Source organism: Labrus bergylta, chromosome 17 (genome assembly GCF_963930695.1).
Source record: "Labrus bergylta chromosome 17, fLabBer1.1, whole genome shotgun sequence".
NCBI lineage: Eukaryota > Metazoa > Chordata > Actinopteri > Labriformes > Labridae > Labrus > Labrus bergylta.
Window position 1 is genome coordinate 23,716,587 of NC_089211.1, and position 60,948 is coordinate 23,777,534.

The following is a 60,948-nucleotide window of genomic DNA, read 5'->3' on the forward strand; positions in this document are numbered from 1 at the left end:
AGAAGCTCATAATTGGTGTCGTCATATTAGAGATGCTATCCCTCCAAAACTGTCGGTGCTTTCACACATGCACAAAACTCCTGAAAACGTCCTGAAGTTTTTTGAGCGAGCTGCATGTCTGAAAGCAAACAATACCCGCATTTTCTTTCTGTCAGCCCCCTACAAAATTTTCTGCATTAAGTTGGGGTGAGCAAGTGTGAGAATGCAGAATATTCAGAGTTCAGGGTCTGGCAGGAGAAACTCCGGGTGAAGCCCGAGCGAAATATTTGGCTGTTTGCGTTCACATATACAGCTCCTCTTGGAGTTTTCTGTAAGTGTGGAAGCCCAAGTGAACTTCAAGTGTGAAATAATGTGGACTTGATCCTTTAAAAAAATAATAAAACGTGTTTAATGAAGCATAATGTACATTCTTGCAAACTATGGTCCCATTTATAGACAAATTCATGATGAGGCAGGATATGCTCAACCACGGTTACTTGTTAAAGAGGATACGGATGTAACATTGTGCATCTACCGAGCAGCAACCTCCAGTGTTGGAAAAGTTAAGCCGATGTAGAAGTGAAAAATCCTGTACATAGTCGAGTATCGAGTAACAAAATGTCTCGATCAGCACAAACCTTACGGGGGAAGACTTTGTTTATAACTCATCAGTTTTGATTTTATGAAGGATAAGAGTTATTCACAATAAGGGGAGAAGCTGACCTGATTGACAGGTGGGTTTGGTGCAATGGTTTGTCAAGGGGCTTAAAACCCGCCTCAGCTTCAGCTCTCAGCCTGTCGTTAGGTTGAGTGAAAGTTAGGTTGAGACAGCATTTCCTGCACGATGACTGCCATCGATGAGCTTCCAACACCCCCTGCAGTAACAGATGGGTGACGTCCCTCAGGCGTCATCTTTTAATATTTACAGTCTATGACATCCACCCTGCATATGGTCACTTTTGGTCGGAAAAACAAGATTGTATTATGTTGTGCTTTATGAAAGTAGATTCTCAAATTACTAACTTTGTTCACAGCTAGGTGAAGTGATGTCTGAGAAGGACCTGGCTAACGTAAAACTGCAGTGGAGTATTCAACCCAGAAAACAAGAGGAAGAGGAAGATGAAGACAAGAACGAATGCCCTGCAAATTGATGGCAGGTGATGAAGTTTTATTTCTTTTGCTTCGTTTTTTTTTGTTTGTAATTCTTGCTGACCGCAAGAATGTCAAACAAAATTTCCAGGGGTTGTTCCATGGTTGTACCATTGCCTGACTGCAAACGAGCGACAAAAATAAGTTGATAAGTCGAAATTGGGGTGCAGTGCTGGTCTGTTTGACTGGAATTATTTTGCTGCAATACTTTGATACCTTGATTCCTTTTGGTTAATTCCGGAAAGTTGCTATAACAGCAACCTGCCAACCACGATGGAGACATTCACGCTGTCATCTAAACATAGTTCAATTAGAGACTCAAGAGTTTATTCATATTTATTTAAAGGCAGATTGTGTGATTTTTTGATTCAGCAGATGTCGCCCTTGAGCACCAGCATTAAAACCAAAACAACTCGCTGTGCATTGTTGTGTTAGCATGCTAATGCTAGCGATCTTTATTATACTCGAATCTTCACACTGCATGTAAATTTACCTGAAATGAGCGTGATCTAGAAACACAGTTAAGCAGTGAGTACAGTATGTTATTCTTCTTTTCTCTTGTCCCTCAATTAAACAACTTTTATAAGTGAGGGGATGAGCCGGCCGGCCGTGCCAGCGATATAAACAAACTGAAGATAGGACTTGGAAAGCTAGGAAAACATCACAGACAGTGGGACTCAGGTGTTACACCCATTGTAGACAGTCATGACTCATAGAGTTATTTTCAGAGGATATACTTGATTTCTGCTACATTTAAGTGTGAAAAATCACATATAAAGCCTTTAACAGTTCAGGAAAAGATAAATATGAAATGTCTTTGGCGACTGGACTCTGTCATGATGACTTCATGCACTTGGAGGGGTAGCGAGGCCAACAGCAGGATAGGATACCCCCCTGAGGAGTCTAGACTTTGGTGGTGATAGAAGAATGCAGGATGTGATGCGGAGTGGGTTTCTGAGGCTGTATCTGAACTCTGCTGAGCTGGGATGGAGGTGACTGTTGGGAAGGAGGGTTGCAGCGATCGCACCGAAATGACAGACTGACTGTGGGAGAGAAAGAAATTGTTTTAAAATGTTCACAGCAGCAGGATGATTGGTTCAGAGAGGTTGCGGCAGAATCTGGTTGTTTTATTACTTAAAGAGTAAACACCCTCAATCAGCTGATCACCAGAGCAGGGAGATGGAGCAATGATGTTGAATGAAGGAAAAAGAATCAACGTGTGGGAGAATAAAAACAGTCTTCCTGCCTGAACTTACGCTGAGCTCCATTCCCATTTTATTAATTACTCTGAGCCCTCTGAAGGAAAAAAGGACTTTTTAATGTAAAAAAAAACACTTTAAGTTTTGATTGAGAATAATTATTTTTTAGGGAATTTGACTAACTCTCTCAGAAGTTGTGTTTAAAACTATTATCAGACAGGATTGTGTGTGAACTGTAGTGTTCTGTGTGCTTAAAATAAGATACTCATTTACTTATTGCTTGTGTTTATGTCAGAGCTTGGGGTTGATCTACAACTTTACTCAATCTACTATTTGTAGAGATATATACATATAAAAAGTTATTCTGCTCGGTCTCACAGATAAGATCTCTTCTATTTCTGTGATTATGTTGAAAACCTCAGAAACACCTTAATGTGTGTGCAACAATGGAAAAAATCCGACCTGCGAGTTGTATCACTCTGCTCGCTCATTAGAAAGCAGTCACAGACTATTATAGTAAACAGAAAACTAAAGCAGGCATTGACGAGTTCCATCTACATATCCCATAAAAAGTGGCAAACAAAGGTGTAAACGTTTTTATGAGCCGGTTGTTGTAACCACGTGCCTGATTTGAGGGGGTGCTGCAGCACCTTCAACACCCCTACGTCCAGAGTCCTAGGAAATCTGAATTTAAATAGGCAAAATGAAGTAATCCATCCAATATGTAAATAACATAACAATGGCTCACTGTTGAACAGGTGTCAGCAGAAATAAAGAAGAAATGTACAAATACAGTTTCTTCCCTCACTCCATGTTATCAGCTAAAACAACTAGGGCCCGACCGATGTTTGATATGATGAACTAATCTCGCCTTCCCCGTCTCCCTTGGCTTTTGAGGGAGCATAGAGGGGAGGGGGGTGGGTGCAGATGGAGCACTGAGAGAATGCTACTTTAAAAATCATGCTAGTTTTTGAAAATCACCAATCCTGCCTTTAAAACTAACCAATATTTTCAAATTTTATAAACTTCCATGTACAACGATAGCCACGTGATGCGCTAATCTTGGCGGATATTATTTGCTGACCGATCAATCGGTCGGGCTCTTAGAACTATACCCAATATTTTCATATTTTTGTACACTCTTCAAACTTCCTTGTCCTCACAGATCTGGATTTCTTAGTTTTTAAGATAGTTGTTCCAATATTGTCCAAGTTGAAACTATTTGATTGGAATCATGTCATGAATTATTAGCACAGCTGTGTGACTACATAACATGGAGACAGTCCGTACATATCAATGACCAGAGCAGAAATCTGTTGCCAATGAAGGTGACCCAAGGCAAATAGCTCATTTGCATATTCACATATGTGCAGAGGTGCAGCTAAGTACTTGATGATTCTCGGAGATGACTTTCAAACGATCATTGGAGGATGTGAGGGATTTCATCCTTGACAAATCTCGTGGGAGGCATTAAAAAAGGATTTCTAATTTAAACATCATTAAGTACTTATCTGAAGGTAATGGTTCCATGATGAGTCATTTTCTGTGTTTAAGGATCTACATATGTTATTGAATATATTCAGATGCTGTTTATTAGGTTCATTATTTACTGTCACAAGTTATTATAAGTTTTATTTTCCATTTGTAATCTTTTTCTTCTCCTGAATATTTGTACCTGTGCTTATATACATGCAACATCTTTTGTTACACATGCTGATTGACCTTTCACCTTTTTTAAGTTCATTTATTTTTTAAATCATTTTCTTCAGGAAAATAAAAGTACAATGAATGCGGCTGGAGGAAATCTTCAAATCTACTTTAATTCATTCAATCTCACATGGAATTCAAATGGGTTCCCCTGTAATTAGTATTATTGATTAATAAAAAACATGTTGTATATTAACATCATACACTGTAAATATTACTGGACGAAACCTGACCCGTCTGTGACACAGCAGTAAGACCGGCGGGATTTAACTCCGCCCATTCAGCTCGACGTTAGCAGTCCACTTGACAGCATAGCTAACAGCTAGGCTGCTATCATCAACTATTCCTGCTCATCCTGAGAAAACTCTACAAACAGTAAGTTAACATTTAACTTTTCTGCAACACAGTTAAAACGAATTATATTCAACACAAATATTTAATTAAAGTCTTAAAACTACACTTTTTTAAATATACAACTATGTTTATTAGTTATTTGTCAGAGCAGTTAGACTTTGTCAGTGTTAGCAGAGAAATACATTAACAAAGTTTTATCCATAAACTGTAAATAAATGAGACATCCAGAAGAAATCAATATTACAAAGCATACAGTTCATGTTACTGTTCTGACAAAAAGAGGAATGTCTGTGTTTTATATTTACTGATGTCAACAGCGATGAGGTGAACATGACAACTGAAAAATAATTATTTAGTATTTATTATAAGACATTTGTTTTCTATTGAACCCCGTGAAGTCATGGAGTCTGTGGACAGTGTCAGCTTCACACCAAAAACTAAGTATTAGAAAAAATAGTGTTGAAGACTGGCATCTATTATGATGAGTTGCAGCTACCTTGTTCAATATTATTCCTGCAGATGTGGCTCATAACAAAAAAACAGCCTGAGCTGTCACATGTAGTTAACTGTACATTTTGTCTTGTCTGAGGCATTAATTGAACACCTTTGTATTTCTCCTATAGACACAGTGTGGATTATTGGTGACTGGTCCATCGAGGTGCCCAGAGAGCTGCAGAGACAGAGGAAGAAACCTGAGCCTCAACAACACCTGTATTTGTTGGTTCTTCTGGGGTGGACTTCAGTTTCTTCTCTTCAACAGCTCGCTGTGAGGGAGGTCTCCCCCGGATGGCCTGAGTGATGTCACCCACAGGCTGAGAGCTGAGGCGGGTTTTAAACCTCCTGACAAACCGTTACACCACGCCCACCTGTCAATCAGGTCAGCTACACACCTTATTGTGAATAACTCTTATCCTTCATCAAATCAAAACTGATGAGTCATCAAAACATTCACCCCCCGTACAGTGTGTGTCCATCGAGACATGAGCTAATCACACCTATTGTTTTGTACCAACCTGTAAACATGTTCATCTCTGCTGTAAAAACAGACTTTTTTTAATGTTGTTTTTCAGATTAAATAAATATTTCTATATAAATGCACTCCTTTATGTCTACTTATGTGTATACATTTCAGATTTTAAAAGGACAAGACTAAAATGTGCATTAATGCTCAACTCAATAGCTTAGGGAAGGAAGTCTACTTTTACACAACTTTTTATTCTTTCAACATGTTTTTTTACCAAATAGTAATGTAGTTCATTTCTGAAAGTGGGATGGAACAGAGTCATGGCAAAATTATGCCCTTAAACACAGCCCCATTCTTAAATCAAGATACATGGAGAGTAAATAAAATCAATAACTTGTGAATAAAAACACAGTTAAAAATGATTTAGAAATGTAGTCTTCCCAGATCAATATCACATAATATCAACTTCTCCCATCTAAACTGGACAAAGGGTTTTAAAATGGGAAGAAAATGGTTTGATTGCAAGTTGTTTGGAGGAGATCTAGTTTTATTTGAACAGCATGAATACAGTCTTCCAAGGTGCAAACCCTCCTCCTCCTCCTGAAGCTTGTGGAGCTCGTTGATGTACTGCTGTCCTATCTGCTGGACATCTTCTCTCACCAGAACTTTGACTGTTGAAAAGTCATTCAGAAGAAGCTCGAGCATGTGACATGGATCCAGGAGAACATGGACTTTTAGTGAGGGGTCTTCAGCATGGCAAAGAAAGAGAGAAAAAATCAGTTATTCATTAAATCATTTTGTTTGTTCTCATCTATTTTTCTGTATTCATCTGTGTGTAAGAGCATATTTATAAATTCAACAGTGTACTACCCAGGCAACAAAGGTCCAGTATTCAGGTAATCAACATCTATTCAAAGTTAAGAAGATAAACATTATTGTAATCATGCTGTTTTCAGCTCTCTCACTCACGCAATGATATTCCACATCAAATGGTCTCAGATTTTGTGAGGAAAAATTAAGCAGTTTATTATGGATAGTACTTCATCTTAACATGAAACAAATATAACCTGAATTATTTAAACATAAATTATGTAAATAATGTAAATAATGAGCAACACAGTTAGCCAGCTGGTTAACAAGCTAACGCTAAACAAGCTAGGTCCGTAAATATAAATACCGACACATGAGTAAGCAGTAAATATAACACTACTTTATCACTTACCGAAGAAAACTGAAGCACCAACTTGTTGGATGGTCTGTTAACCGCACAGCAAGCCATGTATGTTGTCAGATATGTGTTAAACAAACTCTCCAAACGAAGTAAGAAAGAGGAGAAATAAGACGGATCAAGCTGTTAGCCTCCTGACCTGCTGACCGCGCAGAGCTGTCAATCAAATCTGACACAACCAAATATGGGCATAGTCGTTTTCCTTAATAGAATAAAATCCGATGAGTTATAAAAAAATTCACCCCCCCCCCCCCCACAGTGTGAGGAGAAGGGGCCGTCAACTTCTCAGATATATCTCGTTTTTTGAACCAGGCTGTAAACATGTTGATTCCTGTGGTAAAAACTGGCTTTTTTGGCTGTGGGCTTATGGCACTTCCGGCTCTTCTGCAGCCAGCCTCAAGCGGAACCTCGAGGAACTGCAGTTTTTTGTACTTCCGCATAGGCTTCATTTTTCGAGACTGGAGGTTGCCCCTTGATTAACATATATTGAATTTGATACATTTTCAGTCTTTCTGTCATCCATTGTGCAGAATGTCATCCCTGCCTTTCTTCCTCTGGCCTTTATATCCACATGAAAAAACCTAAATGTGGTCTGAAATGAACGTTTACTTGCAACACAATAAAAAAGCAAATTATTTTAGCAAAAAGCTGTGTTGTTTGTATTTTGAATGTCTGGGGTCGCCAGAGTTTTGTGAAGTCAAAGTCGGGTCACGAGTCCAAAAAAGCTTGGGAACTTCTGAACTACTCTCTCTCTCTCTCACACACACACACACACACACACACACACACACACACACACACAAACACACACACACACACACACACACACACACACACACACACACAAACACACACACTGATTTTGACCTGATTTTAGGATGATTTAAAGCATGTCCAAGTGGGGATCCTGTTGGTGAGTGTGTAACGACGACCAAATCCCCTGTTAGATAGGTACGCTAGTGTACACACACACACACACACACACACACACACACACACACACACACACACTGGGGAGGATGTTAATAAATACAAAAGAAGAATTCTTAACCACAAGTAAATTATCTGTATGTAAATTATCTGTATGTAAACAAAACAGAAGAAGTGAAAGAAAACAATCAATATAAAATACAAATGTTGCAAAAAAAGGACCCCAAGATTCTTCCCACCTGTGTTTACATTTTAAATTGGTAGTTCCCAATGTGGATAACCCCAGAAAATGATCCTGTAACCGGAGAAAACAAGCTTTGATATCTAGATATCAAGATAATGAAATAAAAAATAATCTGTTATGTTGGGGAAACCATAGAATGTAAATATTATTGGCTGAAGCCTGAGTGACGTCAGCCATCTGTTACAGCAGGGGACTCCGGAGGCTCATCGGCTGGAGCTGAGGTTTTAAGACTCTTGACAAAACGTTACATCGGGCCCATCTGTCAGCTAATGGCCAAACTATGAATAACACGTTTCGTTCATAAAATTACCCCCCCCCCCCCCCCCCATATAGTGTGTGACAGTGATGACAATAATTAATCAGACCTATTTGTTTTCTTGTACCAGGTTGTAAACATGTTAATTAATGCTGTAAAAACAGGCTTTTTTTTGGCTGTGTTGAGTATGTGACTTCCTGTGTTCCTGGAGCCAACCTAAAGCGGACACTCAACGAACTGCAGGATTTTGCACTTCCACATTGGCTTCATTTTTCAAGACCAGAAGTTTCTGCTTGGTTGGGAGTCATTAAAGTAGTTAGAAAGGGCCAGCTGATGGGGCTGCCGATTACCTAATGACAGCCAAAGAAAATGACAGTTTGAGAGAATGACAGCAGAAATGTGGGTGAGCATCTTTGAGAGGCATGAATGAGAGATAGATGTGACTTGGAACAAATGTGGGTATTGAGCTGTGCTTTGAACTAATGCAATTGGTTTGCACATGTGATGTGTTGAGGCAATTGGTTCCACAAAAGGGGGGCCTGCAACTGAAAAGGCATGGTCACCCCTGAGCCTGTTGGACAACCAGGACAGACTGCTGGAAAGACCTGAGTGACGGTGTTGGGGTATTATAGTTGGGATTAAAAGGTCTGATAAAAAAGGAGAGAGTTAAACCATGAAAATAAGTAATAACAATTTAAATTGAGTTCTGAATTCAACAGGGAGCCGTTGTAGAGGAATTTTTGATTTAAAGGAAAAGACACTGCAAAAAAAAAAAAAATCATATCACCAGCAGGTGGTGGACAAGGACCTCAGACACCAGTTTGCATCTTTGCCTCTAAAAAACAGTCTCTGCTCTGCGCACACACAGTCCCAGGGAGCACATTCAGTAATTCAAAAATTCAGTGATTTCAAAATTATAAAATCAATTATAAGGGTAACAGTTATTTGGATTCCAGTTTTTACTAACTTTTAAAAGTCTAACTTTAAAAGTAAAGTGAATGCAGCCTCATGAGAATCACATCACACCTCTTACCTCCTGCGTTTTTTTTCACCGATGAGATAATTTAGTTTTCGATTTTCCTCAGATTCAACACACAGCCAGATGCTGACGACTGACACCTCTGACTCTTTCTTCATCCCATCGTACGGCACTCCAACTTCAGCATCATCATTTGGCTCCAAAAACTATCTGACTACATTATTGATTCCTCCTGTGGTCATACATGATGTTTAACTTCAGCGATTCATGGCTCGTACAGACGTCCAATCACAACAAACAAAGCTCAGAACTGGACCTTTTCTTCTCTTTGTCATTTCTCCTCAAGTGCTCCAAACCTTTTTTTTTTTACACTCTCCAGATGGAGGAGTTTGAGTCCAGACCCGAGCTGTGACCCCAATCTCTTAAAAGATCTGGATTTTTGCCCCAACTCTGGTTCAAGTCCACATTTAGACCTTGATGTTCCCTCTTGCTTGCTTCCAGGGGCTTCAGGTGTTGAAGTGTGTGAGCCAGAGCCATGTTTGAGCTGACAAAACTCAAGTAGATTATTCTTACAGCTCAATCTTTCAACTCCCACTCCATTCTCCTTGCCAGTCGGACTGTAAACAACGACCATCCAGAGGTGTTAAAAGTATTCACATTCATTACTCAGGTAGAAGTATAGATACTAGGGTTTAAAAAGACTTCAGTAGAAGTTGAAGTATCAACTCGAGCTTTTGACTCAAGTAAAAGTGTAAAAGTACTGGTTTCAAAACTACTTAAAGTATAAAAGTAAAAGTTATGTAAGGGAAAAAAACACCATTAAGGACAGAAGCTTAGGCGGCACCACAGGGGCCGATAGTGCACTACCCCACCTCCCCAAAAAATATGTTTTTCTAAAGGACATAATGACTATAATGTTATATATAAATGTTAATGTTGAAAAATTTGGGATGCACCTGTTTCAGCTGCATTTATGCCCATTGAAAATGAACGCATTTTATTACAATGCAAATACATTAAATAACCATATATGCGTACTGCTGACCATTAACATGTGTTTCATGGAGTGGAAGATATGATGACTAGTTGCCTATAAGTATTTTAATGGTGCAAAAAGTCAAACTTCAGAGGCATGTTATCAATAGCCTTTATTGGAATATAAATGTACATCCAAGCTTAGCTGCAGGAATCTGTGAGGGCAATGGATGTAAAATAACAAAACTGGACAAGAAAATTGGTGTACCCAGGCTTAGTAACAATTACCCTTGTATGGTCAAATTCACTCTATCCAGATGGCACAATTTATCTGTATAGGTTTTTTTTTTTGTGTGTTTTTTTGAACGATGACAAGCCAGAATGAAAGTGAGCCGAAATGAAAAAGGAGTAACGAGGCTATTTTTAAAATGTAAGGAGTAGAAAGTACAGATAATTGCGTAAAAATGTAAGGACTAGAAGTAAAAAGTCGGCTGACAAATAATTACTCCGGTAAAGTATAAATACCCCAAATTTCTACGAGTAAGGTAACCAAGTATTTGTACTTCGTTACTTGACACCTCTGCGACCATCACACAGAAAATGAAGCCCAGCACCTTGTTGCTCCCAAGTAGATCTAAGTTATAACTTGAATCTTCAACTTAGCTCCTATAGGAAGATGAGGTTGTTAGGTATCAGCGGCAGAGGTGCTGCTTGTCAACAGGCAAGGTAGGCAACTAGATGGGGCCCCAGGCCAGAAGGGGGCCCCCCGAGGGCTGACAAACTTTCAACCACAGAAGTGGCTCAAAATGTGCAAATTTTGCAATGACCTTCCTAAGGGCTCCTAATCTGGCAGCACTCAGTCTGGTAGCCCTGCTTGGTGTCTCATGCATCATTCCTTGGAAACCGAAGTTCGTCAATGAAATTCGCTGAAGGAAAATGAAGAGAAATGTTCTGTCTGGAAGTTAAAAATGAAAGAGGAAGAGCGTTGGAATGCTAGCAGTCATAATGGTGGTTGGAGGGGCCCCCAATTAATTTTTGCAGAGGATCCCAACAGACCCTAGAATTGCCACTGGTCGGCGGTGTGTTCTCCGTGGTAGATAACATTCCTCAGAAATATATCATGACATTAATTTGTAATCCCATGGTCGTTCTCCATAAGTGAAGATAATTCCATCTGTCTAACAACAACAGAGCATAGGCTTCCGTTAAATTAGCTTACCTAATGTTTTAGTAAAAGATTTTACCACTCGATGTCAAAAAGTTATCTTCATGTTTCCTCCCATCACATCGCTGTAATCTTTGGGCCTTACAAAACACTGCACTACAGAAGCCGAAAGCCAACATGCATCCATATATTTAAAAAAAAAAAAATTCCCTGTGATAGCAAGTTTTTATATGCATATTATTTATTATTGACTGCACACCACGCATGACATGATTTGGTATTTTTAGGGCCCGAGCACGAACCGTGCGAGGACCCTCTTGAAACCCTAGCGATTATTATTCTTCTTTTTATTGTTTCTCCTCTTTGCGGCCACTTTTGAGGGCCTGAACGTGCCTGAAAACTCACCAAACTTTCCACGCTCATCAGGTCTCGCCAAAAATTTGATATTTTGGTAGTTTCATGAAAAAAAATCCGCAAAATGGCTCAGTGGCGCCCCCTTGAAATTTTCAAAATGGCCTCCCCATAAAGGTTTTTTTCACGTTCACTCACGAAAATTGGTATGCATATTAATTTTGTCGGGACGGACTGAAAATCCTCTTGCGGCGTTTCAAAAAACCTGACAGGAAGTCCATAAATTAAAGTTGAATTTCACGATAACGGCCCAAAATGGCTCAAAATTGCTGATTTCAGCCTCCCTATTTGAATGCACTTGTCTGAGGGCGCTCAGCCGATCGACGCAAACTCAGTGTCAGTGCGTTCTAGACAGGCTCAACATGTCTTGTTGTGCTTTGCATGTTATTTCGTCAAAGGGCGTGGCCACGGCGTGCGTTTTAAGTTTTTGGAGTGTTTTGGCAACTTGCCAAAAAAGTAAATGCTTATATCTCAACTATGCAGTGTTCAATCATATTAACATTTCTCATCCATGATACGGGACCCGCCCTGAACACGTCCATGATACGGGACCCGCCCTGAACACGTCCATGATACGCCCTGAACACGTCCATGATACTGGACCCGTCCTGAACACGTCCATGATACTGGACCCGCCCTGAACACGTCCATGATACTGGACCCGCCCTGAACACGTCCATGATACGCCCTGAACACGTCCATGATACGGGACCCGCCCTGAACACGTCCATGATACTGGACCCGTCCTGAACACGTCCATGATACTGGACCCGCCCTGAACACGTCCATGATACGGGACCCGCCCTGAACACGTCCATGATACTGGACCCGCCCTGAACACGTCCATGATACGCCCTGAACACGTCCATGATACTGGACCCGCCCTGAACACGTCCATGATACGCCCTGAACACGTCCATGATACTGGACCCGCCCTGAACACGTCCATGATACGCCCTGAACACGTCCATGATACGGGACCCGCCCTGAACACGTCCATGATACGCCCTGAACACGTCCATGATACTGGACCCGCCCTGAACACGACCATGATACTCCCTGAACACGTCCATGATACGCCCTGAACACATCCATGATACTGGACCCGCCCTGAACACGTCCATGATACTCCCTGAACACATCCATGATACTGGACCCGCCCTGAACACGTCCATGATACGCCCTGAACACGTCCATGATACGCCCTGAACACGTCCATGATACGCCCTGAACACGTCCATGATACTGGACCTGCCCTGAACACGTCCATGATACGCCCTGAACACGTCCATGATACGCCCTGAACACGTCCATGATACTGGACCCGCCCTGAACACGTCCATGATACGCCCTGAACACGTCCATGATACTGGACCTGCCCTGAACACGTCCATGATACGCCCTGAACACGTCCATGATACTGGACCTGCCCTGAACACGTCCATGATACGCCCTGAACACGTCCATGATACTGGACCCGCCCTGAACACGTCCATGATACGCCCTGAACACGTCCATGATACTGGACCTGCCCTGAACACGTCCATGATACGCCCTGAACACGTCCATGATACGCCCTGAACACGTCCATGATACGCCCTGAAAACATCCATGATACTGGACCCGCCCTGAACACGTCCATGATACGCCCTGAACACATCCATGATACGCCCTGAACACATCCATGATACTGGACCCGCCCTGAACACGTCCATGATACTGGACCCGCCCTGAACACGTCCATGATACGCCCTGAACACATCCATGATACTGGACCCGCCCTGAACACGTCCATGATACGCCCTGAACACATCCATGATACGGGACCCGCCCTGAACACGTCCATGATATGGGACCCGCCCTGAACACGTCCATGATACGGGACCCGCCCTGAACACGTCCATGATATGGGACCCGCCCTGAACACGTCCATGATACTCCCTGAACACGTCCATGATACTGGACCCGCCCTGAACACGTCCATGATACGGGACCTGCCCTGAACACGTCCATGATACTCCCTGAACACGTCCATGATATGGGACCCGCCCTGAACACGTCCATGATACGGGACCCGCCCTGAACACGTCCATGATACTGGACCCGCCCTGAACACGTCCATGATACTCCCTGAACACGTCCATGATACGGGACCCGCCCTGAACACGTCCATGATACTGGACCCGCCCTGAACACGTCCATGACCCGCCCTGAACACGTCCATGATACGGAACCCGCCCTGAACACGTCCATGATACTGGACCCGCCCTGAACATGTCCATGATACTGGACCCGCCCTGAACACGTCCATGATACTCCCTGAACACGTCCATGATACTGGACCCGCCCTGAACACGTCCATGATACTCCCTGAACACATCCATGATACTGGACCCGCCCTGAACACGTCCATGACCCGCCCTGAACACGTCCATGATACGGGACCCGCCCTGAACACGTCCATGATACTGGACCCGCCCTGAACACGTCCATGATACTCCCTGAACACGTCCATGATACGGGACCCGCCCTGAACACGTCCATGATACTCCCTGAACACGTCGATGATACTGGACCCGCCCTGAACACGTCCATGATACTCCCTGAACACGTCCATGATACTGGACCCGCCCTGAACACGTCCATGATACTGGACCCGCCCTGAACACGTCCATGATACGCCCTGAACACGTCCATGATACGGGACCCACCCTGAACACGTCCATGATACTGGACCCGCCCTGAACACGTCCGTGATACGGGACCCGCCCTGAACACGCCCATGATACTGGACCCGCCCTGAACACGTCCATGATACGGGACCCGCCCTGAACACGTCCATGATACTGGACCCGCCCTGAACACGTCCATGATACGCCCTGAACACGTCCATGATACGGGACCCGCCCTGAACACGTCCATGATACTCCCTGAACACGTCCATGATACTGGACCCGCCCTGAACACGTCCATGATACGGGACCCGCCCTGAAGACGTCCATGATACGGGACCCGCCCTGAACACGTCCATGATACGCCCTGAACACGTCCATGATACTGGACCCGCCCTGAACACGTCCATGATACGCCCTGAACACGTCCATGATACGGGACCCGCCCTGAACACGTCCATGATACTGGACCCGCCCTGAACACGTCCATGATACTGGACCCGCCCTGAACACGTCCATGATACGGGACCCGCCCTGAACACGTCCATGATACTGGACCCGCCCTGAACACGTCCATGATACGGGACCCGCCCTGAACACGTCCATGATACTGGACCCGCCCTGAACACGTCCATGATACGGGACCCGCCCTGAACACGTCCATGATACTCCCTGAACACGTCCATGATACTGGACCCGCCCTGAACACGTCCATGATACTGGACCCGCCCTGAACACGACCATGATACTCCCTGAACACGTCCATGATACGCCCTGAACACATCCATGATACTGGACCCGCCCTGAACACGTCCATGATACTCCCTGAACACATCCATGATACTGGACCCGCCCTGAACACGTCCATGATACGCCCTGAACACGTCCATGATACGCCCTGAACACGTCCATGATACTGGACCTGCCCTGAACACGTCCATGATACGCCCTGAACACGTCCATGATACGCCCTGAACACGTCCATGATACTGGACCCGCCCTGAACACGTCCATGATACGCCCTGAACACGTCCATGATACTGGACCTGCCCTGAACACGTCCATGATACGCCCTGAACACGTCCATGATACGCCCTGAACACGTCCATGATACTGGACCTGCCCTGAACACGTCCATGATACGCCCTGAACACGTCCATGATACGCCCTGAACACGTCCATGATACTGGACCCGCCCTGAACACGTCCATGATACGCCCTGAACACGTCCATGATACTGGACCTGCCCTGAACACGTCCATGATACGCCCTGAACACGTCCATGATACGCCCTGAACACGTCCATGATACGCCCTGAAAACATCCATGATACTGGACCCGCCCTGAACACGTCCATGATACGCCCTGAACACATCCATGATACGCCCTGAACACATCCATGATACTGGACCCGCCCTGAACACGTCCATGATACTGGACCCGCCCTGAACACGTCCATGATACGCCCTGAACACATCCATGATACTGGACCCGCCCTGAACACGTCCATGATACGCCCTGAACACATCCATGATACGGGACCCGCCCTGAACACGTCCATGATATGGGACCCGCCCTGAACACGTCCATGATACGGGACCCGCCCTGAACACGTCCATGATATGGGACCCGCCCTGAACACGTCCATGATACTCCCTGAACACGTCCATGATACTGGACCCGCCCTGAACACGTCCATGATACGGGACCTGCCCTGAACACGTCCATGATACTCCCTGAACACGTCCATGATATGGGACCCGCCCTGAACACGTCCATGATACGGGACCCGCCCTGAACACGTCCATGATACTGGACCCGCCCTGAACACGTCCATGATACTCCCTGAACACGTCCATGATACGGGACCCGCCCTGATCACGTCCATGATGCTCCCTGAACACGTCCATGATACGGGACCCGCCCTGAACACGTCCATGATACTGGACCCGCCCTGAACACGTCCATGACCCGCCCTGAACACGTCCATGATACGGGACCCGCCCTGAACACGTCCATGATACTGGACCCGCCCTGAACATGTCCATGATACTGGACCCGCCCTGAACACGTCCATGATACTCCCTGAACACGTCCATGATACTGGACCCGCCCTGAACACGTCCATGATACTCCCTGAACACATCCATGATACTGGACCCGCCCTGAACACGTCCATGACCCGCCCTGAACACGTCCATGATACGGGACCCGCCCTGAACACGTCCATGATACTGGACCCGCCCTGAACACGTCCGTGATACGGGACCCGCCCTGAACACGCCCATGATACTGGACCCGCCCTGAACACGTCCATGATACGGGACCCGCCCTGAACACGTCCATGATACTGGACCCGCCCTGAACACGTCCATGATACGCCCTGAACACGTCCATGATACGGGACCCGCCCTGAACACGTCCATGATACTCCCTGAACACGTCCATGATACTGGACCCGCCCTGAACACGTCCATGATACGGGACCCGCCCTGAAGACGTCCATGATACGGGACCCGCCCTGAACACGTCCATGATACGCCCTGAACACGTCCATGATACTGGACCCGCCCTGAACACGTCCATGATACGCCCTGAACACGTCCATGATACGGGACCCGCCCTGAACACGTCCATGATACTGGACCCGCCCTGAACACGTCCATGATACTGGACCCGCCCTGAACACGTCCATGATACGGGACCCGCCCTGAACACGTCCATGATACTGGACCCGCCCTGAACACGTCCATGATACGGGACCCGCCCTGAACACGTCCATGATACTGGACCCGCCCTGAACACGTCCATGATACGGGACCCGCCCTGAACACGTCCATGATACTGGACCCGCCCTGAACACGTCCATGATACGGGACCCGCCCTGAAGACGTCCATGATACTCCCTGAACACGTCCATGATACTGGACCCGCCCTGAACACGTCCATGATACTGGACCCGCCCTGAAGACGTCCATGATACTGGACCCGCCCTGAACACGTCCATGATACGGGACCCGCCCTGAAGACGTCCATGATACTGGACCCGCCCTGAACACGTCCATGATACGGGACCCGCCCTGAAGACGTCCATGATACTGGACCCGCCCTGAACACGTCCATGATACGGGACCCGCCCTGAACACGTCCATGATACTCCCTGAACACGTCCATGATACTGGACCCGCCCTGAACACGTCCATGATACGGGACCCGCCCTGAAGACGTCCATGATACTGGACCCGCCCTGAACACGTCCATGATACTGGACCCGCCCTGAACACGTCCATGACCCGCCCTGAACACGTCCATGATACGGGACCCGCCCTGAACACGTCCATGATACTGGACCCGCCCTGAACACGTCCATGATACTCCCTGAACACGTCCATGATACGGGACCCGCCCTGAACACGTCCATGATACTCCCTGAACACGTCCATGATACTGGACCCGCCCTGAACACGTCCATGATACGGGACCCGCCCTGAACACGTCCATGATACTGGACCCGCCCTGAACACGTCCATGATACGGGACCCGCCCTGAACACGTCCATGATACTGGACCCGCCCTGAACACGTCCATGATACGGGACCCGCCCTGAACACGTCCATGATACTGGACCCGCCCTGAACACGTCCATGATACGGGACCCGCCCTGAACACGTCCATGATACTCCCTGAACACGTCCATGATACTGGACCCGCCCTGAACACGTCCATGATACTGGACCCGCCCTGAAGACGTCCATGATACTGGACCCGCCCTGAACACGTCCATGATACGGGACCCGCCCTGAAGACGTCCATGATACTGGACCCGCCCTGAACACGTCCATGATACGGGACCCGCCCTGAAGACGTCCATGATACTGGACCCGCCCTGAACACGTCCATGATACGGGACCCGCCCTGAACACGTCCATGATACTCCCTGAACACGTCCATGATACTGGACCCGCCCTGAACACGTCCATGATACGGGACCCGCCCTGAAGACGTCCATGATACTGGACCCGCCCTGAACACGTCCATGATACTGGACCCGCCCTGAACACGTCCATGACCCGCCCTGAACACGTCCATGATACGGGACCCGCCCTGAACACGTCCATGATACTGGACCCGCCCTGAACACGTCCATGATACTCCCTGAACACGTCCATGATACGGGACCCGCCCTGAACACGTCCATGATACTCCCTGAACACGTCCATGATACTGGACCCGCCCTGAACACGTCCATGATACTCCCTGAACACGTCCATGATACTGGACCCGCCCTGAACACGTCCATGATACTGGACCCGCCCTGAACACGTCCATGATACGCCCTGAACACGTCCATGATACTGGACCTGCCCTGAACACGTCCATGATACTGGACCCGCCCTGAACACGTCCGTGATACGGGACCCGCCCTGAACACGCCCATGATACTGGACCCGCCCTGAACACGTCCATGATACGGGACCCGCCCTGAACACGTCCATGATACTGGACCCGCCCTGAACACGTCCATGATACGCCCTGAACACGTCCATGATACGGGACCCGCCCTGAACACGTCCATGATACTCCCTGAACACGTCCATGATACTGGACCCGCCCTGAACAAGTCCATGATACGGGACCCGCCCTGAAGACGTCCATGATACGGGACCCGCCCTGAACACGTCCATGATACGCCCTGAACACGTCCATGATACGGGACCCGCCCTGAACACGTCCATGATACTGGACCCGCCCTGAACACGTCCATGATACTGGACCCGCCCTGAACACGTCCATGATACGGGACCCGCCCTGAACACGTCCATGATACTCCCTGAACACGTCCATGATACTGGACCCGCCCTGAACACGTCCATGATACTGGACCCGCCCTGAAGACGTCCATGATACTGGACCCGCCCTGAACACGTCCATGATACGGGACCCGCCCTGAAGACGTCCATGATACTGGACCCGCCCTGAACACGTCCATGATACGGGACCCGCCCTGAAGACGTCCATGATACTGGACCCGCCCTGAACACGTCCATGATACGGGACCCGCCCTGAACACGTCCATGATACTCCCTGAACACGTCCATGATACTGGACCCGCCCTGAACACGTCCATGATACGGGACCCGCCCTGAAGACGTCCATGATACTGGACCCGCCCTGAACACGTCCATGATACGGGACCCGCCCTGAACACGTCCATGATACTCCCTGAACACGTCCATGATACTGGACCCGCCCTGAACACGTCCATGATACGGGACCCGCCCTGAAGACGTCCATGATACGGGACCCGCCCTGAACACGTCCATGATACGCCCTGAACACGTCCATGATACTGGACCCGCCCTGAACACGTCCATGATACTGGACCCGCCCTGAACACGTCCATGTTTGACATTTTTTAATTAGTCACAGCGCCACCTGTGTAACAGGAAGTTACTGCTTCTCAATTAGCATTAGCCATTGCTACACGGTAGCTAATTTTCCCCTCAAAATTGGTGTGGACCATGCTAACACCTTGGCAATACAACAGTTTAAAGCTCAAACGCCTACGTCCAACACTGTCGCCATACGGACGTGTCGCTTGCCATCAAACAGGAAGTACTTTTTTCATGGGCTTAACATAGTCGTACTGTCCCAAAACTTCATACATATAATCCTGGTAGTAAAGTCAAACATCTTATACCGTTTAAGTGAGTGGGCGTGCCTTAATGGCTCAGTGGCGCCCCCTACAATATTTCAAACATTCAGCCCCCGCAGCACGTTGAACCTACAATTCAGAATCTTACTATGAATTTCCAACATGACAAAACCTACAAAAAAGCCTCTTCAACCCACGGCCAAAACTCAACAGGAAGTCCACAAATCACATAGCCATCAAACAGGAAGTGGCTCTAACTCTTATATACTTTGTCTGATCTTCTTGAAATTACATAGGTATGATCAGGGTTGGCCTCTGAACACAGTGACACAAAACAATAATAAAGTTTAACCATAGCGCCCCCTACTGCAAGGACTAAGTACTACATCATACATACTATCTCCCTTCTGCTTAAAATTTCCCAGGTATGATCAGGGTTGGCCTCTGAACACATTGACATAGCAATCATTTCCTTTAACCATAGTGCCCCCTACTGCAAGAAGTAAGTACTACATCTTATATACTTTGTCTGATCTTTTTCACATTTCTCAGGTATGTTCAGGGTTGGCCTCTGGACACAATGATAAACAATAATAAACTTCAACCATAGTGCCCCCTACTGCAAAGATTAAGTACTACCTCCCATATACAATGTCAGATTTGCTCCAAATTTCACAGGTATAATTAGGGTTGGCCTCTGAACACAGTCACATAACTATAACAAATTTTAACCACAGTGCCCCCTAGTGCAAACAATAAGTACTACCTCCCATACACAATGTCAGATTTGCTCAAGATTTCACATGAACAATGTCAGTACTGGCCTGATCACATCTAACCTAATACAATTATTCCATTAACATAGCGCCTCCTACTGGAAAGAGGCGGTACTGTATCTCAGATACTGATCTGCATAAAATTTCACAAGTATGATCAGGGTTGGCCTCTGTACACTTTAACATAACAATAGTCAACTTCAACCATAGTGCCCCGTACTGCAAGGATTAAGTACTACATCCTATATACTTTGTCTGATCTGATTGAAATTTCACTTGTATGATCAGGGTTGGCCTCTGAACACATTGACATAACAATAGTCAACTTCAACCATAGTGCCCCCTACAGCAAAGAGTAAGTACTACATCCTGTATACAATGCTCAACTTCCTCCAAATGTTATAGCTATCATGACAGTGCCAGCCTGAACTGCTCTACGTCAAAATTTTATGTCATCTTCATTATGTTGTCTATTTCAACATGCCAGTACTACGACTTTTACACATATCGAACTGCACGGCCTGCTGCTTTGCCACGTTCCGCTGCTGCTGCACTCCATGCTGCTGGGCTTCCATATTCCACTTTTCTGTGTCTTAGCCCAAATATGAAAATTACAGATAAAACACACATCCATATCCTTTGCTTCTGTGCATTTCACAAAATGCAAATGAGGTATCTCTGAAGCCGAGTGTAGAGTCTGCTGATGATAAGGATCTCAGGATTACTTACTGATTGATCCTAATCTCCTAAATCATGTCAAGTAGAGCTCCTCAATGTGATGGAAACTTCAACGTTGAGGCTACTAGACAGCGTCAGATTATGGCCAGGGATTGGATTATCACTGCTAATCCAATTACACGTGTTGCTCCGTAATCGGCTGCTAAACTGGGCTCATTCTAAGGATGACCTCATAGTGAGAGTGAATCAATCATGTTTGTTTTTGGGTTTTTTTGTGTTACAAGTAAACATTCATTTTAGACAGACATTTTAGATAGTACATAGACTATACAATGTTCAATAACCGAATCATGCTGTAATGTAATATTGTCCTCTTCATGCACATGCACATCTTTAATGTAAATACTGTAAAAAAAATCTACCTCATGTAAATTAACAATCAGTTACATAATCACATATTTACCATCAATCTCATCTCAGCATTTTTGCACTAGTCACCATTGCACTATTGTCTTATTTAGCCTTGTATATATTATTCTTTGCTTGTCTTTATATTTAATGTTATACTTTTGTGCATTGAGAGCACAGTTCACCAAAGACAAATTCCTTTTATGTGTAAGCATACATGGCCAATAAAGTTGATTCTGATTCTTAATTCAGACCACATTTAGGCTTTTTCGTAAAATATTATAGTGGACAGAGGAAGAAAGGCTGGTATGACATTTCTGCACAATGGATGACAAACAGACAGACAGGGAGTCTGCAAGTTTAATTTATTTTAATGTATAATTTATTTTTTATTGATCAATAAATGCACATTTCAGGCGACCCTATTTGAATTGCACGCGACCCACACAAGGTCAGGACCCCCAGGTATGCAACCGAATGTAGGTGTTTGTATCAAAGTCAAAGTCAAAAGTCAAAGTCAACTTTATTGTCAATTTCAAAATATGCCAGACATACAGTGGAATTGAAATTGCGTTTGTCTCCGTCCCACGGTGCAATACAACCAAAATAAGGTAAAAAAGATAAAATAAAATAAGGTAAAATAGATCAAATAAAATAAGGTAAAATAAGATAAAATAAAATAAGGTAAAATAGATAAAATAAAATAAGGTAAAATAAGATAAATAATATTTCCAGTAATAAATTCTAAATAGTGCAAAAGGTACAAAACAAAGAAAAAGTAAACTTGAAATGTGCAATATGTGCAATGTATCTTTGGGTTATGGTTATGATTATTTTTTTTGTTTTTGTTTTGTTTATATGTTGCCATCAAAATATATCAATACTAATAATATTCAACTGAAATTAAAGTTTCAAATCAAAAATCAAAACATACAGTAAAATCTGGCTTTTCAAAGTAAAAGGCAAAACCCCCCCCAAAAAACGAGGAGATGATATGGTTCAAACAAGTATAGCACACTCACTCAAAAAACTTCAATACATTCAGAACTCTGCAGCCCGTCTCCTCACACACTCCCGCACCAGAGACCACATCACCCCCATCCTTCATGACCTCCACTGGCTCCCCATCCCCCAGCGTATCAACTTCAAGCTCCTCATCATCACCTTCAAAGCCCTTCACAACCTGGCTCCCCCCTACCTGTCTCACCTCCTCCACCGACACACTCCCACCCGCACTCTCAGGTCTGCAGATGCAAACCTCCTGTCCCCCCCCCCCCTGCAGGACAAACCTTCGGTCCTGGGGGGGACAGGGCCTTCTCTGTTGCTGCTCCCACCCTCTGGAACTCACTCCCAAAAAACATTAGAGACTCCCCCACACTCACCTCCTTCAAGAAATCCCTCAAAACTCACCTCTTCAACATTGCCTACAACAGGAATGGGCAACTTTGGTCACGGCAAGGGCCACATTCAATTAATTCTCCCTGCCAAAGGGCCAAATTGTAGTATACAATAACGATTAATTATGAATCAATTATTTAAAAAATAAATAATAATTATGTCTCAAATTTAACTCAACATATGCCAGTGATCAAATATTATTATGGATGTATTTCTGGTTTTCATGATTTCATGGCAGATTTTGTCACATTTTCTTCATGTTTCCAATTTATTTATATGTAAAAAATTGACCTGAGGGCCACATTGAGGGTTCATGGGGGCCGCATGTGGCCCCCGGGCCGCCAGTTGCCCACCCCTGGCCTACAACCACTGACTCCACCCCCCCCCCCACATTACTTCTTCATTGTACTGTCCTCGTCGTTTTTTGTTTTGTTTTTTATGGTTTTATATTTTGTCAAAGCGTCTTTGGGTTCCTAGAAAAGCGCGATAAAAAAAACAATATAATATTATTATTATTATTATTATTATTATATATTAGCCTGTAGCTTGTGACGTCAGACGAAGTGGTCCAGCATCCGGAAATAGAAAAAAAAAAAGTACAACCGATGACGACGTGACTCCACCTCATGATGCCGTTTAGCAACAGATGAGCAGCGTTTCGTGATCCTGTTGAGGGGGGCGGGCAGCACAGACCAGAGACCCAAAGACCAGAGACAGTAAGGGGAACACCTCTGACTAAGGACGGGGGGGGGAGTAATGTTTGCCAGGGTCGCGGTGCTTCCCGTCTCGTAGCAGGTTCACTCTGGACCCCCCGGAACCCCCCGGACCCCCCCTCGCGTGTGTTTCAGTTCGCTATGGAGGTCCTGTGGACGGTTCCGCTGCTGCTGCTGATCCCGCTCCTGATGTGGACCAGCAGCACGTTTGTTTTCTATTTCAAAAAGTGCTTTTACGTCGCCTACATGATGTGCTTGGCCCTGTTGGCGATCCCCCTGTGCGTCCTGAAAAGCGGAGGCAGAGACGTGGAGAACATGAGGTGAGTTCTGTTTGCATTACAAATGTCGTCTGACAGCTAGCCGACGTTAGCATGCTAGCTGGCGTTTTCACTAGATTTCACTCGCTCTGATTTCCTGTCTCTCTCTCTCTCCCTTTTTTTTTGTTGTAGCTTAAGGCTATGTAATCACAACAACACTGCAACACCAGGGAGCTTCTAACCCGCTAGTATGTCTCACACTTAAACAAAAATGAAGACATGAAATAAATGATTACATTATGCATTTGTAGAAAACAGATGCTAACAGAGAAAAAAGCGAGAGTGGTAGCATAAACGTTTAGCATCAGGTTTCTGGTTTTAGTTCTCAGAGAAGCAAGTCTGGTCGTGTTTTCTCTTTTTATATGCGAGGGGAAAACAAAAAGAACTAGCTGTAGGTAATGGAGTCTTCTAATTTCATCAGCAAAGTTACTTTATTTCAGAGTAGAAATGTGACACACAGTCAGAGGTGCTGCTTGTCAACAGGCAGGGCAGGCAACTGATTGGGGCCCCGGACCAGTAGGGCCCCCTCCCCCCCCCCCCCCCGAGACGCAATAATGAGAATATTCGTCTTTATATGCAGTTAATGTATGAATGCATGTCAGAGTAACTGCTTCAAGAAAGCTTGTGGTTTGAGTTTCAAAGACGGGCTTTATTGCTGGATTGCACGGTTTGTGTGCTTTAAACAGGCACACTGACAACTCGCTGGCATTTGGTTGCATTAAAAAACATGCAACCGTTTATATACACGGCCTCTACGATCTCCGTGCACGTCATTAAACGTCTGCGTTCTGTTTTCTGTTGGTCAGTATGTTGTTCTCCTCTCTTTTGTGGATGTTGTCATTCCATTGGATTGCACATAGCATTGATTTAAAGGCAAATATTCTCATTATAACGTCGTGTAGCGGACTCTGTTGCTTCGGCCGCTACTTCCGCGTTGTTTATTTACGCCACCTCTTACGTGGGGATCCGATTCCCCCGATCCCCCCCCCGACAGGGAAAGTCCCCTGCTGTGAGGAGCATATGTGAATGGCTAGGTCGGGAGAATCTCCGGAGAAGTCCTCCTGTAAATATCTAGATATTGTCCGGAGTGCAGATGTGAAAACGGATTTTGTTTTTGCTAGTTTTGAATTTAGAGGTGCCTTTTTGATGAAACTCTAGCAAGCTCAATTTGGTTTAACTTTGGTTTTTAATGCAACCAATGCCAGCGAGTTGTCAGTGTGCCTGTTTAAAGCACACAAACCGTGCAATCCAGCAAAACAGCCCTGCAATAAAGTCTGTCTTTGAAACTCAAACCACAAGCTTTCTAGAAGCAGTTACTCTGACATGCATTCATACATTAACTGCAGATCATTCCATTTATTATTATAACATCTTTTTATTTATTTATGCATATAGCACTTCATAAATACTCGGTTACAAAGCGCTTCACAAATAAAAGCAATCAAACAAAATTGACATAAATAAATCTCAATGTCAAACAGGGAAAAAAAAAAAAGGATCAGGCAAACAGAAACAAATGGAAAGGTTTTGGGAGTGACATGAAGGCTTGTCTGTACAGGTGAGTTTGAATTGTGGGAGCTGTTTCCAGAGGGGTGGGGGCTAAGACAGCAAAAGTAAGATCACCTTTAGTTTTCCAATTAGAGCGTGGGATAGAAAGAAGGTCGGGATTAGATGACCTGAGTGAACGAGGGGTGGAATTTGGAACGAGGAGGTCGGACATGTAGCTGCGGGTGAGGTCATGCAGTGCTTTGTATGTTACTAAGAGGATCTTGTAGTCGATTATGAATCTTTCTGGAAGCCAATGGAGGAAGGCAAGAACAGGGTTTGAGTTAATAATCTATCAGCTGCACTTTGAACTAAATGTAAAGGGTTATATGATGATTGACTGAGGCATGTAAAGCGAGATTTGCAATTATCTAGAAGGGGAGAGCATTGGTCTGGTTTAAGAGATATTCCTTAGCTGCAGGAAACAGGTCTGTACAAGTTTAGTGGTGTTATAGTCCAAGGTCTAACAGGAAATGTCTCTATTTAGTTTAGATAGCAATCGCAGTGGCTTCAGAAAGGGTAGTAATAAACACAAAGTTTGCAAACTAATGAATATGAAATTAGATGTTAGATAATTACTAAACCTACAGATGTGAGATTTCATTTAAAAAAGTATTTTGAAAATTTAAAAAAAAGAGAGAAATGATCGTGCAAACAAGCAGACCGCCTGGTGAAAAGTCATACAAATAATGAAAAGTAGAAATATACAACACTTGATCATTCTTAAACATAAACAAAAAGTTTATGTAAAGGCAACGGAAGGAGATCTAATCGTATAATATTTTTTATGCATACCAACACATCCTTAAGAGATAATATGTATCCCTTTATGTGAGGGAAGGTATAGTGAGATGGGAAGAGGGAGTGTCTTTCTTCCTCCTGGTCTAATTATCTCTCAAGCATAAGGAAACAAACTTTAGATTAAAATAAAACAGTCACAAACTGCTTTGGATTACTAGAGTAATTTAAAATTGTCTTAGCAGTGGTCTCTCATATCTTGTTGTAAATTTGTAACTAAATATGAGAAACACACAGTGAGTGAAAATAGTTGAAAATGGCAACAACAACAAACTTATAATGGTGTACATTAACTTTGTCCAAATGACCCATTGACAAGAGGAAGTATGTTATTCTACACTTGACACACACTGACCAGGTTAACCGGTACTGGTCAGGATTGAAATGTAGTACGCCGCCTTTGGTCTCAGTGTCCGCTTTGCAGCTAGGAGGTACTTTGTTGTTGTGGTTAAATCTGGACAGTGAGGACAGATTGCTTTACATAAGTGACTGCATTCCAGTAATTACCTGGAAGAGACCGATGCCAGATGGTAAGAAGTCCCCCCCCCCCTCCTGATTAGTTCTAAGGCCCATCCATGCTGCATACTCATGGCCTGGATGTGTGCTGTCACTTACAACAACTGACTGTGCTGCCTCGCTGCTCTAGGAATAACTGTTTCACAGTCATGTTAGCCGTGGTGGTGGTGTCGTGTTGCACCAGTGCACCGTTATGTCTGCTCAAAGGTTATCTGGACCTGTTGAATGTGACAATGCGACTGAGGCAGGGGTCAGACCTTCAGAACGAGGGGCTGAATGGGGGTTTTTACACACCAGCTAGGTCTGGCAGAAAGAGTCCTGTGATTCATCAAGGACAGAGCAGTCTGTCACAGCCATTTGCTGTCAGACTTGGTGCACAAAGGGCTCAATTCTGTGGATGACTGCTTGCTTCCCAGCTGACATGGAGGACTGGAATGTAACACAGTGAAACCATGTTGTTATTGAACAGGCCTCAACAGTCAAAAGCATCCATGGAACTCATCTGCATTACTATCTTTATCTTTACTGTTGTGCTTGCATTCTCTGAAACACTCATTAGTGATGAATCCGTCTGAGGAGATTGTATCCGGCTCTGCAACTGTCTCGAATTTACACCAATCTCTTTTTAAGCAAAGCAAACAAGACCATCAAGAGGAAGATAGACTATTTCTACAAAGTTATTCTTACTTCCACTCTGTCTTTGAGACAGAGTGTTCGGTATGCAGACTGAAGAGCCTTTTGTTTACATTTTTACAGGCACAGTTTGCAGTAAGTGGTGCATTAGACAGTCACAAGGAAGATGGAGGTGATTCTTTATCCAGACAAAAGTGTAAAAATATTAACAGGGCAGGATCAGAGAAGAGAGACAAAATCTGAGACTCTTTTACAGAGATTTTTTTTACAGTGAGAGAGCACTGGTGCAAACTCATGTAAACACTCCTGTGACAGGTTTATATTACGTCTGTTTTATTTACAAAAGACATCGTAAGAGGGTCTGTGTTCCATGGAGCTGATGGCTTCATGGACATTATAGTAAAATAACCAACTTAACAAGCTGTCGTTTTAGTTATTCTCTTACCGATGCCAGAAACAGTGTTGGCCGCCAATACTGACTTAAATGCGGTATGATGTAGCAGTGAGTATCCCAATACCACCATTAAAAATACCCAGGTATCAGGTTTTTGTTGCTAATTTTTGTTGCTAGATGGTCTATCTGTGTGTAGCATGCCCCATTTGTGAAGACTTTGGTGCTGGTTGCAGGACTGTTGGTTCATTTCCGACCTCAGCCCTTTGGTGACTACCCCCCCCCCCCCCCCCCCCTGGCATTTCCTGTCTGTGCTGAGCTGTTCTATCCAAAACAGGTAAAATGGCTGGAAAAAAAGCTTTAAAAAAAAGAAAGAAGAAGAAACAAACAAACAACAACAGTGCACTTTACATTGGCAAAAGGCTAAAACCATTTACCATTTCCTCCACTAATAACATTTTATTTTTAACCCTGCTGGTACAGTTGGGATACTTTCTGTCAGCTGATACTTGTGTATCATGTCTAGGAAGTCGGTACCTGGAAATAACCTATGGTAAATAAAGCACCCCTAGGTGAGACCACAGACATGGACATAGTCCCAGTGACGTTATCTGTTGGTTTCTTAAGAGGTGTTATGAATGGCCCTCACCATATTAGAAATACAATTTGAACCAAACTTGAAGCAAATTGAGACAAAGGCAGAGAGGTCGTGCTGAGGCAGGCAGATTCACCTTTTATTAGTGGCTGCTAGGACCTGAGGGGGATTCCCTGGCTTTTGGAGCCAGCCTCAAGTGGACACTGCCAAGAACTGTAGTGTTTTGCACTTCTGGATAACAAGTGACTTTTCAACAGCTGAGGTTGCAGTTCGGGTGTAACTCACAACTTTTCAATGTTTTCACATTGCATCTATTAAACTTGCAAAGCCAAAAACAGACACATTATCAACTCTTTAAATATCCTTACTAAAAGCTGTCTTTTAAAGGGAATTTATTAGAAAGAAATTGTGTGTTTCTCTCACTTGCTTCCTCAACAAACAAGATCCAACAACTTTGCTTTTCCAAAATCAGCACAAGTTTAGAAGTCCCCACAGCTGTTTTACTTTGTTTAGTGTTACATCACAAAGTTTCACCTGTCACTTAGGCAAATGTCTTCTTTTGGCTGAGGCTCCAACTTTAGTTATCAGCTAGGATCTCATTACAACCGATAAAGATCTGAAGCCTAATCTTCTCTCCAACAATGGTTTGATCTGAGATTCCTCAGAGTGTAATGTCCTTTAATATCAGCAGGAGATAATCTGTGTTGTTGTCTTTTTGACTGAGCAGTAATGTTGTCACTCAGACCAGACAAGGATGACTGATTATGAATGAATCCTCTCTGCTGTGTCATTCTGGCCTTGACCCTGCCACTGGGTGTTTGTTTGTTGGTTTATTACTTTGAAAGAAGAAGGTAAAGCTCACCTTTTGTATCCCTAAGCAGCCTGGTTGTATTGAATCTATGCAGGCACAAAAGGAAGTTATTTAGAGACAGATAATGAAATGAGGCAAAAGGGGAAGGCTGAGTGGATCGGCCATGAAAAGAATCCAACCAAGGCCATTCATTTCATTCCCCTTGAACAGTCTCTCAATTGCTGCAACACTGGCTTGAGTCATTGCATAACCAGTTGAATTTGCACAGGACTGAGTGTGCTATCATTGTACTGCTGTGGTGCAAGATAACCCAGAGACTGTTTTCAGGTTTAAAGGTTAAAGTCATAGTACTGCACTTTGGTATATTTGCAGGCGGAGCCGAAGTTGGCTTTAAGTGAGCCACAAAACATGATTTCATTAGAGAGAGCGAGAGAGAGAGAGAGAGAGAGAGAGTCACGGGACGATGAGTTGGGAAGCTTTCTCATGACTTTGGTAACAAGAGCAGTCAGTGTGAGCGTTATCTTTTCATTTTGTAATTAACATCACTTTGATTTGATTAGAAAAAAAGGAAGGTATGGGTACTTGCTCAGCTGTTTTATTATCTCCCAGCAGAGAGTAAGAAAAATATTGTTTGACAGGAGTTACTATGGTGATCATACGCCGTTAAAAAATAAAGAAAAGGCTATAAAAATGATTCCCACCATTACTATTTTCCCCAAAACTTATTTTAGATTTTGTTATTCTAAGCTCAACTTCTCATAGATTGAGTTGCAACCAGAGTCCCGTGGGTGGGGTGGGTCGGGGTGGGTGGGTAGACCCTCCAAATCAGTGGTAGACACTGATTCACAGAGAACTACAAATCCCTGTTCTCCTTACTTACAGCTAACAGCACTTGGGCTGCCTTTCTGAAAGAGTATTTATGTCAAGTCAATGCTCTCTTTGGTCTCTCTATCCTCAGTGGATGGGTGATAAAATAATCAGGCCTTTTATCAGCACGTAATAAAAGGATTTAAATGTACTAATCACCCTTTCAATCCTCTATAATGTGCATAACAAACGTGAGTTACCACAGCAAGACCGCTGATCATTCAGTTTATTTTCTTTTGGAACTCAATATTAGAAATGATGATCTAAAATGATTTGATCTGTGAGTGTTTTCACTGTCAATAAAGCACAAAGCCTATTATTCGGGTACATGGTATTTTTAAAACGAGGGCACATGAGGACAACAGGAGGAGGAGGAGGAGTGAGTCTTAGAGGGGATATGATTCACTGATGAGGAAGGGAAACGATGAGATGTGTGGTTTTTTGAAGTGATGATTTCTCTGGCTGACAGAGAATGAGGAGGGATTGTTGTTTTCTTTGACAGAAAAGGTTGTTTAAGTTTTGTGTTGTAATGGGGGCCAGTTTCGGTGTGTTGCATAGGAGGGGGAAAAAAAAGCTCATCTGTTATCCAAAATGTGTGGTTCAGCTTTTGCAAAAGACAAATCCTGGCCTAACCTGACACCAAAGGCAGATGCAGAGGGGACAGTGGGTTGCAAGACAATGCATCCTGCTTTCAGTCTTTATTATTAGACACCCTCAATCATCTGTTTCTTGTGAGTCTCACTTTAACTGTAAATAGTAAGTTACACAGAGGCTTCACTCTGGCTTACTTCAGCGGTATGAACTGGGGCTGTGCTCCAAAAATCGATATAGCAACATATCGACTTGTGCGCCTTTCAAATACTGTACATGTATCGATGCAGATGTTACAGAATCAATGCGGCTGCAAAGCTGTGATGATTGCTTTGAAAGACAATTGACCTATGGTGCAGTGCACAATAACGCCATAGCGCTGAGATTCAAATATTTTAATGTATTTCTAGGAACTCTAAGGACCTGTCTAAGTTGTTGGATCCATATGCATCTGCTGTCTGGGGTTCAAATCCAGCCTATGGCTCCCTTTCTGCATCTCAATCTCTACTCTTTCTCTCGCCCCAAATTCTGACTCTTACGACTGCCCCCTCCCTTACCACCCAAAAAAGAAAAACATATTATCCCTTACCCACGTTTTTTTTTTTATCTCTGTCTGCCGTTCTACATGTTTTACACAACTTAGGTTTGCAACATGTCCCCCCCCCCCCTCCCCCTTGACCGTTAGTGGAGAGAGAGAGGAAGCATGGTGGGGGAGAGGGCTATGACGGCAATTGCCCCCAACGATTTTGTTATTGTACAAATTACATGCTGTTGTTGCTTTACAGATGTTTTTAGCATAAAGTGGAAGATGTGATAAATCCTGTTGAATGACGACCAGATGTTGACCATGAGTTGAGGGATGAGATGTTGCTTATAGTGGGGGTCTTAGATCTGGAAGAGGCTGCCCTTCCAACCTTACACATCAATAACAGACCTTTTCAGATTAGCAACAACATAAGTGTGTCTGAGGTGAGAGCGTGATGGTTGCAGAAACTTTTACGGGGTCAAAGTGTGAATATCATTGAGATGAGTGCTTGAGTTTGACAAAACATTTCATTTGAATGGTGTAGCAGCCAAGATTAGATTATGACACCAGTGTCATCCTGTCGCTTGTTGTCAAAGACCCCATTTATTTACTTTCTGTGTGAGCAGAGGTCACTTTGGATATATCTTAGCAGAGTTCAATCCACACTCTTATCTCTGAATAATGTCTCTACAAAGGTTGAATCACAGAAGATGAACCCTGACCAGAGAGAGCAGAAAGCAGACACATCAGTGTTGAAATGTTTGTCTTCATCAGAGCTGGAAATTTTCAACTTAATGTTTTCTCATCCATGAAGGGCTTTAAACTTCACAAAGACATCATTAAAACACAAGTAATATTGATTTGAGATTCTCTGATTTTATTTATTTTTCAAATGAGTTGTCTGATTTGATGTCTTGAAGTTGTTAGTAGTCTTCCCTCCTTTTGAAAGTTCACTGGAACTTGTCTTACAAACTGCATAGATCTAATCTTTCTCAGAGACGATGTAAGACTCCCACACTGTCTACATTTTCTTTTGATGTTTGAGCATGAAAACTAATCAAGACTTGGTCCAAAAGGGGACTCCTTATCTCCAATAAATAAGAAAAAAAACCTCTTCTCTGAATCAGCAGTTAGTTACTGACTTGTCAGCATTAAATTGATGCAAGTAATTGATGTGTAACTGCTAATCAGTAACACATTGACTACAGCACTGATATCAGCTGATACTATACGATACATCGGTGCATCTCTAGAATCAATACCTGTTTCGTTATCCAAGTCCTTGGCACCCAATATTGCACAAGTTCTTGTTTTAAATCCCCCAAAAATCACAAGCAAAGTCCTGTACATTGTCAGGGCACAATCACACTAGGCAATCCGAACCATGCCTAAGCACGCTTCACCCCTAAAGTCCAGTTTGTATGACCAGTGTGAGTGCTCCAATCAGTGCTCAGGCCCGGTTAGTCCTGGAGCAGTGTGAGTGCAGGCCAGCGGGGGAATATAGAGGGGGGACAATCGTGCTCCAGCACGGTACGGAACAACTTTGCCAAGTGTGAGTGCGCCCTTAGTTGCACAAATATGTTGGCAAGGTTTCGCAGCTTTTGTGCAATTTAGACACAGTCTCACCTCTTCTGCTCTCTGTCTGTTTGCAAGAGACTTAAATGTAACTTTTGATTTTATACGAGGTTTCAAAAAGACTTTAGACGATGCTTTATTCTTAAAATGTTCCTAAAAGAATAATGTTTGCATTGAAGTGTTTTTGGACTGAGCAAGAAACTAAGTTTCTCCTTCCCACTCCACTGCTGTTCAGAGTTATTGCACATTTGAAAGATATTTCCACACTACTGAAAACATGTTCCTATGGTAGTAAGGGACATTTTCATTACTATGTTGTTCAGTTTTGTTTTTTTCAGAGGCAGACAGATGGAAGGACAATCTTTCTTTTAGTTTATTGGAGCGTTGTATTTATCCTCAGGCTGTTATTTAGCCAACCAAGAAACAAACATCTCTAATAGGGACGTTGTTCATAATCTACCAGATGTTTTTTTTCTTATCTTGAGCCATGATTTTACTGTTATTTAGGTCACGTCTTTCATATCTGACCTGACATTCTTCAAATGTATTTAACATGCTTTATTGTCCCATTGTTTCCACATAGGTCTCTTGTTAATAACATGCAGCTTTACGTGCTACACTCACATGACAGATACTGAAACCTTGACTCACACAGGACTGTTGTGATCCTTCCCCCCCCCCCCCTCAGGATTATCCGCTCCCTGGTCCGCCATGTGAAGTATTTCTTGGGTCTGCGGTTTGAAGTGAGCGGCTGGGAGCATCTGCAGACGGAGGGACCCTACGTCATCATCTCCAACCACCAGAGCTCCCTGGATGTTTTGGGTGAGTCGTCCTGTAACGTTGTTTCTGTATGAAAGAAAATGTGATGCATCTTGGGAAATAAGATGATTTTCCAGTGAAATCTGGTCTAAACATTGACGTTTGATCAAGTCTTCAAAAGCCTTTTTTTCACATATTCTTATGAACATTTATAGAGATGTTCACACGGTCAGGCCCTGATATGTCTGAGTTGCTTGTTCATCCTGACAGCAGGAAGTTTTCCATTTGGATGGGATTGCATTTATAGCAATGCTACGTGTTGGACAGTATAAAAAGCAAAGAAGAAGATACCGGCAAGAACATGATGAAGCATTAACGTGACGTGCATGAAGATCACACAGGTGGCATGCTTTTTGCAGGATATAAAGGTATTAATCCCGCCCACTTGTATGTACTGAAATTCCCTCAATATCACCAGCTGTGGTCACTCATTAGCTCACCCTGACTTCCTGTAGAAACACTACTGGGTGGCAGTAAGCGGGGTGAAACATTTGGTTGTATGTGCAACTCAGAAAAAGTTGCTACAATGTCGGTTCACTTTTGCATCACTGTTGTATTGGGTTTTAAAGCGTTCTCTTAACTCTCACTCATATAGGCAGAAATTTTCTTTTGGACGCAGATGCCAATATTACATTTTAAAGCCTATTATTGACGAATACTGACCAGTATTTTCCTACATCCTTTATTGATATCGCTCTCAAAACAACAGATGTAAAAATGTTATATTCTCTGCTTGCAGAAATCTTATATTGCGTGAAAACCATGCAAACATGGACTGTGTTATTTATGGATCTGAAATAAAGGTGCTCTTTCTTAGCTTCAATTTAAATGCATTTCAGTCTAAATTCCACTAACTTTGACCTTATTGCATTTGGAAGGATTGTGTTTTAAAGATCTTAGGATTTCAATACTGACTGTGGAAAGTGATGAAAAATAGTTCTTTAAATAGAAGCTTTTTCACGGCTCTTGATGTTATAAGTGTTTGTTCATCTCAGGTTGTCTGCTACTTCAAACCAAATCAGATTAACCAGAGAAGCAGTTCTACTTTGTTGAACTTTCAGCAGCTCACCCGGAGCAATCTGACACCAGATTTGTTGCACTCTGGGACATTTGTGGACACTTTAGTTAGAGGAGCAGCTCTCCTCTGCAGCAGCAGATGAAGGAAGTTGCGGTTAAGCTCTGACAGAGGGGATTTCTGACTCCGCTTTGGAGTGTACATGTGGTGAATCTGCACTCCCAGGTCAATAAAACACACAAACTGGTACTACTCAATGGAACTAACAGGGATTATCCAGTCTCTGCTGTCCTGTGAATCGTGAAAACCTGCTGAGGTGAAACTGAAAGTACTTCAGAGCAACCAGACATGGAGGGATGTTGTTACATTTCCAGAACTGGATGATTTAAGAATAAGTATGCTGACTTTTTCTGGTTAGTGTCGACGTCACACTTCAAGCTTTTGAGGATTTAAGAGAGGCTTTTCCTGGAGAAAGCTTTGAACTGCTGAAATACTGGGTCTGCTCCGAGGGCACTGACTTACAATGAGACACTGGAAGAGCTCACTGACACTGGAAACCATCCCCTCACTCTCACTATATTTATTAACGACCTGCAATGACCTGAATGTATCTCAGTGTAGGGAAGAAAGGACCGAGGCACATGTGATCTGTACGCTCATGAAGTTACCAGAAAAACACACTTTACATGTCTATGCTTTGTAAATTTACATCCATTCAGATTTCAGCCCATGGGAAACCTATGTGATATGCCTTGGGCTTTAGACAGGGCCTATGTTTAAATATATATTTGACAGTCATGATCAGAACAGGGATGTTCCTAAGTGACTAATTTCACTGTCGATTGAATGCCAACTTTAGTTCAGACTAGTCGACTATTCTTTTTTTAATTTTTTTTTATTAGTTTGCACAGATGATAAGAAAACATACAGTTGGCACAAAGAGTCAACATTGTACTGTGGTCATCTTTAGTAAACCCCATTCCTGCCTTCTCCCGACCAACCCAGTTAACCCCATACCCACCCACCGAGTCAGGAATCCTATTCCCACTCTGAAGGTAGCCTTTCTTCCACAGTAGCCTACCCAGGAGTCTCATTCACACTCATGCATACTAGGACAAGGAGCAAGAAGAGAGATGAAATAATAAATTAATAAAGTAAATGAAGAAAAAAACCATTAGAAAAAATTAAATTAAAAACAAATTTAATTAAATTTATTTTAAATTAACAAACAAAATAAACAAAACAGACACAAAACAAAACTTCAAGATAGCACCTAGTCGACTATTGTAACGTTCAGAATAAACTCAGAAAACATCCAAATTGAGGACAGTTCGTGTGAAGAACGTCCGATTGGTTTGCCGAGTGTAGCTCACATTAGCATGGCTAGCACCACCAGCCTTCAGTCCTCTTTGGAGGTTAACGTCCACATGCCTGAGCTGAATTTGTTTACGTGTCACTCAGGTCGATATACCAGTTATGCCAGTCTGGATTCGAATCTGATAAAGCCTTCGTACAACTTGATCTCTTATCTTGTAGATCAAAATTCAGCTGTAAACCGCTCCTATGAGAGGCTATCCGTCCACTGTCCTAGTTAACGTCTGGGCAGTAGAGCGACTAAAGCAGACCCCTTAATTAGAGCTACAGCCCCAACTAGTGGCAGGAGGCTGCTTTACAGCTTAGACACATTTAGCCGGCAGTTTTGTTCATACAAAATGTGTGATTCTTGCCCTGACTAGCCAGGTTTCTGTTGTCTACTCATTGCACACATCCCTAGTTGATGGAGGGTTCTGGTTCCTGTTTAATTCACCTGATCCTCTAAATTTGTTTCCAGCTGTCAGTCTATGAAACTGCATGTGTGGTGAGTGTCTTCAAGCATTGCCTCATCCTTGTTGGTCCTTAATCTGATTTGTTGAAAGGCACTCACTTAGCAGAGGTATGTTTCCTCTCCATCAGTAGAGAGTGTTTTTTTTCTGCACTTGTGAGTGACGAGGGCAGGCTCCAGGCCAGGATAGGCCTGACAGCCATGAACGAGTTGAGCATCTAATTAGAGCTGGGGGAAACTCAGCGGGAGCCCGATTTCTGCATTCAAGTTGTCATGCCAACTGCTACACCCAGCCATGAATAGCTGCTCATCCTGAAGCTGATGGGACGTAGCCAAGAGGAACTAAGATCCTTCACCTCCGCTGCTGGTGCCGGGTTTCAAACACTCTGTCTTATTGTGGTTTTGGATCTGTTTGCTCTCTTCCTCTCGCTCTAATATCAACACACACGCTGTTTGTCATCCTAAATAGTTTCTCTTCTGTGCAGGTTTCTGTGTGTTAAGTAATCTGTCTTCTGGCTTTGCACGGAGGTTAATCAAACATGTCTGATTCCATCAAATTCATGAACAAAGCTCCTGTCCATGATCTTTTCTAGCATCAAAAGTAGTACATCAGTAGACTTTCTAGCTGACTTAACATCTGGTTTTGAAAAGGCCAAATTTAGATAAGATAGAAGGGCCAAAGCTCATCCCAGTCGTTCCTTTATATGCCACTCCCAATCCCCTCAGAGACGCCATGTTTCAAGCTCTAAATAGTTTACTGTTTTTACTCTACATTTTTATACTAGTGGGTTAATAAAGTGTAACTATTTTGCTGAGTAATGAAACCCTAAGATAGTGAAGTCAAACTCTCTCTGGATTAGTTGTTCTAAGCTCTGTGTTGACACTGAATGGACGGCGTCTCCTTCATGGACGGCGTCTCCTTCAGCTTGTTTGAAGAGATTCCTGTTCCCAATGTTGTTGTTTTTTCCTATCAACACTCGTCCCTCCGCAACCATTGGTCCTTTCACCATGTGGGGGCAGAGAGACTACCCCGCCCACTCAGCAACGCTGTGTTGAACAGAAGGAGAACTAACAGACTTCACAAACTTCAATAGATTTTCTTTTATTAAACTTAAAGATGCATATTATCACTTGAAATTGGTGGCAGAATCTTCAGATGTTTATCAGCACTTGTTTGCTGCTCTCCATCTCACTGACGCATGCTGGTGCTACTAAAAGGGAGGAGAGGAGGGGGTGCTGAGGGATGAAGAGGGTTTGTTTGAATGGAGCATTTGTTTTGGTCTCAAAACCTGCTGTGAAAGTCACATAGTTTATAGCATAGCTCATGAAGTTGAACATAAATTAAAACAAAAAACAGTGAACTATTCAGTGAGCAGTTCAGAGAAATTGATATGCAGCACGTAAATCCATCCCCATACTCAGACAGCACACACGCACTACGGCACATATCACACTGATGCTATGTCTCAGTACTTAATATCATTGTTTGATCCCTGCAAAGTTTAAGTCTCATTAAGACGTTGTCTTCATTCTTCTCTGTGTCTTTAAAAGGAGAAGGTGCGACTTTTTGATCCAGTAGATGTTGGCCTTGAGCGCCAAGATGAAACCAAAACAAACTCTTGTTGGGCAACACCTTTGTCATACTGAAGCCTCCGCTCTCCTACAGCGACACACGTCCACCCCCTCTCCCCTCACGTTTGAACAAAGAAGTTATCAAATTGGAACGCACCCTAATTAAGCACTAAGCGCTAAGCAGCAGAAGAAATTGTTAATATGTTGAAGAAGGAGTTCATTCAGTAAAAGAATATATTCATAATGTTCTCCTCCGACATGAGGGACAAACATGACTTCATCTGAACATATACTCATGTTCAGTTTCTTGCACACAGTAGCTCTAAGGTTTTTGTCCCCTCAGGTCTGATGGAGATCCTACCCGACCGCTGCACCATGATCGCCAAGAAGGAGTTGGTCTACGCCGGCACCGTGGGTCTCGTCTGCTGGCTCGGCGGCATCGTCTTCATCAACCGCAAGAAGACGAGCGACGCCAAGAGCGTCATGACAGATGCTGCCAAAACCATGTTGGACGAGCAGGTGAACTGACTCGTGTTAGAAGAAAGAACGTCTCGTTTCTGCACTAAATCTGTCCCATAGTTCTGTTTTGTTTTTTGACACACTGGGGATGACATGATGATTTAATCGTTGTTCCCCTCCTCCCTCGCCTGTCGTCCTCTGACCTCCACAGATTCGTTTGTGGGTATTTCCGGAGGGAACGCGAAACCAGAGAGGCGACCTGCTGCCTTTCAAAAAAGGAGCTTTCCACCTGGCGGTGCAGGCACAAGTGAGCACTTTTGCATCTTCCTTTGCTTTCACTTTATTTCTGGACGTTCTGAAAAGTGTAAGATATCCTTTTTGTGTCCTCGCTAGCATGTGAACCAACATTTCCTGTTCTGTAACGCTCACCCTCATCCTGTTTGTGATGATTGTTGAGAGAGGGCTTATGTTGTCGGCAAAGTGCTGATTCTTGACACATGGGGGAGCTAGCAGCCTTACATGGCACACGACAACATGGGGTTTCAAATCTGGAGGGCATGCACAGATAGGACTAAATCAGCCAGAGATATTCACAAGGAAGACTTTGAAATGTTTTTGAAAAGTTTGGTCTGATCACACTGATACTTTGAGCTCTTTTATTGTGAAATTTTGGTCCCCTCCTTTCTTCATATCTGCATGGTGTAACTTCCCCTCAAACCGGTCACACTGATTCAAATCTAGAATATTAAAAGAAGAGCAGACGCGGCTCCAAACACGCTGCGTCTCCCGACTCATTTACAGCTCAGCTGTGTGTGTTTATGAGCGTTGCCTCTGCATGCATGCAGCAGGGAGGTCTCTGTTCCTGAGCTGATGTTTCATAGCACAAACTGGAGGGTCAGACAGGTGGAATGAATTAAATAAAATGTAAAAAAAACAAAAAACGTAGCTGAACCGGATCTTTCCAGAAACCACACCGAGGTTCACCCCCCCAGGCAAACATGTTGGTGTGTACGTGCGAGCCAAATTCTTGTGACTTGCTGCTAAAGATTGATATCGGTTTGGTTCAGAGGCTACGAAAACAAAAGTCTGCTGCTCCTTATTAGTGAACAAATTATCTATATGGGCTGCGTCTATGCTGTAAAAAATAATGTTTGGATGACGATAACAGACGTTTTGGATTGTTGTGTGGCTTTTTGGCCGAATATCTTCATCAAAGTTCTTGAGAACACAATCTGTGTGTTTTCCCTATTTTCCACTTGAGACTAATCCTGAGCGATCAGAGACTATATTCCATCTGTGTGTGGTTTTTTTTGTTTTTTTTTGTGCTCCTGCTGAGTTATAGCTCAGCCTCTTCATTCGTAACCAGATTGAGTGGAAGCGGGACAGCCCCCAGGGGGGAGCCACGTTTGGCTCAGATTGTCTTGTTGAAGGGCCACTTGGAGCGGGGGCCTCGAGAGAGCAACTCGGCCTCTATTAGCAGCAGCCGAGTGGATGGAGATGGCTGGTGTCGTGCTGGATTAATGTGTGTGTGTGTGTGTGTGTGAGTGAGATGGGGAGCACGAGATGTTGGTTCAGTGAAGCATTCCTGTTTGTTTCTCATTTAGTGTTTTTAGATTTAGAGGTAGAACCAGTCGTGGTGTCAATATATCGCCTCCTTACACAATAATTATTCCTTTAAATTATGAGAGTAGTATTGCAAATGTGTTGTTATTATTATTATTTTGGAACAAGGAAAAATAGAATCAAATTCTTGTTAAGTCCGCTAGAGTGTTTTTGTTCCGAGGTTAGTGAAGATTTGCCCGACCGGCATATCTGATTGGACCACAGCTGCCCTCTCTGTTGCGTGCAGCAGTTTTGACTGGAGGTCAGATTTTTTTTATTTATTTTTTTAACTGTGGGACTTTTTTTGAAGCCATGGATCATTAAAGTAACAGAGATCATATCATCACAACACATCAACAATGTTGACAACAGGACTGTGCAGTGTTTTGCATCCAGTTAAGCTGGACTGTGCGAGCCTCAATACGAGCTCCGTTTGTCATTTGGTTTTTCTGACCCTGTTTTCTCTTTTCCTGAGATAAATATGATTGATGAGAACTGAAAACGTTTCGTTAATTATGAAATGAAACTGACGCTCAAAATGATTCCTTTGCCGTTAAATCAAGATGATGCTTCCAAATATTTTATGTCATTAATTTTATGTCATTCTTTTTAAAAGAATGTCTTCAAATTAAGTTGATTTCTTTTGGCTAGACGATTATGAAAAAACTTGAGTTGTGTTTTAAAAAAGGAACCTTTGTTATAGTAGATTTTATTTGTAAAGCCTGGTAAAAAAGACAGAACACATTGTTTAAGACTGAACTGTGACAGGAGCTGGCAACTTTGTAATGCTATGATATGTAAACGTAAACCACTGCAACTGAATTCTTTGGTGTCTTATAAGCCCATGAGGGTCGGGCACTTTGTGTGCATGACCGGAAAATAAATTAAATCAATCAAAAAATAAGAAAAAAGACAGAAGTGTGGTCAGAATACGGTGTTGCATTATGTTGAGGATTTCTCAGGTCTCTTGTAATTCCCACCACTGCTTATTTCAGGGAAACAATGGGTGTCAGAAGTCGAATATTTTTGTGTAGTCGACCTGAAATAAAGTTTTGATAATAAAGTTAAACATAACATTTTTAAAATAATTCCCCTGTTTCCTCTCTTGTGTTTCAGGTGCCCGTCATCCCCATCGTCTTCTCCTCCTACAGCAACTTCTACCTACGGAAAGAAAAGCAGTTCAACTCGGGTAACTCGTCTGGATTGTGCTCATGTTTTAATGTGTTTTTATGTGTACGCCGCTCCTCTCACGCTGAAGTGCTGTCTCTCCTCAGGCGTCATCAGATTGAAGATCCTCCCAAAGATCGACACGAAGGGGATGACGTCAGACGACATCACATCCCTCTCCGACAAATCCTTCAACGTGATGCGCTCGGCCTTCTTGAACATCTCCAACTCCGTAACCCAGAGCAACGGGCCGACGCGGCACTGAACACTAACCATTAACCCCTGCGCCGCCTCCCTCTCCCTGCCCTCCCTCCCCCCAGACTCTCTCTCTCTCCCCCCTTCCCCCCTCCCGCTGTCCTGCCTCGGGTTGTCTCATTACCTGGCCAGGACAAAAACAACATGACACAGTTCTCTTGTCATGAAAGCTCTCCTTGTCTGGTCCGCCTCAGGCCTGACAGCACAGCACAGCCAGTCCCGACCCTCACCGAGCGAGCAGCCGCCGCCGCGCTGCTCTGCACGACGTGAGCGGAGTGACGGACGGCGAGCCGAACAGTATGGATGTGTTGTTTTTAATGCATGCCTTTTTATTTTTTTTGGCCTTCATCTTTTGCTTCTTACTTTGTTTGCCTTTATTGCTATTTTGTACCTTTTTATTTTTATTTTAAGCCGTTTTAGCGTACCGCCGTTTTCTCAATTCTCACACCGTCTTCCTTTGGTTTAAGTTTTCTTTGAGACACAGACACACCTTCAAAGTACTCCTTCCTTCCTTCTCCTTTTAGTGAGTTATCTGCTTTTATTTTGCATTCCAGTGTCTTGCCCAAAGACAAAAGGAGCGAGGTCTCCGTGCCGCAGTGAAGGCACGGAGGTGAAGGTCGGCTGTGGACTCGTTTAGTCCTTTTGACACCAACTCCATAATCTCATTTCAAACTCAACAAGTAGACGCTCCATGACATAAATCAAGAGATTCCAGGGGGGTGGGAGCCACATAGTTGAACAACAGCACCCAGCTGTACTGATTTACTGGACCACAGCGGACGGACCAGTTCTCAATGTTGTGCATTGTTGCCGTTTGTTCACTCTCTGCGTGCAGCTTCCAGCAGCAAGTGTCTTCTCGCTGTTTTCTCTTTTACTGCTTTATTTTATTATTTCTAAATCGGGTAATCCTTATTTCTTTTTTTTTTTCTTCTTTGAAAGGATTTTTTCATCAGGCTGAACTCAGAAGAGAAATCTATTTAAGACGTGTCAAAAAAAGGTGATTTCATATTGTGCAATGTTAAACTGTTTTTTTTTATTTTTTTTTATTTTTTTTTTTTAAAAGCATTTCTGCTCCAAAGTGCAAGCTACCTGCTGTGCCATGACGTCACGTATTGGGGGGTAAATGCCCAATGACAGCTCGTAATTATGTCATTATAAACCTGTTTACTCATCAACTGACTGATTCAATGTGACACCTAGTCCCTGTCCAAGTGATCGAGGGATGTTCCTGCTAAAACAAATAGGGGGGGGGGGGGACTGGTGATAAATTGTGAAAAAGATTCAAAGCATTTTAATTTGACTTCGTTTGATTTTAATTCTTCTACTTATTTTACTAATTGACTAACAATCCTGACAAAGTCCTATGGAAGCCCTAAGAGGACAATCATCCCATATTTTTTTTTTTTTCACTCCGTTTCCTTCTTTCCCGTTGTTTTATCGACATTTTAAGTTGTCTGCTCGTTATTGAGGGATACAAATGCTGGAAATCCAGTCATCCAACATCCGAGTTAAGATGTTTCTAACGATCTTAAGCAATAAACCTGTCACAGTTCTCATCTCAAGATGATGACACCAAGAAGTCGAGATCTCAAGTGAACAACTGTGAATAACTCGGCATCATGGGAGAACGGAGTAAAGTAAAACATTTGGTTTAGATTGATCATCTGTGGCACACTGAAAATGACTTTACTGTATTTTAAAGTGAGTGAACAACGTGTTCCGCCTGCAGCTTCCTCAGGTTCGCCCAGCGCTGGGAAACAACAGCAGTGCACCCTGAGGAAGCTGCAGCGAAACACGTCGTTAGACAAAAAATACAGTAAAGTCATTTTCAGTGTGCCATGAATTATTGATTTATTTTTCATGGGTAGTTCCTGCAACCGTGCGCCCCTGAGAACGTATGGGCTGTGCAGGGCGTACCCTGTTGGCTATTTCAAATATTGTCCCCCTAGGGCTTCCGTACAAGTCGACTGTACATCTCTAAATTTATTTTTAATCAAGCGGGAAAACATTGTTTTACTCGTGATGTTCAAACTCACCCTCGGTTGGAGAATATTAGATTATTTAAAAAGTGGTGGAAATTTTGGCCTTAACTTGAGTTTGATTGATTTTTGTCGTTGTTGCACTTTTGGGATTGTTCGGCTGGTTTGCTAACGATAAATTGAAGTGTGTGTTTTTATTTTTATTTTTTAATGTGAACTGGTGGCAACTTCTCACCAGGGGAGAAGTGACTGAACAGGTTTTTATCCAGGTCTTAACATTTCACATCTCTCTCGCCTTTTGTTTTGCAGACTTGATTCTTTTGCAGCTTTTTTACCCCTCAAACCCCCGTCTTGAGAATGTATCGATGCATTCAGGATATTTGTGTATGACTAATTGCATATTAATTTATGACATTATTGTATTCAAGTGGGATGTTGTTTTGGGATTTACAACAAGGAAATGTATTTATTTGACCATTAAATGTTTAAATTTAGACTTGATCAGTACTAAGCCTGTATTCTGATATTCAACAGTAGTTCTAGTGAAACCTGCTGAGCCCATGGCTTTGTGTACCTGTGATATTCATTTATGTTCACAGCCAGATTGGAATTAACTCCTCTAATGTTACTAATTGATTATTAAGGCCCTGTGTCCACCTAGTGTTTGTTTTTTCTGAACGTCAGTGTCTTGAGTAGAGAGCGTTTGCACTAGCAGGCTGCCGCCTGGAGAAAGAGTACAGCCCCCAGTGTCATTTTTTCAGAGTTCTCTGCCTTTGTTGCGGCCACTCCGAGCGCTCAAGTCTGAAATCTTTCAACTTGTCAGAAAGGTGTTGTTGACACCACCAGCGCTCTTTTCCAAATGTATGATATTCCCCGTAGTTTTGCCGCCTACAGATATTGTCTTGTACCCACATCTTCCTCGCTCCGTGTCTGATCGGGAAATAAACAATCTCAAATATAAAACATGAAGTAAAAAGTAACGGCGCAGTGTTGGTCATACAGCGGCCGTTATCAACAGACTGTTGTCATAGAGAATGGAAGGACGTGCAGTTCTTTTCTTCTCACCGCTTCATGCAAGCGCACAGCCAACAATTTTCTCCCTGGAAAAAATGCCAAGTGGACACAGGGCCTAAGTTAACTTTTTTTTCTTAGTTTGAATATATTTCTACGTTTTTTTTTTTTAAATCTGTGAGAGCCGATATCACCTTTCCAGGAAGTGATTTTGAATGTTTAAAAAGTACTCTACCAAATTGATTTCTTCCAAAAAATATGAACTACACCATTTACCATTTTTGCTACTGGAGAAATCCATCCATTTGATTTCCTGCTCAGCTATTTTATAAAAAAAAAAAAAAAAACATTTTGCTTCAGCTTCACGTCATCGGCTTGAACTTGTTCGCTCGGCAACAACAAACCCTGCTGGTTTTGGATTTCTTTTGAGCAATTGTTTACGATCTAATATGTCAAATATTGGAAAAGTATTCTGAACCTTAATAAAGCACTTTTTCATGCTGCGTTTAGGTGGAACATTAAAAAAAGGACTTTCAAGTTTTCTCTGGTTTTCACCAAAGCTATTAAAGTGTAACTGGTGGTAGCTTTAGATGGAGATGAGAAACAGAGCTGACATCCTGCAGAGCCTTGTGTGTGTGGTCCCTTACTGTATGTGTGGGTGTGTGAATGTGTGTGAATGTGTGTGTGTAAATACGCACACATGGTATAGACGACCGTTATAGTATCTGGTTCATATTGATGATGTAGTGTTCTTGATTTCATCTATTCTGGGTAAACGTGAATGCCTTGCAAAAGAATAAATAAAATTCATTCTTTTTTTCTTAATTTGCTTTTTAGTGCCTTCATTGGTTTCTATCCAACACGGACTGCAAATTAAACAAAGTACATTTATCTTAAGCATTCTCCTACACCAGAAGGGGTTAATAGATGTGCAAACCTAACTCAGTAAATCTTACACAGTAGTGAGCACACATGTTTTTGATTAAGACTTTTTATTACAAAACATTAGAAAACCAGGTACAAATGTCTATCGGAGCGCTGAGAAATACCTAACAGTAATCATAACTTAAATAGATAAATACAGATGTCCATGTCCGCCTCAGGACAGAGGACACAGCTGCACTGATGCAAAACAAACACAGGAACAAAGTGGACGATTTGACTTTTGACTCTGAGGGGTCTGATTCAGATGTTACAGGGGATGATGTCATGCTGAAACCGGCCCTGCCACAGGTACTGTTACACAATCGAGAATTTGACATTAATCCGCAAAGAAAGGTAAATAGTCGTTGGGAGGGGGAAAGAAAATAACAAAATGATTTGTGCGATGATTGCTACGTAGCACTGCAAGAACTTTCTTTTCCTGCAATCCATCCGTCTTGATGCGTACGATCTCTGGCAGGTTTGGGTCGTTATTCACTTCACTGGACATGTTTGGTGGTTAAGTCTCCTGGCAAGAACCTACAGAGGAGAGCAGATTGAGATATTACTATTAAAGGTCACATATTATGCAAAATACACATGACTGTTTTTCTACACATAAGTGTCTCTAGTCTGTCTTCAAACCCCCCAATCATGAGAAAAGTCCATCCTCTCCGTCTTTTGCCTGCTCCACTTTTCAGAAAATGTCTGCTCAAACAGGCCGTTTGTGACATCACAAAGGGCAGTAACCCCTCCCCCAGGTGGGTGATACTCCCACAGCTAGGTGTTTGTTCTGCCCTCTGAGTCTGCCTTCTCACCGTAAACTATAGGACATGGAGCGAGAAAGCCCAAGACACCTGAGTGCTTCCAGAGAGGGGGCGTGGTCAGACCCAGCTCATTTACATATTTAAAGATGCAGACACAGAAACAGCCTGTTCATGATCAAATACAGGATCAGAGTGGATTAAGAGCAAGAAACTTCTGGGGAGCTCTGAGACTTATTTACACTTGTTGAAAAGGAGTGAAATATGTGACCTTAAATTGTCATTGATCCACGTTTTTGTTCTTGAAAATTGAACTTATTTAGTTCTATGATTTGAGACATTAATGTGATTTTATTTCCCTTTAATCCTGACTGACACGCATGAAAGGTTGTTGGTTTAAGGGCTTCATAACTGGTCCGGATCTGGACTCCTAAAATAAAACTTTTGACTATAATGTAATAAAACAAAATAAGATTTAGCTCATTACTTCCCAAGGCACATTTTCCACATGTTATTCAATGCTTTTGTTTCGACAAGTTTTCACAGGGAAATCTGCTTCTGTAACGAGATTCGTCACACACGCATTAACTTCAAGTCGTATCTCACAGATTGTGAAGCTGAATTGATTGCATTACTGAGCAGTCCATTTGAGCGACAAAATTAAATAAGTGGAGCAGGAGTCGATTTCACAATTTATACAAGTCTGCCGCTCATCATCCCAAGCTACCAAGTTTCTCCTCTTCCCATCAGATATCACTCGACTACTTCAGCACCCAGGGGCCTTTTTTGTCTTCCTAGTCAGAGCTGCACAGCCTAAGTACCCGTGCATGTGCAGTTTTCTTCTTCTGTGGTGAACGTTGCTCTCGTTAAAGAGTCACTAAATCCAATGTATGGGTAATGAGTTGTGCTGTGTTGTTGCTCAATTCAGGTTCAAATCTCAGCATTTGAGTACAAAGTAATTAACATCTACATAGTGACTGCCCTCCACAGGTTGAACCCGGCAATTGCAATTAAATTTTTCTATTGGCTGATCTGGAGGCTAGTAACGTTTGTGGTTCCAGCTTTCACCATCAAAGCTATTAACACTTTTGTTATCCCACATCAGAATGATTTATACGCTTTCAATAAGCAAATACCTGAAAGTGATGACATCCCATTTAGCCTCAACTTTAAGCTAATGTTAGCATGCTAACACTGGATTAGGATGGGCAACACCATTGTGGGTTTGGTAGCATGCAGACATTAGCATAAGGAGCTAAGCCTTGCTAGCACAGATTTAGACACATGTACTTTTTTAAACTTTAATGTCTTACAATTTTAAAATGTTTTATTTTTACTCACATGTCGATTGACTTAAATGAACTTCTCACCGTGTTATAGCCATAAAGGTTATTAGGTTCAAGGCACAAGATTTTATTATGTTATTGGATTTGCTTTATTATTATTGACTGTAATACATTTTGTTTTATTACATTACGGGAACATTTTGGCTTTGACATAGTCTCTAATCTGTTTGAAGGAGTCTGAAAACGGTTTGTGCATTCCAGGCAGTCAAGTGGTCTTTGAACAAAAATAGAATTTTCCCTCCTTTTTAAAAGCTACTTATTCAACTACGACCATTCAAAGGTCGGCCTGCGGTCACTCACAAGTGCCGAGTCGCTCCTCCAGAAAGCCGATCTGCTCACTGAGGGAGTCGATGCGGTCCAGCTGCTGGAAGGAGTGGGACAGTAAGGTGGTTTTTTCTGACAAACCCTCGTCCAGCGACAGGGGGAAGAAGTTGTTGAAGGGGGCCAACACCAACTGTAACTTCTGCACAGAGGGAGAAAGAGGAGGGGAAGTTAGAGTCGAGAGAAAAGTACTCCAGAAAAGAAAACGGACCATCTACATATTGAAAGAGCAGCCATTTTCCTCTGTTGTAACACTCTAAGACACCCTGGTTTTGAAGAGTCCCTGTCCAAGTTTTAACCAACCAAAACAATACACCATGCTTGGTCTAGTCTCGGTCTCGCCCTGCCTTGGTCGTGGGCTTGACTCGGTCTCAATCCCTAAATGTCTTGGTCGTGGGCTTGACTCGGTCTCAATCCCTAAATGTCTTGGTCTTGGTCTTGACTCGGTCTCGATCCCTAAATGTCTTGGTCTTGTGTTGTTCTCTGAGCACTCTTGTCTCGGGTATCTCTTGGTCACGGTTAGGGTGGTCTTGACTTAACCAACCAAAACAATACACCATGCTTGATCTAGTCTCGGTCTCGCCCTGCCTTGGTCTTGGTCTTGACTCGTTCTTGATCCCTAAATGTCTTGGTCTTGGTCTTGACTCGTTCTTGATCCCTAAATGTCTTGGTCTTGGTCTTGACACGGTCTCGATCCCTAAATGTCTTGGTCTTGGTCTTGACACGGTCTCGATCTCTAAATGTATTGGTCTTAGTCTTGACTCGGTCTGGATCTCTGAATGTCTTGGTCTTGGTCTTGACTCGGTCTGGATCTCTAAATGTATTGGTCTTGACTCGGTCTGGATCTCTAAATGTATTGGTCTTAGTCTTGACTCAGTCTGGATCTCTGAATGTCTTGGTCTTGGTCTTGACTCGGTCTTGATCTCTAAATGTCTTGGTCTTGGTCTTGACTCGGTCTGGATCCCTAAATGTCTTGGTCTTGTGTTGTTCTCTGAGCACTCTTGTCTCGGGTATCTCTTGGTCACGGTTTGGGTGGTCTTGACTTCAACAGTAGGTCCCACCCTGCGTCTGAGTCAGAGGAACATATGAATATGCTCAAGTACCCACCTCATAAAAAAACATCAACCTCCAATTAATGACATCAACAGCTAACCTTTATGTTTCTTTATTAGCAAGAACAGGATTCTAATAAAACACTTTAAAAACATTTGCTTTAGGGATTAAATGGAAACCCAGATTTTACATCATAACATCATACATGGACCAGAGGTGTTCCTGGTGAGGCTGTACGGGAGGTATCAGGGTAGGTGGATTTTATATGAACATCTGTACCTTTTCCAGGAGCTCCACTCGGTTCCTCAGGCTCTGCACCTCCTCCGTCACATTCTCTGCAAGGCTAAACCCTCCACCTGTAGACACCACACAAAGACAGAAAAACACATGAGAGGATGGAGACCGAGCGAGGAGGGGGGGGCAGAGAGAAAAGTGAGGGGGGGGGGGGGACTTCTGTGTGTTTATTTCTGTCTCTAAGATCAGTGACTCTCAACTGGTCTAGCCTCGGGACCCAGCACCAACTCCTTCATGACATACTGTGACCTAAATGTTGATATTTTTCAACCAATCAGATTTATTCAATGAAAAAGAGTGAAGTTTGGAGCAGGAAAAAAAAATGGAACTAAAAAAAACAGCGCTTTAGAGATTTTTTGACACACATTCATGACCCCCCTAAAAATGGCCCTGTGACCCACTTTTGGGTCCTGACACCACCGGACAAGAAACCCTGTCTTATAGATCTACACTGTAGAAGATTTCCACCCTCCTTGAATGATTCATGGCCTACTCTAATGTTTTTTTAAACTAAAAATCAGGAAACTTTAAGTTGAAAATGATGCTTTGTCGGCTGCATATGAATGTGTATGAATGGGATTAGTTACTTCACATAGCAACCTCTTCCATCAGTATGTGAATGTGTAGGTGTGACCTGCGGTGTAAAAGAGCTTTGAGTAGTCAGACGACTAGAAAATAAATATACAAGCTCAAGTCCATTTACCATTTTTGTTTCTAATATCAGTTTCCCTTAAACCCGTTTTTTTAGACTGTTTTTTTAGTTTAGTATCTTCAAATTCTTCAGTTTACAGCATAGTTTAGTTGCTATTAGTTTGTGTAAGTTTAGGTTTGTTGTTATATGGAATTCTCGTCATGGGTGAGACCCCAAAAAGTGTTCCATTAAAAGCTCAAAAACAAAAATAAAATGATTGTTATGGGAACTACTGAAAAGCAGACAAAAAAGCTAAAGCACCAGAAATAGACAAGCACTTATTCATCCTGCCTCTGACACATAAATCAGTTAGAGGGACGTGTCTGTCATGCTCCAGCTCCATGTTGCGGGGGGAGGGGGAACGTCCCAGGAGCAGGCAGGGAACCCAGATATAGATGCAAAAATTTAGGGACTTCGGGGTTTGGCTGTGCTTTCACAGACAGACTAAGAGCGACTCAATCTCTCCCAGATGTGGTCCATTACTGAGACAGGAATGAGTGGAGCAGCAGGGCGAGCAGGAGGAGGAAAAAAAAGGGTGGGGGAACTGTCGATGACCCCCAGCAGACAGGGTTGATGGAGCAGGAATGAGAACACAAGTGTAAGCCAAGAACACGGAGGGGAAAAAGGAGACAGGGGGGGGGGGGGGGGGGAAGATGGAGATGCAGAAAATGTAGTCGGACACTCCTCCACAGCAGCTTGGCTCGGACTCAGAGCGCAGGTCGACTTTATTCCCCCCCCCCCCCCCCCCCCCGAGTTGTTCAAACCTCTATTTATGTTTGTGATCTCCATGAACATCCCTCTTACGTGTGTTTGAACACATGAAGGAATGCACTTTCAAGCCAAACATCTCTGCTGACCTTGCTTTTTTTTTCTTTTTTGGGATCTAAGCGCTGAGTGCTAAAACTCCCACAAATAACCCCGCACAATCACTTTCAAAGATCTGTCATATTTCTGCTTTTATTCCACCCTCTCCTGGTTTTTCTTTCTTTCTTTGCTGACTCTGTAATACTTGCACGCCTCATGTGTTGTTATTGGAGTAAACAGTCTCTTCTTGAAGCTGAAAAAGTTTCCATTTCAACATGATTATATTCTCTACCAAAACACAGATAAAATCAGAGGGAGTTTTGTACACACTGAGCCTTTAGAGATGTAGCACTATCACACTTACAAACAGATATTTCTCTTTGGTTTCTGACACTCTCCTCTTTAGATTAACTGTTTGGTGACTCATGTAAATCCCCAAGGAGGGAGAAAGATTTGAAGAAGTGAGGAAAAAGGTAAGTCTTCATGTTGCGTAAATTCCCCCTAAAAAAGCAATAACGCTGACGCAGTAAAAGAAACATCCTGGGGTCAACGATCACTTAAGTCGACATGGAGGGAGGATGTATTATTTTGTTGCTTAGATACCGGAAAAACACACTTCTACACTTCTAAAAAAATCTTTTTCATGGTAGGAAAAGACACTGCAACACATTTTAAAGGAAACTGATGGAGTGTGTGGGATAAAAATATGTCTGTATTAGCACGGGAGCTCTATTAGAGTCAGATGTTTGCTCTACTCACACAGGACTCTTAGGAGTAAATGGAGTCATTATCAAAGACCAACGGGGTCCCAGGCTCACCGCACGGGGGCCCCGACCACAACACAACATCTGTCTGGAGTCGGCACCAGTCGCAGTGCATTATTACTCACGGTACGAGTTGAAAGTGGCATAGCGCGTACCAAAAGTAATAATGGACCGCGAGGCTGGCAATGTTCTTCATCTTCTGTTTTTCCAGATACCTTTGCTGCTGAAAGACACAGAATTATACTGCACGCACACATTCCTGTGCTGCTCATTTACCCGCATCCGTGTGACCACCCACTGTTGCCTGAGTGGGAGTGGAAGGAGAAGGAGGAGGAAGAGGAAGGCTCGGACAGGAATGGCCGTCACTGTCGAGCTTGAAGCCGTCTCTGCACTCACATCGATAGCTGCCGGCTGTGTTCACGCACTCCTGGGCGCACCGATGCTGCTCGCTACACTCGTCGACGTCTAAGAGGCAAGAAAGACAAAAAGCTCAATCACAAGTACACTCCTGAAAATGTTTCAAAACAGTTGCTTATTCATACCAGACATTCACAGCGTGAGATAGTTCCCTGTCGAACAGGAATGGGAGGTGTCTTAGTAGGCAAAAACGAAACATATCTAGAGCTGTTTTTCACATATAGACAGGCTGCCCCTGATATCTTCTTTTTCTTGCTTGTTCACACATGCACCTCTCAAAGCGGGGGGAGTCTACCAGGAGTGGCATCGCAGCAAACAGTGTCCAATGCTATGGTGAGAGTTTCTGCGTTTATATCCAAGTATATCAGTGTTGTGTGTAGTTTGAGATAGTCAGGGTATCAACAAAAGAGTGAAGAAGAACTTATCGAGAATTTAGAAAACTTAATGAAGCAGCTTCATGTGCATGAAGATTGCACTGGGTGTGCTGATTGCAAGATAGAAACGTTATGACCCCCCTCCAACTTGCTCCCATTCGGTCAATTTTCCTGAATGTATGCCCTGCTGCGTTCACACATCGGATTACCCTGATTTCTTGCAAAAAAAATGGGGGGCTTGCAGAAAGAAGTCTGGATAAAGCCGTAGTGAAATGTGTCTGTTTACACATGCAGCTTACCCGGAAAATTTCCAAAAGTTTCCATGAGTTTTGGGCATGTGTGAAAGGGGCTTATAAAACTGTGAGTGAGAATATGTGTGAGGAGACCTGTATGCCTGTGCAGGTAGAAGTGTCAGAGTGTGTGTGTGTGTGTGTGTGTGTGTGTGTGTGTGTGTGTGTGTGTGTGTGTGTGTGTGTGTGTGTGTGTGTGTGTGTGTGTGTGTGTGTGTGTGTGTGTGTGTGTGTGTGTGTGTGTGTGTGTACCTGTTTGACACTGGCGTCCCGTCCAGCCCAGCGGACATGCACACTGGTTGGGTCTTAAACAGGTACCTCCATTCACACAGGGTTGTCCACACAGAGCTGTAAGAGACATTTACAGAAATTATTCAGCATTTAAGGAACAGTCTAAAAGGACAAATGATTACCACTTATGTCTGGATGTTTGATATACAGCTAGGGAAAGGAGACTTTTTACTTCGACTCAAGGTTTGAGGCAATTAGGAAATGAATCCATTGCTATGCAGATGACACACAGATGTATCTTTCTTTGATACTTCGGGAACCTAGAAACCTAGAGATCATTGAGAAACTAAAATGGGTTTAGCATAACACAATCAGCTAACAAAAGCACTGAATGAAACCCCTGACGCTAATGCAGAAATGCTAAATAAAATGCAGTTCAGTGAGTGTCCACTAGAGGCAGGCTGTAAAAAACAAGGAATCCACATTCGATCCCATATTAAAATGTCTGTATGTATAGCAGAAATAACATGTTTACAGCTTAATAGACTCGTCTGTTATAAGAGTTATGCATAACTAGCATAATTAGGGGCGGGGCTAAGTTTTTCAATGAGGCTTAAGACCTGCGTCAGCTCCTCCTCTTTGCCTGTTTTTAGATTGATAGGGAGTTTGGAGGAGATCAAATTTCCAGTCATCATTGGGCTTTAAAACGCTCCTTGAGAAACCAATGGGTGACATCACTGAGACTACGTCCATGTTTTATACAGTCTATGGTATGAACACATCAGATGTTGCTAAAGGTTACCTTGGTTGCAGTTGTGAGAGTGAAACCTCGACCAGCCGGGGCAGCACTCTGGATAGAAATGGGACGGAGGTGCTGCTCTGCTCACCTGCCTGTACGCCACTGAGTACACAGTCCTGTGGAGACAAAACACACACACACACACACACACACACACACACACACACACACACACACACACACACACACACAGTTAGGGAACCCCCACTTATTCATTACACTGTCAACACCTTCAGACGTGTGGTTGAGGCTGAGGAGAAAATTGTTGGAATATTAAAACCACGGCTCACTCCATGGATCGTCCAAGAGTGAGTGTCAGGAAAGAGGGAGGGGTGGAGAGAGGGAGGGAGGGAGGGAGGGATAAACGAAACGAGATACAGAATGATAATCTGACACAAAAGTGACAAGAGTTGTGTTAAATGCAAACAAAAGGATCGACTAATTTAACCACCATGAGATACGTTCCTGTTACTGGATAATGAGCAAAGAAAATGGGAAAGAAATCGCCCAAACACGATACTGACTTTCGTTGGGGAGGTAAGAGTTAAAAAAAACATACGAGATTAAAATGGAGGGAATGTAAGAGGGGAGACTCAAGAGCATCAGAGCTGGAGAGAGACCGAGCAAGTAAGGAGGGAGAGAAGCGGTTCCAAAATAAACACGACCGCGGTCTCTGCGGTGCAGGCAGTTCATTTCCCGTAGTTACACACAAGTCCTCGATATTTTAGATTCCACTCAAATATGTGCCACCGTGACCCAGTTCTGTGCAAAAAATAAATAAATGCATGTATATGTGGGTGAGAAAGTCTTGATCTATTTATGACCGCACTCATAACCTCCCCCTCCTAAACATGTCAAAGACAGGTTTCAAAGTCGAGTGATTGCTCAAGTAGAACGCTGTTTTGACAACCAGATCCCAAAGAAGATGCTTAAGAGTTTGACCCAACTATAGAAGTATCATTTTACTTATTTGCACATCTATTTTATGTCCATAACAGTGGAGGGATCTTTGGAGGCCTTTGTGAACCATTTATGTTCTCCAATCTTTAGGAAGCAGACCCCCCCCAAAAATCTTCTTCAGATTAAAAATTTTCTGCGCTCTAAGATTTAATCAAGCAATATGATCAATATTTTTGACTGTTACGGCATGAGTTATGGATATTTCTCCCTTCATAATTCTCCTAATTTATCACATCATAAATGCAAATTAGAATCTGTTTTTGTGGGTCTTAATAATTGGGAAAGAAGTGCTTTGCTGTGGAGATCAGGTACAACACCATCAGCTGCATTTCTTCTTGAACGCTCTCGTTAATCAAACAGTTAAAAGCCAAATTGAGCATGAAAGAGTCTGCAGTGTGTGTGTGTGTGTGTGTGTGTGTGTGTGTGTGTGTGTGTGTGTGTGTGTGTGTGTGTCTCTCTTTTGGTTTACACTCACTTGTAGGTGCTGCAGAGGCGATGGCCCTGACACAGGGTTATGTAGGGCTTGTGCACCGGCTGGACATATGACTCTGTTGCCATGACAACGCTGTGACGGAGGTCTTGGCCGCACACCCTCCTCCTGCATTAAAAAAAAAAAGACAGAAAAGAAAAGAAAAGAGAGATCAAACATTTAGCGCCGCCTCAAAATAGATAGAGACTTTCAAAGAGCACCATCTGCGCCCGGAAGCCGTGCTAGTTTTAGACTTAAGATAGATTTCTGTTTTAGAGAGTTTGAAACTTTAGAGCCTTCAGGTTTCTCTTGGGAGCAAAGACACCTGGCACAGGACGAAGCTGTGCAAGATGCAAACTTTCTGTGCTTAAAAAATGTATTCTTTGGAACTGGATTAGAGACAAAGCTCTCCCTGAAATTAGTGTTGTAGTACTCGAAATGACAATGGCGAGCATACAAGCTATTTGATTAGTGTTTATCTTCATTATCAGTTTTTTTTTTGCTCAGATTGTTACTTATTTTCTCTGTTTGGCTCTGCTTGTTCTGTTGCTCCAGATCTACATTTTATTTCTCTACATTAAAACTAACAAATACAATTAATTTGAGTTTTTTTTTTTTTGACAATTACAAAAAAGTTACAAAAAAAAAGTATTTACAGCAGGCGAGGTTTGCAAACAGGTCTGAGTAACCTTTCTGCAGCTACAGAGGCCAAATCACCCAAAGTGACATCCCATAATAAACACAGGAAGAGTGTGAAGTGAGCCGTTTACCCGTGGTGAGCGAAGAACTGCGCGGTGCCCATCACGTGGAGGATGAAGAGGGAGGAGATGAGGAGCAGCGTTTGGTACATCGTCTTCCTCTTTTTCCCACGTTCCCTCGCTCAGCTCTCTCTCTCTCTCTCTCTGTGTGCCAGGAGGAGGGGGGGGGGGGAGGAGGGAGGGAGGGGTGAGGGGATGTCGTGGAGCTCGTGCCAAAGTCTCCTCGCGCTGAATGTGTGTGTTCTCCTGCAGGAGGAGGACTCTAGCTACCTGTAAGAAGAGAACAGTTGAGATTTGTAAGTATTCAAAAAACAAAAAAACAAAGGTGTTCAATGCAGATGTCAGACAGTAAATATGACATTTATTGCTTAATTAATGCACTTTCAAATAAGTTGACATGATCTTAATGCCTGCTTTTAACAATTCTAGTGGTTCATTTGCTCATAGGTTGTGAGCTTTTACAATTTTAGGGATTTAAAAAGGTGAGAAAACAGAATGTGCTTGCACGTTGATGTGGCTTTTTTTTTGGGTACATTATATCTTCACGTCTCAAATGATTTTTTTGTCCAGCAGACTATGAGAATAGATTAAAATGACTGTAGTGTCATCACACAGAAAACCTTCTTTTGCATCTACAAAAAAAAAATTCCCTAATACATTCATACTCCAAAATACTAAAAAAGAAAAGCATAAAAATGCATGAAAAAACAGGAGTGAGAAAGCAGCACACATGCAGGTGGAGACGTTTTAAATGACTTCTTTAGAGATGATCTGAAACTTGTTACTAGGTAGATGTTCAGGGTCTGGTAACAAGCACACAAACAGACACAATATGAAGGTGTCTGTGTGCAGCAGATACAGTCCTGAGATGTTGTGGAAAAAGTAGGTTGAACTCTCTCTGACCTGCAGCAGCTCTCACTCTGAGATTGAAGCAACAGAAGAAAAAAGACAAAGAAATGTCCGTTTATCCCTCCACACACACATTTGGATTAATTACATTCTGCACAGGATTAGAAGAACCCTGAGCTGTCCGATTGTAAGAAATAAAGATGCATGACAGTGAAAAGCTCTGCTGCGATCCTATCCTCCAGGCACAGATACTACTGACCCCTCTGGGAAATCACTAACAGTTTTTTTCTGTGGGTGCAATCGCAGGTTACTCGCTGCAGGCTGCAGGACACTCTCCGTTCATCCTGAGGTGATGCTAAGCTTCAGATGACAGCTTTGAATGTGTCTCTGATCCCCGGCTGGCTGGACGCCCGGACACAGGACACGACCATCTACAGCCTGCATCCATTCACAAATCCCAGAAACCAGAGGGGTGTGACTTTGAATGCATCTTTAGTTTGTGCACGTGTGTGACAACAACTTCTACTTTTGATTTTGATTTTGAGGAAGCCAATTTAGCTCAGGAGATGAGCGTGCACCACATGTGCACAAACTACATTCTTCACAGTCGTGCCGGGTTCAAGTCTGAGCCTCGACACTTGCCATACGTCACCCCCCACGCTCTTCTACCAACAAATCTTAAATGTCTCCAATTGTCCCTTCTGAGTAAAAGCAAAAGTTGCTGAACAATTCTGAAAAATAGTAACAGAATAGTTTGTAAAATTACCAACATTTACACAAATGAAAGGTAAGCAAGACTGAAATTTTCCCTTTAAAATATTCAAAATGTATCCAATTATTTCTGCAAAACAACAATGCAATTTAATTAACCTCCCATATTCCAGGTGCTCACACGGCTTTAAGCTTGTGTTTGCGTTTGCATCTGCATGTGTGTTGTGCTTCATTATTCCAAAAATAGAAAGTTCTGACCTACTGACACATTAGGAGAACCTCGAGCAGATGCATTCCCTGCATTCGCCAACAGAGGGCGCTGTTTCACAGCACAGCAGCACCTCTGAAGAGAGCTGTTTCAGGAGCAACATCCTCCCCTCACACAGAGCAGCATCTCGCACATTTTCCCCTCTCACACTGTGAACGGTGACTCCACAATTAAAAATAAATAATCGCTTAAAAGCTTAGAACAAGGAAAGCGTGGATTCCGGTCACGCACACACACAAGTCGTTATAAGCCGATATAAAGGGTGCAGTGCATGCATACAAAAATAATCACAAACCGTGTAATGAACAATCAGCTTTCCTCAAATTAATCCCACAACAAAAGACAACAAGAAGCAGAGGAGCGCTGCAGTTAAAACCAAAGTTAGTCCCGTTTTATTCCCGTGGTGCGTTCAAAGTCCTAACAATGATTTAAAAAAAAAAAAACCACTCCGCTTCTCGTCAGGTTTCTCCCGCAGCTCAGACTGTCAGAGAGGCAGCATGGGGGGTGATGTAGGACCTCCTCCCACTTCTTCCAGCTGGGGGTCCACCACGAGCTCACTCACACCGCCTGCACTGCCTTGGTTACCGCGAGTGACGTCACTGCCCGGGCTGCACAAACTTCAGCCTTTCATTCATAATCGACCGAGCTTGAGCAGACTCGTGGGACAACAAGTGAGACCCCGGGAGATGGTTTAGTGGATGAGTTCAGGTAAATAAATAACTTTAGGTACTCACATGAACAATGACGTCATTTAAGATGGTCAAAAGAAAGCATCTTCTGAAACTGCATCCCCTAAACTTGACTGATTTAAACTGCTAACTCCAAATAAAAACTTTTTATGAGTTTACATGTTTTTATTTTCTCAGAGAAGCCCTGAGTAAGTAACCCCATTCATGCACGTTCATACAGCGCCGACGAAGCAGTGAGAGAAAGGGTTAAGTGTCTTGCCCGAGGACACATCAGACATGTGACTGCAGGAGCTGGGGATTGAACCCCCAACCATCAAAAAACTCTAAAATGAAAGGCCCTTTTTTTGTCCCACAAACAGCATGAAGCAAATGGCCGTACTCAAACATATAATGTCATTAAAACCAAACACATTACCCAAACATCACAGTATGAGTAACAGCTTAAACCCCACAGTAACACACTGACCCACACGATGCACACTGTGTTGTCCAGTTTTAATTTAGTGTCAAGTATCCTCACTTTTATTGTGTCACAGTGCGAGTGTCAAACAAAGTTAGGCAAAGCTTTCCGAATGGTTAAACTGAGCGGTCCAATCAGAGGCTGCAGATAAACTGTCCAATCATCTTGGAGAGGCAGGGGGACCACAACCAGACAGGAAATCCACACTTACTGCGTCTACCTTCATACAGCGACCTCTGTGCATTATGCAAAAATAAATATGCTTAAAAGTTTCTACAAAATATCTTAATCAGTAAAAACCCTTCAGAGTCGGCCTGTTACCTCAGACTGCACACACAGATTTTATTAGGCAGCTCTTAATAACCTAATTATAAAAGACATCAGAACAGGGTTAAAGTATCTAAACATGTTTTTAAAAAAGTGTTTCAATCTCACCCTCGCAGAACAGGGTCTCCAGGTTCATGTGCGCGTGCAGGCTGAGCGGCCGCCATGGGCAGGGGCCGCCGGACCAGTGGATAAGACGACTCTTCCATGGTGCTGGTTTTCTTTTTAAAAGCTCGAGGGTTTTGAAGCTTTCAAATTTCAAAAAACCTCACGGCCGATTCGAAAAGGTGCTCCCTGTGAGTCGACCGCCGACAAATGAAATGTCTACGGGCGTTTTTCACTTGCTTTTTATGCAGGGCTTCCTGTGGAACGCAGGAATTGGATGGACAATCCCAAACCGGACTTCCTGTGAGTGTTTGGCGCTGATAAAACCCCTCTCCTGCACAAACACCCTCCATCCTGCTCAAGCTGCTTCGCAAAATCTGATTCTGAAGCATTTTTTTCTGTCCCCCTCATTGTGTTGCAGAGAGCAGACATCTTAAAGGTGGGTCAACGTTTTTCAACCTCTCGGCCTTCTGCTGCTTTTTATAATCCTGACGAGAGAAGGCAGTCAGTACTTAAAGGCTGTTTGCATTAACTCAACCTTACACATGAGTTTAACACAAGAGAGCTCCTATAGGCCGATGTTTACAGAGTTTAAAGCCACTTGTCTGATTAAATCTGTCAAATTGCAGCTCCAGTGTTGCACGATAAGGAAGAAGTTTCTTTTTCCCCTCGTTTTGTGTTTGTGCTTCTCAGTGCAGCGCAGTAAAGGAACAGTACGTCTGCCAGGGAACTGTTCAAATAGTCCATGAGTTATTGTCGTTGTTGCCATGGCGATAAAGTTTGGTACATTTTAAAAGTCACACTCAGGCTTTTAAAAGAAAAGCATGTTGGGGTTGAAAATAACCTCCTGAACAAAATAATAACATTATACAATTATGAAAATAATCAAATCAGTTCTTCCACCGCCATCGGGTTGTGTTGTACCCTAAAGCACCGCCGTCCTCGTTCATGCACGGCCTGCTCCGACCTCCACTTCCTTCCAGCAGCAGTTACATGAACTGACTTGAAATCAAGTTTAAGACTTTTTCAGCTCTGAGGTTATCTTTCAGGCAAACTTTCTGAAAACACTTCAGTGCTTTCATTTATGAAACTGCATAAATCTGCAGATGATCATGGATGTACATTTCTTTGTTGCTTTCACACAGAGTACATAACTATAATGTTGTTTCACACATGCACTCCTGAACACTTTTCTACAGGAGGAAATAAATGATGTACAAAGGATGCAGCAATGTTCACAACATATCCAAGATGGCAGACAAAGCAACAGATTCCGATGCTGCGATAAGAGCATTATGTTCTACGTGTAATTGGACGTATTCACAGTACAAACAAAAGGGTGGAAAAGCACAAACTCCCAAACAGGAAAAAGAGTTTGAAGCAGCTTTTATAACATGCGTGAAGATCTAACTGGTTTCTAACAATAGCAGCATAAATGTCGACCCCACCCGCTTGCTTGTTGTACATTTATCAGAATATCGCCGGCTCTCACTGTGACTTCTTGCAGAAGTTTTACTGGAAAGCTGGAAGGAAAAAGTCCAGATAAAAGGACCATTATGCATCTGTGAAAATGCTAAAA

At 43.4% G+C, this 60,948-nt stretch overlaps 2 protein-coding genes across 3 annotated transcripts; one reads left to right on the forward strand and one right to left on the reverse strand.

Moving 5' to 3' along the window:
• The first annotated feature begins 23,759 nt into the window (after positions 1-23,759).
• On the forward strand, positions 23,760-45,532 carry agpat2 (1-acylglycerol-3-phosphate O-acyltransferase 2 (lysophosphatidic acid acyltransferase, beta)). Its single transcript, XM_020650910.3, has 6 exons — positions 23,760-24,161; positions 33,695-33,828; positions 38,578-38,753; positions 38,905-39,000; positions 41,412-41,484; positions 41,570-45,532. The coding sequence occupies exons 1-6, from the start codon at positions 23,983-23,985 to the stop codon at positions 41,725-41,727; spliced, it is 816 nt and encodes a 271-aa protein (XP_020506566.1). The 5' UTR covers positions 23,760-23,982; the 3' UTR covers positions 41,728-45,532.
• Positions 45,533-45,682: 150 nt separating this feature from the next.
• egfl7 (EGF-like-domain, multiple 7) lies at positions 45,683-59,585 on the reverse strand. Of its 2 annotated transcripts, none has more exons than XM_020650908.3 (9): positions 59,376-59,585; positions 55,976-56,233; positions 55,212-55,334; positions 53,780-53,892; positions 52,999-53,094; positions 51,942-52,130; positions 49,392-49,468; positions 48,039-48,201; positions 45,683-46,168 (listed from the first exon to the last, which is right to left on the reverse strand). In XM_020650908.3, the coding sequence occupies exons 2-9, from the start codon at positions 56,053-56,055 to the stop codon at positions 46,149-46,151; spliced, it is 861 nt and encodes a 286-aa protein (XP_020506564.2). In that variant the 5' UTR covers positions 56,056-56,233; positions 59,376-59,585; the 3' UTR covers positions 45,683-46,148. The 2 variants fall into 2 exon arrangements, with proteins under 2 accessions (XP_020506564.2, XP_029136434.2); XM_029280601.2 differs by lacking the exon at positions 59,376-59,585 and adding an exon at positions 58,087-58,231.
• Between the last annotated feature and the right edge of the window lie 1,363 nt (positions 59,586-60,948).

What these genes read in the sequence shown, in the direction of transcription:
- agpat2 (XM_020650910.3), top strand. Translation starts at nt 23,983, where the DNA reads ATGGAGGTCCTGTGGACGGTTCCGCTGCTGCTGCTGATCCCGCTCCTG. An exon ending in GAGCTCCCTGGATGTTTTGG is followed by an intron (nt 33,829 to 38,577) that starts GTGAGTCGTCCT and finishes TTGTCCCCTCAG; the next exon opens with GTCTGATGGAGATCCTACCC. An exon ending in AGAAAAGCAGTTCAACTCGG is followed by an intron (nt 41,485 to 41,569) that starts GTAACTCGTCTG and finishes GTCTCTCCTCAG; the next exon opens with GCGTCATCAGATTGAAGATC.
- egfl7 (XM_020650908.3), bottom strand. Translation starts at nt 56,055, where the DNA reads ATGTACCAAACGCTGCTCCTCATCTCCTCCCTCTTCATCCTCCACGTG. An exon ending in CTCTCACAACTGCAACCAAG is followed by an intron (nt 53,095 to 53,779) that starts GTAACCTTTAGC and finishes TGTCTCTTACAG; the next exon opens with CTCTGTGTGGACAACCCTGT. An exon ending in GGGTGGTCACACGGATGCGG is followed by an intron (nt 49,469 to 51,941) that starts GTAAATGAGCAG and finishes TGGTGTCTACAG; the next exon opens with GTGGAGGGTTTAGCCTTGCA.